Below are 70,755 nucleotides of genomic sequence, written 5' to 3' on the forward strand. Positions count from 1 at the left end.
CTGCAGGTCTGTAACCCCGTGTTTAGAGAGCACTGCCCTGCCCTGAGCCCCCTCCCCTCCCCATGTGGCTCTAAGCCCCCGCTCTCACACACCACGCGGAGCCAGCCACCCTTGCAAGCTCCTCTTCCTACTGACCACACATCTTCTCTAGCTCAGAATGGCCTGCCGAGTTTCTAGTGCTAGGAAAGATTAAATAATCACCCTGATGTAACAGATCACAGCAGGATTCATTAGAAAGTCCACAATTTTTGAGGAGCTTGTGAAAACCTGGCGGGTGTTTGTAAGTGTCCAGTCAATGAAGTGTCCTGTCCTGTTCTGTAGGTTTTGGTCCCCAAACTGAAGGGTTCAGGAGCATCACTTGGCAGGGCAGCACCAGCTGGGAGGGCCCAGAGAAGGCACTTCCCTATATCCCTCCAGAATTCACATATATTTAAGGGATAAAATACCTTTGTTGCACTGTTTGGAAGGTAAGTATGATCAGATGTGGCTTCTCTTTGAATAATTTCACCCCTCCCTCATATTCTTCCTATCTCTTTCCCTCTGAGATTTATTTAATCCTACTTGAGAAAGAATACTGATCAAAATGGGAGTTATTTCAGCATCTGTTGATGCTGAATCATGACTTCATTTCTCCTGTCCTTTTTACTCTCAAGGATTTAGAAATTCCCTCCAAGACTCTTAACTGCTCTTGTCTTCTGTTAATTAAAAGCCAGCTAGGATTACCTGCTAATTGCACACTGGTTTAGCAAAGCCTGGCCTGTTGCTGTGTTTATTTTAAGTGTCACATGAATAGGGAACAGCAGGTTTTACTGGCACTTTTCTTCAAGTGTGTGGTTTTTGCATGTACTGTGCTGAGTTGGAAAAAAGATCTCGCTATAAATTTTTTCTTGAAACATTTAAAAGAATATTCTTGTTTCAAATATTGCATAAAATTGGCAACATTGATAGATTTTAAATACCAACAACAGAGGAAACAAGGAACACAAAGGAAAACCAGCATAACCACTGTGACCACGCTACGACCTTGTTCCAGTATGTCCTGGCAAGGGATGGTGAGTCCCCACGGTTTGGGGGCATCCAGCCGCTTGGGCAGCCCAGGCAAGCTGCACCTTCAAAACCCGTCTGAAGATGTCACTGTCTATTTTTTAGCATCTTAGGACAGCTGTAGGAGTCATATGGCTAATTCCTATTCAGTGCACAACATGCCCCTCACCTATTGTGCATTAAGAAAAAACAAAACAAAACACCAGCTTTCAGTAAATAGTGTTATTTTCCCCGCACGCTCCTTAGCATCTCTCCATGGGAATTCAGTGTCTGCCTCAGTGACCCCTGGCGGGGCGCCACAGCTGCAGAGGTACCCGCCGAGCAGAGCGCTCACAGCACACCGAAAAGCGCTCCGCCGTCCTTTGGGAAGGGCGAGTCCATCTGGCACGTTCGGTTTCAGTCATATAAAGAATTCCTCCTCCTCGTCGGGTGCCGGGTGTGCGGGGCTGGCCCGCGGAGCTCCGAGCTCCGCTTTGTCGCTCCCGGCCCCGGGGCGAGGCTGCTGCCGGGGGCTGCTCCGCAGGGCCCCGGGGAGGCGGCTCAGCGGGCAGCGGCCGGGATGCCCCACGGCCAGCCCGGTGTCCACGTCGGTCTCTGGTGCCCGGGGCCGGCGGCTCTCCGGGAGAGGAGCCCGCGGCCCCCGGGCCCCCTGCCTGCCGAGAGAAGGCGCTTCCCAGCGCGGCCGGGCTGCTGCCGCACCGCGGGCACCGCAGGAGCGCCTCCGCAGGTCACCGCCGGCTCGCTCAGACACAGCGACTTCACCGGGCTCAGGTTTTACTTTACTCTTCAGAGCTCTCACCTCCTGGCTTCTCCGCCCAGGATTACCCTGTTTTCCAGGGAGAGGGGCTGGCATACAGTCCTGCGGGATTTTTCCACTGCCTGTTACATTGCGCTGCTGGGAAAGCCCGATGTTTCTTTCAAGGGTCCTGCAGCTGCTTTGAACCTGTAGAAAATGAGAGAGAAGCCAGTTATCACACAGTTCTGGCTTGACCAAGGATGATGCTCTTGCCCAGGCTCGCTGTGCTGGGGTCACCTGCAGCCCGAGTCGGTACACCTGGGGAAGCCTGGGCCAAAGTAGGTTGTGGATACAAAAAAATCCACATGCATTCCAGAGGAACCTGGATAAACAGCTGGAAAGGAGAGCCACTGCAATTCCCACAAGGGGCTTCAGGGGAAATGACAACTCCATGTGGAGTCCATGGGCAGAGCCTTGGATTTAGTTTGCAATATGGCAGAAGGTCGGTGCAGGGGGGTAAAGTGCAGCTGTTTAGAAGAAAGATGTACAATATGGGCTGGAGAGTTGCAGAATAAAGCACTAGGCTGTCAGCCTGCTGTCTGGAGCTTGGACACAAGACACATCCTCAAGTTCAAGTGGATTACACCTTCCTTTGCGAGGAGCACAGTGCAGCATGGTCACACCCCACAAAAAGATTCCAAATTTCCAGCTGGTGAATTAATGTACATCTGTCAGCTCAAAGACCTTGTATCTACAGCAGGAAGTGCCACAGAGTAACTAGGAAGGGACCTTTGGAGGTCACCTGGCCCAGTCCCTTGCTCCAGGTAGAATCAGCTTCAAAGCTAGGTAAGACACCCAGAGCCTTCACCACTCCAAGAGAGTGCAAGTTTATAAACTGTTTATAAATTGACACTGAATGACCCAGCAAGGGCTACCCTAAGATTAGTGTTCAGAGCAGTATAAAAATAGGCTGAACCAAGTAATTAACTTTACTTGTAACAGAAGACTTCTGGAAGAAAAAAGAAAAAGCCAGGGCAAAAAATTTAAAATCCAAATTACAAGAAAAAATAACCAGAAGTGGGAAGGGTTATTACAACGGAAAGAAAGCACACTGAGCCAAACTGCCATTCACATGTATAAATCTATATTCACTACACATGATCTCAGCACAGACTTTGTCTTCTTTTTTAAATTTGTATTCATATAACCCCTGGAGCACTTCAACAGAAAAGGCAGAGATTTCCTAGGACACATCCACAACTCACCTGTAATCTCACAACCTCAGTTGCAGGTGGTGCTGTATCAACATTACACTTACAAAACTTTTGGTTTTGGATGTCAAAAATCTGCTTTGAGAAACATTTATACAGCAATGACTTATCAGAAAAAGATTAGGTTGCTACAATCATTTTTTTGAGGCAGAGGAGGGAAGATGTTAAGCTAGTGTGTCCTAGATAGCATTAATAATCTGCATTTCAGGCAAGCTGCAATGATGTTAATTTAACTGTATAAAAACATTCCAGGGATCAGTGTTTTTATTTATCAACAGCACCACAGCACTGGCAGATGCCGATTACTGCATTCACAAATTCCAAATAAAACATGAACATGAAACAAAATCATAACTTCCATTTTGAACCAGTTCTGCTGTCCTTGGAAAAGCTAAACCCTCCTCTTGAGAGCACCGCAGACATACCTTGAGCAGAATCGTGTTTCCTTCATAGTCCTGTGTTTGCCACCTGGTGCTGCTGATAGGAACACAGGGGTTGGGAAGGAGGGGCACCAGCTGCCCGATTTCTTGCACCCTGAACTGCAAGGCTGACGAGTCTCTGGGCTCGGCGGCCACCCCGATGGGCAGCTGCTTCAGGCACAGCTGCACGGCCACGTGCGGGGTGCTGTGCAGCACGAAGACACACAAAGTGCTCTTCTGCAGAGTGCCTTCTTTCTGGAGGATCATCTCGTAGAGCCTGACTGCATCCTCGTAGTTGTCAAAGCTGCAGTAGAGGGTGACGCGCAGGATTTCGGGGCCGCGGTGCGCCCGCCTGACGCCCCACACGGGCAGCTGCTCATCCAGGCCGTAGAAGTCCTGGTGGGATGGGGCAAAGGGGGGGCTTTGCCCATCACCAAACTGGGCCCGCTGGTACCGCCAGGGAGGGCGCTGGAACTGCTCGTGGACCTGGAAAATCCGTTCTTCTCCCAAGTCCTCGTGCAGAAAAAGGAGGATGGATATTCCAGGGAAGCTGCAGCTCCTCTTGCGGTACCTCTCGTAGTATTTCAGGGGGGGAATTCTCTCGGACACCAGGAAAAGGCGAACGTCCAGGCACAGCCACTCCAAAAGGCGATCCAGAGTTTGCCGCAGAGGAAATGAGTGTCCCAAATGGGTGAGGAGATGCACGGTCATCAGAGACTCTGCTCCATCATCCATTGCAAAGGCTCCTGGCAAAAAATGAGACAAATCAGTGCTTTTGTTTGCTCTTTGTCTCAGGAACACAGGGGTGTATTCTGAGCCTTGAACACAATGAGCTCAGACTGCCACAGGCTTTGCTGTGACCTGATAAAACACATGGGTGAGCACAGGAAATGTGCAGAGGGGCAGGTGCAGAGTGACAAGGCTTTAAGCGAGCGGTCCCAGGTCACATCCCAGCGGAGCTCGGCTCCAGGCTCATTCCCAGCTCTGGAGCTCTCATCACTGAGGACATGCGACCCAAGTGTCCAGAAACAGCTCTGTGTCCTCCTGCTCCTGTTGTTCACCACACAGGACAGCAGAGATGCACAGCACTGGAACACCAGCAGTGATTTTCCAGGACAAGGCGATGCTCACTTGTCTCTTAGCAGTGGAAGTCGCCCCAGACCCAGCCGAGTCCCTCCAGAGCAATCGCTGCTTTTGCAAAGCCCATGTGGCACTCACAGCTGAAACCCTCAGCAAATTTTCTCTTAGTCTTCAGGCTGGCTTTGGCTCATTGTAAAAAGCCTGTGATCTCTGTGAGTCCCACCCTTCTGGGGCACACAGATAAGCTTCTTTGAAAACAAGGAAGGAAAACAAAATAACAAAAGAAAAAACCCAACCATGTGAACATAACAGATAACAATAAGGGCAGATATAAATCAGGAAAGAGGAGCTTTGGGAAAAAATCTTGACTCATAGTTACACCCCTTACAACAAAGGCAGCTTGCTGCCTAAGTGGAAACCAGGTCCTGGGTTATTGTACATAGCCCATAAAAGCTGGGTACCAGGCTTCCCATTTCCAGTGTCCTCTTTCCTTCTTTTTCATCCTGTTTTTTTTTTTTTTTTTTTCCTGAGGTACCCATGTAATCAGCAGCCTTAATCAAAATACAAAGTTTTTTTTTTCTTGCTTCTTGGGTTTACATATTGGGACCTAACTTTAGCTATAAGCTAAAATAGGAATGCTGAAAATACACTGCTTTCCAGGTCTCTTCCAGTGTCTGGACAATAAATCACACTCTCCCTTCATCTCCCTGTTTGCCAGCCCAGGAGCAACACAATACAGATCAAGCTAAACCCCCTTCCTATACAGAACAGCCTCTACTGTAGCCAGTATTTAAATCAAAAGTGGGGCCTCTGGTGAGCTGTCCAGCTCCATCTAATTAAGAGCAGCACATCTCTCTGCTGACATGCCAGCTTCCCTCTCAAGCAGCCAGGCACACAAAGCAGTGGTTCACTGCTAAGAAATCCCAACAATAATAAGTCTGTTAATCAAAATTCTGAACTATTCTTTTTAGTATGACCCTAACTTTATATTCAATGAAGTAAAATCTCCAAGGTTAAAGGTACAAGCAGCAGCGCCTTGGTTTCCTTTAGGGAAATCCCTCTCACTGATAGAAACACACATTCATGCTTTAAAAGCTACAGTGACACCTATGTACAATAAAAATAAAAAAAGACTGTCTAGAAAATTAGGAAAAAACTTATTTTGCACTCACCTGCAACTCTTCAAGCAAGTAACTGCTGAGGGGAGGGAGACAAAAACAAAATCCAGCCTTCAGACAATTGCAAGAAGAAAGTGAAGAGCGCAAGTGCTCAAAAACATTGACATTCTCTAGATGAGCTCTGAACAACACAATTTCACTAAAATATGAAAAAGGAAATGATTCATCAACTCCTTGCTACAGGGCAGGGGCAGGCAGTCATCTGCCTTCCTGCCTGTGAAGAATAGGGCAATTTGCCTGTACAGGAAAGCACTGAAACGAAGTAAGTTCATCAGGGCTTGGTTTGTAGCTGGAAGCAGCTCCCATGAGCAGGTTCCCCTATTCCCACCCCAGGTGAAGATCCCGTGGGCTCCTATGCCCCCACGGCCCCAGTGCCTGCCCCCACTCCCCTTCTCCCTGGGAGCAGGACCCCCCTGCTGCACCTGCAAACTGCTCCCTCTCAGGGCAGTGAAGAGGAGCAAAGGGGGCCCAGCGCTGCTTTCCTCGTGCAGTGCCATCACTGCTGGCTTGTGCAGCTCTTGGCCCCATCCCTGCTCCAATCTGCTGGACAAAACCCCATGGGCAGCTGCAGCAGTGTGGTGAAGGTGACAGAGGACTGGGGACATGAATTCCTGCACAGCAGTTGTGGTGGAGGGGAAGGGCTGCTTAGGGAATGGTGCCAAAACCTTGGCCCTTTCCAGCTCCTGCTGTGGCCAGGGGGAGCCAAGTTGTTTTCCAGATGGGCAAGTGCCTCCCACAGAGGCTGCTGAAGGTGTGCAGCGTCTCGTTTTTACAACAGCCAAAAACCTGAGCCTTACCCACAAAATGGGTTAAATCCTGAAGCCTCTGCTGTGTGCTTCTTCTGTGCTTGCTGGGGTGAGACAAGGAAACAATCTCAGCTCTGAAACTCTACCTGATGAAGCTGCTTGGGGAACAGTCTTAGGCCTGGTTCTCAGCTCTTCAGCAGCTCTGGGGCAGGAGAACCCACCAATCCTCCTACAAGGGAGAGATGAGCTGAACATCAGCCTGCTCTCAGAGGAGAGCAGCCCCTCCACCAGCCAAACACTTCCACTCCTCTTCCACTTGCTCTGACAGCTAAATATCCTTGGGGGCAGGCTCAATCCAGGCTCCCCAGCCTCGGACAAGGGTATTATCCTCATGCCCTCTCTTTGTCTCATTTATTGCCCCCCCAGACCTTGGCATAAAGCCTGGGTGCAATGGCCCTCAGCCTGCTGAGCTGAGACCCTTCATCCAGCGCTGGTATCAGGGAAAAGGGATGGCTGCCACCAGAACAAAGTGTTGGCTTTTGCTGGATCTTCTGAGAAAAGTAAAGGGCTGATTTCACTCCAGTCCCTGAAGGGAATGAGTACTTGCCTTCCTCTCTGCTTCCCCTTCCCCCAGCTTTGCAGTCTGGCTGCCAAACGGAAAAGCACATTTTTCATAGTGACCTACTGAACACGCCAAGAAAGATTTCTTCAAGAGATTAGAAAAATAGCAGTTCAATCTTACATGGAAAGTCACTTTGCTGAGGGGAGGAGGGGTGAACAGTTCTGATATGGTACTCAAAAGAATTGGGGCCCCATTCCCAGATGGCAGTGACTGGTAACACAGCAGAATGTACAGGAAGCTGCTGGGGCACCCCAGCTGTGTGTAAGAGCAGGACAAATGTGAACATTTGCATTCAGCACTAATGCATACACTGGTAAACCCTCCACAAATTAAAGTCCAAACATAAACAACTAATAAACACTTTATGGTGTGAAGCCTCAGAGAATACTGTCCGCTGTAAGCCTAAAATTTTACAGTGGAAAGCCACAGCACAATTAAAAATTCCTTTTCATAATCAATTCCTGAGTTGTGCCTAGTCCTCTGCACTGGTCAGAGCCCTTTGCTCCAGCTGACACCACCAAAATTGATGATGCATCACAGGATTTAATAAGTCCAGAGCAACATCTGTAAGGAAGGTACTTTACAAGGATTATTAGAATTTAATTAACTTGAGAGAGACTGAGTATGTATTACCTAAGCACCTTGGGAGAAGGCCTCATTAAATACATGACTCAGGCTTCCTAATTTCATTAAAAACATTTTTTTTTGTTTTACACCAATCTCAAGCTCTGCTTATAACAAGGACAAAACTACTAAATTAACCTGCTAGATGACAATTACATACAGCATACACAGTACTGAGATAAAAATCAAGATTAAGGCCTTACTTGAATACAAAAGTCTTTTCAGAGGTTGTCTCAGGCTTCAAACCCTGTGAGTCCAATTCATCACCACTTTGGAGGAAACTAAAGACCCAATGACCAAAAGAGCAAAACCCCATCTAACCTACTGCATTTATTTAAGCAGACTTCTTTCCCAAACGATTCTCCTTTCTTCTTTTTAGCCAGGATCAGGAAGCAGTAATCCAGCAAAGGTCTGTCAGCAGGCAGGACACACAGAGAGCTCCCCACACTGAGGCAGGGTGTGAGCCCATCGAGGAGGGAAGGGGAAGCTGCAGGGAGCAGGGGCAGCAGTCTGGGGCTGCAGCAGCAGTGCAGCCCCAGCACTGGGACACGCCGCTCCTGCAGGAGCTGCTGGCACAAGGGAGAGCTCCAAGGCTCATGGCAGGTAAAATGGAAGGTGAGAGAGGTTCCTCTGAGCCACGGCTCCCAGGCAGCAGGGATCCTCAGCACTCCGGCTGCCAGAGGGACACCCAGGATGAAATCCCATCTTCCCTGTGCGCCTGGTGACTGCAGTAACGAGGGTAAAGCAAAGTTATCCTCAGGTGACAGGTTTTGGGGTGAGGGCAAGGCTGAGAGAGCAGCACTGAGACACAGAGATAAGCTTCCTAGTAGTAACAGATATGTTGTAGAAAGGCACTGCATGGCCTTGGCTGGTTTCTGTACTCATCTCTCACCAAATGTGGGTTATGCGTCCTCAGCCAGGCACTTGCAGAAGTTCCATTTTTCCTCAGTTTTCATTTTGTCTAAAATATTTTAAAAAAAAATCCAAAACACTTCATGCACCCAAACCAAGACCCACTAAAGGTAATGAACCAACTGGAGGTTACAGCAGAAACAAGTGTTTGGTAACAAAGATCACAGAATGGCTCAGGTTGGAAAGGGACCACCATGGGGCATCTGGTCTGACCTCCCTGCTCGGGCAGGACCATCCCAGAGCACATGGCACAGGATTGTGCCCAGACACTTCTGGAATATCTCCAGTGAGGGCAGACTCCACATTCTCTGGGCAACCTGATCCAGTGCTCGATCACTGCACAGGGTTCTTCCTCAGGTACAGGTGGAACTTCCTGGGCATCAGTTTCTGCCATTGCCTCTTGTCCTACTGCTTCACAGCACAGAGCAGAGCCTGCTCCATTCTCTTGGCACTTTCAGTCCCTTATTGACATTGATCAGCTCTCCTCTCAGCCTTCTTGAGATGAACAAGCTCAACTCTCTCCACTTTTCTGTCTTGACTTCAAAGAGCCAACATTTAGCGCTGACCCAAGATGGTATTTTTGGGATCCCTCTGCCCACATACACAGTGTCAATCCATTTCCACAGGTCAGAGTGTGACGAGGGGGAAGTCAGCCTGCTAGATGTGAATTTAAGTGCCCAGCTTCAGGGATTCATTTCTGAAAGATTTAACACAGCAATTTTTATATAAGTTACACTTCAATTAAAAATCTTCCAGGAAAAGAAAACAGGCAGATCTAAACAAACCCAAGATTTGCAGGGTCCAGTGAAGTGTTTGTTTAATCAGCTTACATTTAGCATTGTTGAAGGCAACTCAAAGCAGAATTCTTGGAAGGCCAGCAGCAGTGCTGGGCATGCCTGCACCCTGCTGAGTGCTAATAAGAGCGAGTCCCCAGGAGATGGTGACCTCGCCAGTGAGGCCAAGCTCCAGCTTAAGGAACAACTCAGACCCACACACTGTGAAGGCTTCTAATTACTCCCTTTTCTGAAGACAGCCTTCCTGAGATACAGAATAATACACCCAAACTTCTAATTAAACAAAAGTCTTGGCCTATATCCCACATTATGCTGGAATTGCAGATTTGCATAATTAAGTTGATACCAAATGCTGTGACAGACAAGCTGCAGATTATTACCCGCATCTTTAACAGAATTTCAAAAGAAGCAAGATCCAAGCAGCCAACAAATACTAGCAGTAGTGGCTACAGAGGTCTAGGAAACTCAAGCATTACTGGGATTTGGGGCATGTTCTGCTAATTTTGCAAAGGAAAATCTGCACACAGGCTCAAGAGCCATTGTAAGGCACCACCAGGCTCTAATGTAGCATCACTTGGAGGACTTCAGGAATTCATACTGTCAAGTTTTCCTCCCAAAAACAGGACTGCTAAAATGAATGCTATTCATAAATGGGCTGGAAGTTGCAACTTCTGGTGGATCCCCCTTTTCTCCCTCCTCTCTTTACTCAGGCAAACAGGTATTTTCAGGATCCCTCTGCCCACATGCACTGTGTCAATCCATTTCCACAGGTCAGAGTGGGACGTGGCTTTCCAGAAAACTTCCTTGTGTACAGCTGGTCCAGCTCAGCAGTTCCAGGACTGGGGGACATGAAACAGGCCTTTCCCTCCTGAACAGCAATTTGCTTCTTGCTTTAGGACAAACAGCTGATGAGAGCAGGCAGACTGTCAGGCTGACTGGAGACCCAGGAGACTGCTGCTAGGTATAATCACACCACATTTCCAAGATTTTCTTTGCAGGTAAAACCTGTGAAAAAAAAGGGGAAAAAAGATCAGATTGTGTCTGAGAAGACCAGAGGCACCAGCCTAAACCTCAGTGCCTTAGAGTAGAATGAGGCAGAGATACGACACTTACCAGTCTGTGTGTGTACTTCCCTAAAAACGCTGGGCTGTCCTTGAAAAACTTGGCTTAATTTAAAGGGCTGTAAAAATAGACATTCACATTATCATATTTACATCTAAGTTCCTTAAAGTAAGGACTAGTGCTGTGGCTTTCGACATATTGGATAAATACAGTGTGGTCAAAACTGAGGCTTCAAGTACTAACCTAATGAGAATAAATAAGATTAAAAACAAGAGGATAAAAATACCACCAGACTAAACAATATCCTAACAGCCCACCTGGGCAGAAAGCATGATTGTCCCTGGGCAGTAAGACCACATCCATGGATTTTGGATTTGGTGCACACAGCACACACCTGTTACTGCAGCTGAAGTGCAGAAGATGCCAAAGAAGCTAAAGATGCTAAAAAGTACAGAAGCAGAGAACCTGGAGCCTATCTCCTATCCTTTGGGGTAGTATTTTCACTCTTTTCTATTAATCACCAATTCCTAAAAGCTCTTCCTTTTATGATGCCATTATTACCTGAGCAGATTGAGAATAACTATTATTCCATGTTGATATCATTCTAGATCACAACCATCAGACAAGAGCAGAGTGGTGCAGTTTCAGACATTACTCCCTCACCTGTGTTCCAGTTCAAAAAAGACCAACAACTTCATTTGAATCACAGCTTCCTAGAACCAGAATTTGTACTTGCTTCTTTGTGGAATTGGCATCCCCAGAGGAACACAATTCCTGGCTTCATCCAAGGGTGCAGTAAGTAGCAATTCCTTCAAGGGAACAAGCAGGGAGCACCAGGACTCAGCCATGCAGCCATGCTATGAATTCCTGCAGATGTCACAGGTGAATTTCCCAGCTCAACTTTAATTGAATTTAATGTTTTCCCAGCTCAGGCTGAGTCACCAGTGGAACAGCTCTGGTGCTGGTCAGCTGCTGTCAATAGCACGGCTCAGAGCACGGAGCAGCACAGCAGCAGCAGCTGACAGCACCTCTGGTGAGAACACCAGAGCAGGGCTCTTACAAGAGCTCAAAGAATCCAGCTGGTGCCACTGCTTGGTGCAGCCCCTCTTTCCACACTCCCCCACTGGGATCACCCCTCTGCTCACTGAGCAACCTGGGGAGCAAGCTGTACCATCAGTGTGATTCTGCCCAGGGCAGCACTTCAGAGTAAGAACCTCTATACAACTGAAAAATCAGAGTTCATTACCAAATTTCATCCCTCGAAGAGCATGAAACATGTACAGGAAATATCCTGTTTCCAAGATTTCAGTAATATTCATCTTGGGAGGGCTAAACCTCCCCCTGATTTCCACAATACCTGTTTCCTTCTAAAGGTGACCAGTGAGCCCAAGTCCTGTCATATCATGTAACTGCAGACTGACTGCTGGAGCAGCAGAGCTCAAGGCACCAGGATTTCAGCCTTAGACATGGTTGTTAGTATTTTTCTGTTAATTTATTGAAACCCACTCCAAGTTCAGGATGTGCAAGACTCCCAGTACATGCTAAATCTCGTCACTCCAGCTGTGCCACACTTATCTAAAGAAGTGGTTACAGTAAGGAAGAAATAAATAATCATATTTATCACTGCCAACAAATCTACATTGTTCTGTGGCCTGTGGAAATCTCAAAGGGTTTTTCAGCTTCTAAGAAACATATTCAAGAAATAAAATCTGTCATTTTACCTTAAAAGTTGTCCCATAACTAGATTAAAAAGTCATGATTTTCAGATTCAATTTACAGATCTAAGAGTGTTTTGTTTCATCATCTGATACTGTGTATGTAACATTCACCTCAGACATTTCCTGCACATGGGAAGTTGCTTTTCCTGCCAGCTCATGCTATTCCGAAACACATTCTTATGAATTTTTAGACACCAACTGCAGAAGGAGCTTGTCAAAGACACTACAGGGTGCTTTAACAGAGCTTCAGTGAAGGAAAGGAGAGGGTGAGCAAGGAGAAAGCATACAGGGAAGCCCTGAGAGAGCAGCTCCCACCTTGGGCTGTTCAGAGCAGGTGTGGACTGCAGACTCCACATCCCGTAATGCACATTCCGTGCTGCAAGTCCCCCAGGATGCCCTGAAGTCACCAGCACAGGTTAACATCTTATCCATGGTGAACACAGGTTACCAAACCCCAGCTTTGCACCACTCTGGCCTGTAACATCCAGCACAATCTCGGAACACGCTTTGCTCCAGCCCTAGTCACTGCCCCTGGAGATGTCCCTTCCTCCCTGCACAGCAGCCGGCACGATGACAGCAAACAGCCCTGCAGAGCAAACACTCCTCACTCTGCTGCCAGAACACTTCTGCCCTGAGCATTCACCACCTTTGCTTCAGCTCCTGACAGACCAAACATCACAGCTCTGACAGGATTTGAAGGACACACAAATGAAGTGAACCACAGCAGCACGATGTTCACAGAGGAGGAAGAGAGTAGCTCTAAGATCGAAGGGTTCCTCTGTTGCACCTGGAATAAAAGTTAAGTTTCAAACTGCAGGAGAAAGAACAATTAGCAGAACAGCCCTGCTGTATGTTCAAATGTTACTTCTTTTCCTACCCATAAGCTCTGTGCTCATCTCAAAGCTACTGCATCCATTAGCTCCCATGGACTCACTCCCCGTGAAAGCTCTGGTTTGGGGGAAGGGAAGGGGAGGGGAAGGGAAGGGGAAAGGGAAAGGGATGAAGTTTTTATACAGCTGACACATACTAATGCCAGCACAGCATGCACTGTCCAGGGGCAAGAGGTCCAGCCATGTCCATGACTTAAAGCAAACAAACCACAGCTGAAAGATTCAGAATATTAAATGCAGCTTGGGGGTACAATCTACCAACACTTCCCTGCACAACAAAGGCCAGAAGAGTAGTAGCAGTACTGCTGCCCTGAAAACCTTTATGCAGCTTTCAGTTGGATATGTAAGTTCTGCATCTTACAGTCTTTTCGAATGACACATTCCAGAGGACAGAGGAACCATTAAGCTCACACCTCAGATTGAGCACAATGGTTATTACATTTACTGTCTAAGCTATCAGAATGAGAGTACCAACAGAAATTCAGCTTTGTCCCAGACACACATAAGATGATGCCTGTTGCCAGCTGTGCACATTACTGAGTCCAGATCTAGGCTGTCACACCCTTGCTCTAAAGGGCTCCATGGAAGGGGGAGCTCAGGATCTGAGCCCAGCTCACCTCTAAGCACCATGAGGAACAAAGCAGAGCCAAAGGCTTTGAGCTACAGAGGATCTGGAGGCCACAAGTAATTGCAGTTTTTGGTACTTCTCTGTACAGGCTTATCCCCAAAACTGTGCATTATGACAGGATCTATTCCCATATGTATATATATATATATATATATATGCAAGTGCCACCCACCAGGTACTTCTTAATTTGCAAGGTACAATTTGTTTGCAATACATGTGAATAAAAATACTTCAGTCATCCAGCATATTTAGTGCAAGGCTTCTGTTTCCACAGGGTGAGGGAATGTACATCTGACACCAGTGACCAATTCTCAATGAGCAGTGGCAAGTAAAACGAATTTTGTTGCATTGGAAGTTTAAGGGCCAACAGTTTGTCTTTAGAAAAGGGGTGAGGAAAGACATTGCATTCAGGAGTAGCTTAACATCACAGACTTGATCTTGGCGTTCATTTATTCTGTAGCCAGTGGAGAAATTGCATGGATTAATTCCAGGAGACACAAAGAGTAAATCAAAGCTGTGAAGGTAGTGAACATGGAAAAGAGCAAGAACTGCACCGGGGATCCATAGGATTATCACATTTCATATAATGGTAGATGAAGCACACTTTCAATCCTTTTAAATAAACTTGTGTACAAGGAAAATACATGCCTACACATCTTCAAACAGCTATAAAACTCAAACCCTACTTTTAATTTTAAAAATTCCAGACTTAAACTCCATGTTTATTAGGTCCTGTTACTGTGTATAGCTGCACATTAATGCAAAGAAACCAAATTACTAATAATTGCACTCACACTGGTAATTACAATCCTACTGATGAAATTTAAAAAAAAAAACCCCAAAGCTTTAAGTAGAAATTAAGAAACTAAATTAGATAATGCTTCGCAGAATTCTACTAGATTGTAAATGAAATCCTACTAACATACAAACATGTAAACTTCAAACTCACCTTAAGCACAGTCCTAGTGATGTCTTGTTCTCTCTTACCAGAGCTTTCACATTCTCCATATTTCAATCCTCTACCTCACTATTCAATGGTAAAAGCATATTTTTGGAATCTGACATCAGCAGAAGTCCCTTCCTGAACAGTGTCTTCAAAATTCTATTAAAATGGAAATTATGCTCTTAATATTTGTTACTGAAGATAGTCATCACCACCTGCTGTTCTGGCAAACATTCTTTCCCACACAGCTCTTAAAAACATATTCTTCAACACCTAATTATAAAGTCATTCACACAACATTTAGCCTTAGCGCTTCCAAAAGCCACCAGAAGTAGGAAACTTCAGCTGATGGGTAACAGAAGTATAGAGGCAATGCACAGGACAAACACCTCCTGTCCCAAATCACAACACTCATGTCTCTGTAAACTTCACTGAAGGGAAAAGGACTGGAACCCATTTCTCCCTGCAAAGCACATGGGAAAACATTAACACACAGTATCACAACATTGATGCTAATAGTGAGTCAGGTATGCATAAAAGAAAACCTTCATATTGGTACATGGAAGAGTGATTTATATTTTGAGGAAGACGTTTCTGATGACTTTAAACAAAGTCAAAACCCCAGCTGAGCTCCCTGTCCTGGCTAAACAATGACCACATCTCTACTGCAGATTTGCATACACTGTGCAGACAGAGGTGTTTTAGTAGCAGCCAGCAAATGCCTTTTCAACAGGGCCAATGGCCCAGCTCATTTCTTTTGGGGCTGAATTGGACAAGGGCAAGAAGTTCTTCAGACACCACCATCTCCTCCTGTAGATTTAATGACTACTCTGTGTGTGTGTGGTGTGTTGGGGGCGTGCAGTAAACTTAAAGCTTCATAGAAAAAGCTTCCAAATAGTCAAGCTAAAATTGACCCTAATTCCAGTCCCTCTCTTCAGAAGAAATATTCTACTCCTGAAAAACAGCCAGGACTTGTACCTTAACAGGCTGGAGAGGGGTATAATTGTGGGCACAATGTGAAAAACACTCTCTAGTCACACTGGAACGTTGCAGCAGCACTAAGCACTTGTTTAGCACAGCCCATCAAGAACTGCTCTGGCAGATGCTCTACAACCAAGCTTTTCTTTTTGTTTCATATCCAGCTCTTCACATTGGAAAGCCCATCCCAACTATATTTTAAAAGATCTATGGGTGAAAGTAATGCAAACCAAGATGAAAAAAATACTGTTTTGAATTAAAGCAGAAAAATAGTTATGGCTGGGAAAGCACAGAATATGTGCATTGGAATGTCAGAAATATGGTTTAATAAAAATGGAAGTACAATGCACAAAAAAATTTCTAACTGTGAGAAGAATGATGCCACCAAACTGCTATTTTTAATCTGTTTTTGCAGCATACTGTCAAGAAGAAAAAAAAGTTCCAGGGTAAGAACTAAAAATTTCATTACAGTAACAATTTTTTATTGCATGTTTAAAATGCATTTTTAAAAACAAATAGTGCACGCTGGCTTCACTTTAATCTCCTGAAATATGCATTTATGATGGGAAGCCCTAAGGCTACAGATCCATCTATGATGTTTATTAACAAAATATAATCCCAGTACATTTCCCCAGGGGACAGTATTAATTCCAAAAGATTGTCAACCCTGTACTCTAACACACTTGAATTAGTTGTTTGTGTACACTAAATCCATTTATTTTAAATTTATTTTGTCTACATTTAGTGAAATAAAAACATCGCCCTGTACAATCCACCATCAGCAGTGAGTACAACAGCAAAAATTATTATACAGTTTATACACACTAAAATCTTGTCCTTTTTCCTATAAAGAAACCAGAAAAAAACCTAATCAATATAATTTAGAAGAACTCAAATTACAGAAGGGAAAGCCAAAATTATTACGGTCTTTTTTGAGCCCCCAGAAGTTCCTGATTCATGTTGGAACAGTGAGTGCAGCTGGAAGAGTGAAACATGCTCAAGTTGTCTTCTTGGGTCTTCAAAAAATTAGCAAGTATTTAAATTAAACATGTCTAGTTAAAGAAACATTTGAAGCAGAGCAAGGTAAGTGGGAATTCTGCCTTACCACTTGTGGTTTCTTTTAAACCCAACTTATACAATGCGCGAAGTGCTAAGCAACACTACAGAAACACATTTACATCAACACTGAAGATCTGGGGAAATGAAATTCCAACAAATTTATTTTTTTAAATGAGCTGTATTTTCTAAAGTCATTTTTATTTCTCTGTTTTCATACAGTATTGAAAACAAACGCGGCACATTCACATTTTCCCGAAGAATTGTAAGGATGATCTCTACAGGGATAACGTTGAAAAGCCTGAAGCTCAATTAATTCATGTCAAAAACTCTCAAAAGGAGTAAAAGGCTTGATCTGAATGGTCTAGAACATGTAATTTAATAGAGAAGATGGTCGTCTTAATATTAATGATTTAAAAGAACTTCCCAGTTCATGCGAAGAGTATAGTCCAAGAATAAATCAAATTTTCTGAACGCATTTTATGCTACGTAAGTGTATACTTTGCGATCCTCAGGTGTTCGTGCCAAATATTCTCTCTCAATAAGTCCTTCAATACGTTTTTTAATAACAACTGGACTTGGTAAGAATCGGGCCTTCAGCTGCTGAGTTACCTGAAAGAAAATAAAACCCAACAATGAGATCACAGCCCAAGGAAGATCTTGAAGTACCCTAACAGAACACAACAACCAGAAAAATGTATTAAGACAGAGATGGTGACAACTATGAAGAATAAAAAGAAGCCCACGGACTTCTGCCAGTCCCTCTACTTGCCTTGCTCATGTTGGGGTATGATTCAAAGCTCTACAGAGGCATGGTCACAGCCTGTTAATGCTCCCAATTTCACAGCACTAAGGGAGTTCAGGAGTACAAAGTGTGTGATGTCCTGGAGCTGTGTGAGCTTAGCAGTGAAAAGCAGCAGGGCTGTTTCTCTCTGCTAAGAGCTCAAATCTCTCAAACCTGGACCTAACAGTCAGTAACAAGATCAAAGCCAAAAATAATGTTAAGCACACCGGTTTGCTGGTTTGCTTTTCAAGCAATTTAACATCATAACAGCACTAAAAGTAGGAAGAAAAACTAAATACACCCGTGAGTGTACATCCTAAAGTGAAGGGTAAGGATTCAGGTATGTCTTCAGATAGACACAAAGAAAAGAAAGGATGGGTTAAATATAGCATCTCTCAAAAGCCTTTTAGAATCATTTTAGTAAGAGCTGTGTAACTTTAATGAGCTAATAGCAAAACCAAAACTCTGTACAAGCATACCTCTGCTACTAGCACATTGTGTTGCATCTTCTTTCTAGATTTCATTATCCGAACTATAGCAGCTTCTATCTCATGTTTTCTGTCATCATCTACTTTCTGCCTTGTTTCTTTCCTTTCTGGATCAGATTCTCCTTGTTTGGCAGCAACTTAAAGAAAACAGAGAGCGTAGATTATGTTAGCAAAATGAAAATGTGTTTCATTGTGCGTTAGCTTCACTATTTATTTCAGCTAGACATCAAGTTATATTTTCCTGAGTTTTGACATTCTCACAGTTGATTTTTTTTGCAATGAAAAGCAGCCACAAGAACATATTAACACTTTCTGGCATATTTTGATAGCAACTGACAAGATAACAAACTGTTATTTAATTACTACTATGTTAAAATTTGAACAGTACTCAAATCTGCTTACAAGCAAAAGCACCAGCACTTCTATAAGCTAATGAAGTGGTTATTATACACTCAGCTTCCCTTATTTATTAAACCCAAATCATTGCCCAAAACCATTATAAGCTACCTGGTACTTGAAAATGGCTGTTGTATCATGGGCTAAAAAATCACTCATTTCACTGCAGTACAGCAACTTATGAGGCAATTTTCCTATCTCTGAATCAATGAGAAGCATATTTTTCATTTTATTATTTAATTTGAACTTTATTTTTCTTTCAGTATTTCCTGTAAGGGATAATTACAAACTTTGTAAAGTAAAAGGTTTAATTGACTTCCACATTTTTCCTGGCACTTGAATTTTCATTTTGATGCAACTAATCATCAAGAAAAAAAAAGTCTCTCCTTTCACTTCTACAGACATTAATTCTGCAAAAGATAATTTGAAGTTTTGAGGCAGATTTGTGACTGCAAGAGAGTAGAATATAAAGCTGACTTACCCGTCTGAATCTTGACTCTGTGTAGTTTAGATGTGAACTGATCATTCACTGTAAATATATGACCATTTTCTATTTCTTTTGATTTGGGCTCTTTTGTGAGAACACGTTGTGTTGGTTTGCCACATGCAAGGGACTGTAGGGCTCTAACCAGTTCTCTTTCGGGGATATCAGTTTCTTGTTGAATTTCCTAAAGAAGAATACTTGGTTAGCTTATGGCTGTGGCAAAGTATTGTGTGTTGGAAACAACATCAGGGAGTGCTTAACAAAGTAATACTGTGACAGTTGTGGCACTTGAAAGGTCAGAACTCATTCAGCAGCAAGGTCTCAGTGGGTGCTGTGCAAAATGATCCACCTGGGTCAGCACTCAGTGAATCCTGTCAAATGAACAGTCACCATGAGCTGGAAGGAGAATGAATAACCAGCTGTTCCATTTCCCTGCAATTTCTGAGAGGGATGAAAGGATTTAACTGTTTCCAGGGTTTGTTGAACAGGGTGAAACCAAACATTCTGACTAACTCAGTGATGCAAAACATCCATGATGTTCATGACCATTCCTGACCAAGAGCTGCACAAATGCTTTTGTATTCAGCCACACTGTTAGAAAGATTGTTACAAATGGAGCAAACCCTTCTGGTTTCACTGTAGCATACAAATACTCTAGATTGATCATACCACCCTTTTCAATAACTCAAACTATTTATTTACAGCCCAGATGCCTGTGGCTAGGACTTCCAGGTGAAATACAAAAAGAGCCCATTATAGTGCAGCAAACATATGAACTTTGAAGAACTCAGACTGTTTGTAAAACATGTACATAACCTGGTGTACACCTCTCAGTGCCCTGAAGAGTCAGCAGAGATGGATATTAGGCAAGTTAACAGTAGTCATGAGCTAGTAAAGAAGTTGCACTGGATGCAGAATGATGCCTTAATATGCTCTAGGAGAAGGCCAACTATGCTGAGACCTAATGTGTTTACTGAGCTTCCATTCAGTAAAAGTTCATTTTTCCTCATCTCTTTTCTTCCTATTTCTAGCCTGAGGAAACTGCAGACACTTCTGATTTCACATTCCCATTCAGACTCTTGAGGGACTTGTAGCAGCTAAAGAGAAAAAACAAACCTTGCAGCCATGCAGCTGTCCACAAGAGCTATCCCCTCCTCAGCTTCCCCAACTCTGGTCTCAAGGGCAGTATCAAACCCTTACACTGTCCCCATAAATTCCTGATTCTCATGGCACACAAGTCCATGTGATGACCTTAGGCTAAAAACAGGAGTAACAACTCCAAGTGATCAAAATTATAAGATCTGTAAAGAACTATAAACAACTTGTTAAAAGTTCTTTAAAGAGTGACCAGAAAAATCAAAATTCTATCAAATAATGTCATTTTTTGAGTATATTCAAGTTACTTCTTAAATCAACCCAGAAAAAACAGCCACTTTTCTGTCATCAGGCACCACTGACAACATAAAATAAAAATGACTTGGGTGTACTGGCTTTGTCTCAGACTTTTATCAGGAATTAGACTGCACTTCATACACAGCATCTCACTACCAGCTCTCTGTGATGCCAAGGCTCAGACAAAATAGTCATTATATTTCAACTCTACCCAGCACAGAGTGTTGACTTCATGTGAAATTGTTTTTGACAAATTAACTGGAATAAGGTAAAAAGAATAAAATCACCAAGTCCAAAGTGAAAAAAAAATTCAGGATTTTTGGTACCTCCTGCTTGTAGATGATTTGGAAATACTAAAAGGTTCCTAAGAGTATTCTTAGAATAATGCATTCAGAAATACCATTTGAAATAAGCTATGAATATCCACATATTTTAACTATTTCCTAGTATCAAAATGTTTCTTCCCAAGCTGCTCATAGAAAGTTACTATTTTCTTCCTTTGCTGCTTTATTTAAAACACAGTTGTCATTTTCACACTTTTTTTTTTTTTTTCAGATTCAGCACAAACTGGTATTTAAAAAAAAAAATTTCAAGAAGATATAATCCTTTATATGGTCACACCAACAGATCTTACTGAAATGGATAGATCAGCATAAAATTTAACAAACCAAGGGAAGGTGCCAGATTTAGAGCTTAGATAAATGAAAAGCCTTAATGGCTACAAACTAAATCCAGCTTATTAATGATGTAATGATGGGGACATGCAGAATATATATATATATATTCTGCTCTTACCAAAAGTGAAACAAAGAGCCAAAAGGGAATTTGAGGAGGTTTCATGCTACCCACCCTATATAAAGTACAGTGTATTTGCTATTTTACTTCACTCAGCAGCTGAGCCAGGAACACACTCAAACCATTTCACTTTTAGAATTTTTAAGGCAGCGCTAAAGTAAGGACCACAAAGAATTGCACTGCAATATGCTGCCTCAGAAGGAGCCAAAAATTTTGAGCTGAATAAAAAAAAATGCAGCTATGAATGTAAATGGAGATAACAGATGTTCTTGTGCTCTCTTTCTCTTAGCCTGTAGCATAACATTTTTCTGAACACATTTTTATGTAGATATTTGATGTAGCAATGAGAAATGTATACTTCTTCCCCATCTCCAAAAATGCCTTATTTTAAAGACCACATTAGATTTATGCACAGGAGTAGTTCTGATTACAAAATCTTAGTGCTAAAATTTTACCAAGTGAGAGCTCTGTCTGGGGGCTGCAAAAGAGATCATTCCAGGTATGGAACTCTGTCAGTACTATACAAGAAAACAGATTATTAGAAGGAAAATGTAAAGAAAAATCCAAAGGAAAAGAACTTTGCAATTTTGTTGAAATAATAAAAAGTATTTTTAATTTTATTTACAGACTGCAACTTGTGTACCTTCCAAAGCAGACATCAGAAAAAGAGGGAACAAGTAATCTAGTTTACTGTTCTAATCTCTCATTTTTGTGCAATTATTCCACAACTTAACTTCTGCTACGGTCACATTTATATTTCTTGTTTTTTAAACATAAAGAACCATGCTTATTTCTAATGGCATTGCAAAAAGTGAGCATTTCACCTTTTAAAATACTGAGCTGTAATGTAAATCAACTGAAAAATATGTTGAATTTTATATGACTTGATTAGAAAAAATTGAATTAGTAGGTAAAATTAGCATTCTTTGAAGGCCTGCATGAAGATTCTTCCACTTCAGTAGCATTAACCTAGACCTATATGGCCAATAGCTATTTTGCATATACAAATAAAATGTTGCTGTACAGAAAGGTAATAAATGTATACATTTTCTGTGAAGAAATTTTTCTATGCAACAATTTTTCAAGTTTCCATAGTATTTTATGGATAATTTTTGCATTATCAGTATCCCATTTTTTTCCTCAGTCACATGGCCTATTAGGATTATTATGAGGATCTTACCAAGTCTGCAATTAATAATTACACTGAATGCAAAATAAAACAGCAAAGTCTGTTCAGCTGTGAAGACAACTTCAGATGAATCTGTTGAGCTGTGAATCTGCAGAAACATTTGTGTATCAGACAGCTTTAGGATACACAAGCACACACAAGTCTGCTCACATGCTCTGCTGCACTGAAAGCACTCATCTCACACATCTGACACAACAGAGAAGGAAAGGTTGCCCAGCACTCAGAAGTTATTCAGGGTATCCAGTAATAAATGAACAAAGATGAAATTCATTCTCCTCTGAAGTTTTCATAAGCTTTCCTGGCTGGAGTTAAAGACAACTCCCACACACTTCACCAAAGAAACCAAACAACACAAATATGCCTCCTTAATGCTTTAGTTCAAATGGGACACAAAGTAATAGCTTAAGAACTCCCAAACCAGAAATAAACAAAACATACAATGTAAAAGCAGATGAACATATTTCTCTATCATCTGGTCTTGGTAAAATACAGTGTAATTTAGAGCAGGTATTAAAAACTGTATTTTTCACTGCTCTCCCAAGTGTTATTTATTCATGTATGGGTAAGGCACTTACCTTACCCATACATGAATAACTTGATCACTACTGGTGATCAAGACTGCAATTTGATGGAATAAGGCAGCCACCAGCCCAATTTCAAAATCAGCTCCAAGAAAAAAAATGAGCTGCTAAGTCCCCTTCCTTGTTTTCACTCCCTCAAATATTCTGCAAAGTACTCAAAGCTGTAATGCTCCTGCAATGGATTTCACAACACACAGGACTTTGTGTTCTAAAATAACATTTTAAATTATCAGTAGTTTATTAAGAGTGTCTTATCAAATCGTGCCTGCCTTAATCACTACTGAGATCATTTCAAAGAAATTTTCTTTATTAACAGGCTACAAGTATGCCAAATAAGCTGAAAACAATCCAAACAAAAAAGCAAATGATTACTATGCATAGCACAGTCAAAAACAGATGAGAAAACCTGGAAACTGACTGTTTCAAACTGCACCCATACTGCTTTTCAAGGCTGCCAATGCTCTCTCAAACAAAGATAAGGTCCAAAACAAAACTATCAATTTCTCTTTACCATATAGTGCTCACATAACAAAGCACATGATCCTCCTCCTCTCCTAAAGCCTTCATCATCATCTCTTAAGTGACATTTCAACCTTTCCCAGCAACACCCCTCTAGTCTCCTTGTTAAGAATCTATCCAGACCTTTCTTCACTGTCCTTTCTGGCTGATCAGCTCAGAGAGGGGCTGAAAGTTCTTTGATTCATCCCCCAGCTTGGTCCAGGCTGCAAATTTTACTTAGGTATTCAAGAAGCCAGGATACAAACCCTTCTCCACCCTTTGGCCTCTAAATCCAGTTTCTCAAAGACAAAATGAGGAAATGGAGCCACCTGCTGCATTTCAACTTCAGCTTTTCTACAGCTCAATGGCCTAGAACAAAACCACACTCACCACTCTCTAACATATCTGAAACCTGTTCCCAAATAATATCCTCCCCTAGAACTGCTTCCCAGGTGCACTGCTAATGACCTGTTTCCCGTGTTAATTGGTCTGATCCATATTCAAATAGAATGAAAGGCACCTGATCTTCAAATGCCTAACTCAAGAGGACAACAAAGTGCCCAAACCAGTTATTTAGAATCAGGTAAGAGACCCACAGCACTTACCTCAAACGTGTATTTTTCTCTGTTGTTAAATAGCATTAATATTGTCATCTGGAAAGTGGAGACTTGCAATATGTGCTTCCGTGTATTTGAGCCAGTTACTTGGGCACCTCCTACACCAACTTCTGAGCCATCTTCCTGTTTTAAAATTCCAGAACTACTGTTAGATTGTTCGGCACTGAAAAATGTTTTATCCTGACAAGAAGAACGATTCATGGTGAAAAATTTCTCTAGATCAGCCTAGAGAGGAAAGCAAACAGCTGGGGGAATGACCAGGATGTTCCTCCAGCAGCTGCTGTACAATGCCAGGGAGACTGAGCTTGGAGGCCCATACAGAGGTCCTGTGGTCCAGCCACCAGCCCAGCCCAGGCCATGTACAGCCACCAATCAAACACTGACCACTGCTAAGGATGGAGACTTCACCACCCCTGAAGCCCCTGTTCCTTCACTTCTCCATACTCCAAGTTTTTCTTAAGCTTATACAGTTGTCAACCTATTTACCCTACATTAATTTCAACATTCTCACAAGTGCATGTTATTGTTGTAATACTTTGTTGTAAGATTTCTGCCTCCTACATTCCCAAGCATCATGCCAATACTAGTTCTAGCTTAGCACTTTAGTACTGGTCTAATCACTACAAAATTCCTTCCCTGTACACATACAAATTAAGCATTATACTTCTATAAACTCTAGTAGAGTCTTGTGTGTGGAAAAAATGTTGTCTACATTGCACTCTGCATATGAAAAGCAGGATAAACTTGGCTTAGCAAAAATAACTAACAAGTTTCTGTTCATCTTTCGCTGACAGCCAAAAAGAATCCAAACCACTCAAATGACTGCGGTCCCTTCAAGTTCACATTTACTATTTTTCTACAAGTAAAAGATGATGCTGAGTGATGCACTCAGATTCAGAGGAAAAAAAAATCATCAAAGCAAAACTGCTGCAAAAAAAGAATCAGACTGTAAGGCTGATGGAAGGAATCACTTGCTTATTCTTACATTCTCGATGGGGTTGATTTTATTTTACAAAATTTTGAAGTTACAAAAAATATGAATTTGTTTACTTTTAAAAAAAGATACAATATTTATATAATCTTGATTCTCTACCTTTTTAACAGGCCCATAGAAAGTGGCATTGAGATCTGCAGAACCCATGTGATGCTGGAGTGTCAGCTGTCGCCCACTGTGTTTGGCTAAATAAAATCTGTAATAGAATTGAAATGAAAACAATATATAGCTCACATTTTGTATTAAAGAGGAAATATATTTAAAACTTACACAGCTTTTTAGAGCTATTGAGGACATTCTTAAAACATTTATAACTTTCTGGTTTTTCAAAACATTAACTTTTGTCAGAATTCTATTTAAAATCTCAGTCATCATAACACAACTATTGCATTCTCCAATTTTCACATGAGCTGAAGAAGAGCAGTTTGCCAGCACATCTTTAACAGTAAAGCTGGTAAAAAAAAATGTACAGGTGAAAAAAAATGTGTGCAGGTGAGTTTAGAAAGTTTCTTCTTAAAACCTCTACCTAAAAATCTGTAGTAATACATACCTTCTAAATATTTCAAAAGCATGTCTGGGAGCTGGAGGGATGTTGCACTTTGGTGTGGCTGACTGGGTAGGCCAGTAACCTGTTGTGAGGACACGCACTGTGAGATCAACACCTCCTAGTGACACCTAAGGGTAATTGGAAGAAAACATACTCTATTTTAAAACAAGAACATGTTTCACCGCTTTATCTGTATCAGTGTAAAATACTTAGAATTTTGTCTAACTACAAAAGTTATAGACGTATCTGTAAACATTCTTTTTTGCAAAACAAAAAAATACATTGATTCATCACTGTCAGAGTAGATGGTACAGCAAAAATCCTCTACATTATTCCCCTCTGGCATTTAAGAGCATACAGAGTTGAACAAAAGGAATTCTTAACCAAGAACTAAATGTCTGTGATCATAAACAGAGCTTATGATATGTGCAACAAATCTTTGTAAATAGGTTTTTTGAAGACTTGCAATAAAGCTGGGTTGCATGAAATGAGTCAGTTTCAAAACAACTCTTTCTAAATGTACTCACTGGAAGCAGAGGAAATGCTGACTATCTGATGTTGACCCATAAGGAGCTTATCTGTGGACTGCAATGTTAACAGTTACTCTTAGCCCACCTATCGTCCTTCCCTAAGGAACTGGGACTATTCCGTGACTGAAGATTCAAGCACTGGTGAAGAAACATTCCTCAGCTCAAGTGCTCATCTATAAAGATGTGTTGGCAGGTGATAACGGTCTGGCTACCAGTGATGCCAGTTGGGATACCTCACTAGGTATTCCTAAAATCCGCTATACAGAACTAGAGCACATTATTAGGTCAAAAAGTGCTACCTGAACTCAGAAATTTCACTATTCAGTATCAGAGTAGCATTGCCATGAGCTAGAGAAGATTCTTTGTATTGTGTGTACTGAATGCCTGTGTGCAGCAACCAGCTTGTGCCCAGGAAACTTCTGAAAAACCTAAACAAGCTTCAACAGTTTTTTTCCTCCAGCTTAAGTGTGGGAAAAGGCCATCAATGCAGACAGAAGACACAGAAAATATTTTTATCTGGAACTGAAGCATATGAGCTGAGATGGCAACAATTTCCCAAAATGTTTTGGTCTTACCAGACCAGAACACAGCACTAGTTTAGAATGCCTCCCATCATACATTCTAAAGAGCACTAAGCAGTTGGTAGCACAAAAAAGTTTTGGAAGCACTTTATTTTACAAGATGTCTTTTCAGCATAAAAATGGTATGAACTAGTGGAAAGTGCCTTGAAGTGATCCAATCTTTACAGAACTCCAAGAAAGGTTCCAGGATCACAGTTACAGAAATTTGTCAATCTATTAGCCTGGACTTTCCCTGGTGCTGAGCTTTCAACTTTCTGAGAGCAAGCCAATCATCTACACAGACCTTGGCACTGCCTGGATCTCAGGATAGAGCATCCAGAAGGAAACTTTGCAGGTTTAGAGAAAAGCAGATGCCTGACTCCTCTAGGAGGCACTGTACACATTCAAGGTACCCAAATTGTTTAAAAAGGAGCAGAACAAACTATTTAATATAAAACACAGTATCATCAGCAATTTAACAATAACAAAATCCCCCAAATCTTCCTGTATTTCCTAAATAGTATTTCTGGAAATTTCATAAAAGGCCATGATTAGGCTGATCAAAAGAAAACCATCACATGAACTGCTGGTGTCTTGCCAAGAGAAAAATGAAGTGTCAAGTAAAACCTAACAGAACATCTGTTAACATTTTAAATTCATCTTCTTAGCTGTACATAGCTAAAAAGAAGATAGAGATACCATTTATTAACTCACTTATTTTAAGACTGTCACGTAAAGTACATGAGCCTTTTAAGCACAACCCCCTCTTCCCCTACATATCCAAGCCCACCATGCTACCAAAAAAACGGGAATGCTCCAACAAATTTTTATTGAAATTTATATTTCAAGCACTCCAGAAGCAAAACAAGACTAGCCTCTAAAACAGAGAAACCAAATGAACCAGTCATAAAACTGCCTGTCCACAAACACCTTTATCCCCTTCCTCTCCATCCTTTTTTGAATCCACTTAGAGAACATGCTGTTCTCCTACTCATGATGAGTCACAGAATGCTGATGAGGAGGATTTCAGCCAACTGCTTCAAGACAACAAAGATTTCATATCACCTTGCACAACCAGGGACACTGGACAGAGTATATCCATGAAAATATTCCTGGCATTCAGAGTTCTGGAACTGATTCAAACAGTTTTGATGTACTGACCCTATTACCTGCACACAGGGAACTACTTGGCCGTTTATTATCACTATTAAGTGCTACTGAGTTATCAGTACAGAAAACTAGTGTTTTAGAGCAAATAAACATTTCAAAAAGAATTATGCCCCCCTAAAATATTCCAGGGGTCTACTTTTACAAGAAGGTGTAATTTTTCTAATTAAACAACTAAATCCATATTTGACAATTTGTAAGAAAACTTGAAAAACTAAATTTTGAAATTTGCAATAAAATGGCAGTTTTGCTTTTAGCAAAGGCATTAATTGTGTCAGGACAGCTCAACATGAGATGGTGTGCTTTGCAAATACCTGCAGCACACAGTGTTTTTCTTGCTCTTAGCAAAATATACACATCACAGCTGGTGATTTAACTTTGAAAAATGTGAATGGGACGGCTTTGCTGGGCAATACACATGGGAGCTGGCGACTGGCCCCTGGAGTGCAGCACAGCTGGCCGGGGGGGCGGGCACAGCCGGGCAGGGGGGCGGGCACAGCCGGGCAGGGGGGCGGGCACAGCCGGGCAGGGGGGCGGGCACAGCCGGGCAGGGGGGCGGGCACAGCCGGGCAGGGGGGCGGGCACAGCCGGGCAGGGGGGCGGGCACAGCCGGGCAGGGGGGCGGGCACAGCCGGGCAGGGGGGCGGGCACAGCGCACCCCCTGGCGGTGCCATCTGGCAGAGTCACGCACACACGGCCCAGCCCTTTGGACACACGATTTGATTTGATGGAATGAAACTGGCAGTACTCGAGTCTCTACACAGATCCCAGCACTTACCCCTGTCGCCTGAAGATGTTGCCTGAACTCATCCATCGTTGTGTTTGAGATGCTCATGTCCCTGAACATTCCTTCCAGTTTCGATGTGAACTGACATCCACATTCAGTCTAAAAACACACAAAATAATTTGTTGTACCAACACTATTAAAATAAAGCTTCTGATAAGAAAACGGCAGGACTAAAATAAGTTCATATATTCCCAAAATTACATTTCTGAATTTGATTACTGGAATTTCCATTTGCATTACATTCAGGTCTCAGAGAAGTTTCCTATCTATATAAAGATCCAACTCTACACAGATCTTAACTTGTTTTTCTTCTACTTACTCCATTATTGTATTTTTGTCTTATATTTCTATATAATACTAAAAAAACTGTGAAAGCTTATCAAATCAAGACATACACTTCCACCTGCTTTTAGCACAATTTCATTTCCCTGTAAAGGGAAATGAGCGCTATTTATATCACAAGGAAACTCCTCTTGTCCTAGGAATATTTCATTTTGAAGGCTGACTGCAGATTACCCAGCAAGATTCCTAGGCCTTGTGAGAATCAGGAACATCTGCACACAGATGTGCACAGACAGATGTGCACATGCAGGAAGGTGTGCCAGACTCTAACCCACAATGTGAATACATGGGACAGGAAATGTGTTAGCTTCAGCATCCTGACCACTCTGCAGTTCTGCAAGAAAAAAGGGCACTTCATGTGCACTGATTCATTTTGCAAATGTGTGTGTGCCCTGTGCCTTCTGAATCAGCAGGCTAAAAGTGGTGGAGAGGTAATTGAGCAGGAATTAATACTGAGAAATTTGGAGAAATCTGATACAAACAGGCTTCGCTCACTGATAGAATATGAAGGTCAAAAATAAGGATTAGTGCAGTTAGATTTTAGGATCCCTCTGCTTCAGAAGTGCTCTAATAATTTCTCATGCCACTTGAGAAGAACCTGCAATAGAATTTCATTTAAGGTCTGTTCAACTTCAGCCTTCTCCATCTCTTGGTCTATTTAATTAGTATTCAACCAAATAAGGAAAACGTATTTCTAGAGACTGATACCAAGATTTTTTTTTTTAAAGCACTCATCAAAAAGGAATTGAATATTATCACCAGTCTGCTGATGGAGGCAAATAAAAACAAGACAAGCAATAACAAAATTGTACCATGAATAACAGAAAATCTAGGAAAAAACAGTCTTCAAATTCAGTCACTGCAGTTGTCCTGTTATTTAAAAAGTTAGAAAAAAAATTGTTTTCTAGATTGCATTCTCATCACAGGGGCTTGTCAGTAGTTCCTTTTATTTCCATGAAAATATCTGAAAAGCCTTTTGTATTTTCTGTTGGGGCTTTCAGAATAAACTCTGTATTTACCAGCCATCAAGATTAACATTACCTATACATCTCCTGTAAAAACAGAAGAAATCGTATTTATGAAAGAACAAAAAAGAAAGAAAGAAAAATCCTTAAAAAGTAGGATTGTTAAAAAGTACTGTCTTACCTTTAATTTGGAGATCATATTTTTCTCAGAGTCATCTGAAACACTCTTATTTGTGAGAAGTCTTCTTGCCAAGTGCTGCTTGTAATAGCGTTCAAAAACATCTTTCTCTTGCATAAACCTGAATAAAACCATTGCCTTATCCAATATAGTTTCTACTTCTTGCTCTGTTAGCTGTAAAAGAAATAATTTGTTGGTTTTAATCTTCCAGCAAAAGTGTCTTACACAATCTGAGTACTTAAAGTAATTCACAGCAGCAGATGGTCTAACAGTAGCCAACAAAACTGGCCCAACATATGATTGACAGCTATAAGAACAGTGCACTAATTCAATAAAGTGGAGTAAGAAATAGATCTAAAATGAAGGGAAAGGCAAGAGCAAGGGAGAAGGCAAACAGTGAATGGGTATAATGCCTTGATAAATACAGTAAAAATTCCTGGGTAAGTTTATAAAAAACATGAGGGAAATCAGTATTAGGAGTAGAAAAGCTAGTTTGGAATGAAAGCATTTAACTGTTCAGACATGTTTTGCAAAGCCTGACTAGTGCCATACAAATAAATGATTATTTGTTTTATAAAAATCCAGAATTTACTATTTAATTCCCAAAGCATAAGCTGTATGCTCTAATACTAAGTTTTATTTAAAGTAACTGAAGCCTCAGCTGAACCATCATCCTGTCCAGTTCTGGGTTCTGTATGTCAGAAAATTTCATGAAAGAAGCAAAGACTGAAGGCAACAGATGTACTTAGAACTAGAAGACAGATATGCTAATAGTTCTTTGGTATGTAAAAACAGTAAAAAGCAGCAAAGACAAACCCTTTTTTCTAACTTTCCAAACAAATTATTAGATAATGGTAAGAGCTGCCAAACTATAAATATACATAAGGAAATTATATGTAAGGTTTCAAAAGAACTGAGCTACAGAATCTACCACAACCGAATTGTTCTTTGAGGCAGTATCTGACGTAAGTAGTTCCAGTATGTTGCTCCAGAGGTAGGTGACAAGCCACCTGATTTTTCTGTAAGTTGAGATCTCAAGTGTTACAAGCCCAGACATGCTACGTATACTTTTTTGAAGGTAAAATTGTCATTTATCTTAATATAAAAATAATTCTTAGAGAAGTAGCATAATTTAATTCCATCCATGTTTACAGAGCAAAAAGCATGATATTTTGAGTTGATTTATACTTACTCCCTTGACTCCCTTTTTCAGCTTATCGTCAATAAATAATGAGAGGTACTCTGGAGACCTGGAGTTGAGGTTGAGGAAGTACTCAAAGTCACCCGCAATCGTCTGCTTGAAGAGCCGATCGTTATTGAAAGATTCTTGAAGGAAGCGATCAAACCTACTCTTCAAGTCCAGTAAACCCTTTCAGAAATGAAAAGAAAGCAAAACCATTTTCACTGATATGAAGTTGTAAGCTGGGAAACAATAATAACAGATGGGGCCATAGAGAAGACCAGATCTAGTCACAGGTTCTGCATTCTGAGTTGTTAGAAAGTATCTGAAATTTCATTTCCATTTTTAAATCTCTATTGCTGCCATGAATCTCTTATAGAAGCAATTTTTACATAAACTGGCTAAAATATCGGTGTCAAACACTGGTACGGTTTGTTATAAAATACTTCTCAGTTAAGAAAGCTTTTAAAACACCCTTGCTAAACAGGTTGATTTCCTGCATTTTTGAATCAGCAACTTAAAGGAGGTATTCGTTGCACTCATTAAGCCTTTTCTATTTCAAACAACATGGACAAAGTCAGTATCATAAACAGCATATGGGAAAGTGGAGGCTAAGCACCCATTAAGTGCATCCCATGAGCTACTGAACAAGTCTGAGGAGAAAACACACTGCAACAACAGGCCTAAACTTGTCAGTGTTAGTGTTTCCCTCTAATTTAATCCAGGGACGTGTTCTGCTTTATTCGGCCGCGTATTTCTTGCTGATCGTTAGGAGTCACTGGGAGCATGTGAAAGTTAAATACAAGCATCAGGGACCTGAACTGAATCACTTCCTCTGAAATAAATCACTGGATTCTCAGCATCATTTTTAGATTTCACACCATCTTCACCCAAGATTAAAGCATCTGAAGGGGAAAGCATCTTAAAATGACCTGAACACCTTGCTAAGTATATATAATAATACACACGTTTTAACTGACACAGCATTTGGCAAGCAGGGAGAGAAAATTTCACTTGAGACTTAGATTTGTCACAGACAACCACTGCCTACAAAAACACATCAAGTTAAATGATATTTACTTCATTCATATCTTCAGGCTCTTAAGAAATTATTCATGTGTGGTTACTTAAAGAAGCCATTCAAGAATTACTCAAAGAAGTAGTAATGTTTCTTAGGAACTCACCATCTCACTTAAAGGATTGATCTTTAGACAGGCTAATTAATGCGTATTAGAAATTTTAAATTCAAAGTAAATCCCACTATCTCTCTGTTTACCAAGGTTAGCTCATGTCTCCTCTCCAGGAGTACACCATCTGAACAACCTGGTGTTAAACAGGAGAAACTGTTAGTACCTTGAATTACAAAAGCATTTCAACATCCCTTCAAACTATTACACAAAGTTTTAAATCTAATCCCCTGGCAATGCTTTTGCAATCATCTCACCAATTATGCTCAGGGTGATGTCATGTTGTGGAAGCAGTGCTGAGCTATGATGGAGTTTTTTCCTGATGCTTCAATGCAGCTTCCATGTCTGTCTCCTCAGTGCTATTTTCCTTGACAGATTCACATGAGCATGGCTGAGATGAAAAGAGCAAGGTGGTTTCTCAATGCATAGATACACCTCTCTGCTTCCATCCCCTCAGTGGAAGTGGTGGATAAACCTTTCTGGGGGGTCTTCAGTAACTGAGGGTCAATCCCTGCCCTAGGACATGTTCATGAGATGCTACGGTCCATACTGAGGGGCTGAGCTCTGCCAAAGCACATACACAAGTCTTCCTCAGCCTCATTTTGATTTTCACCTTTGTGACAGGAAACCTTGATACTATCTTTATAATTAAGCTTTTAGATCTATCTTTCTCAGTTAAATTTTTTATGATATCTCTTTAGGCCCATCAGGAGTGAAAATTACTTCAAAGTAATCCAGACACTTATTTTTCACATCATTTGCACCCCCCCACTCTGTTTTTTTTTTTTCCTAAATCACACCACCACAAATGTAAGAGTCCTTAATCTTTAGTAGTTTTTCAAGGGCATTCTCTCTTTGTTTTAGCAGGCCTTGAAGAGGTGATTCTTGTTCAAGCATGGTAAGAAGTTTGCTTCAGCATTGCCAGAAAATTAATAATCCAATCAAAAATGCTTTCATACTCAAATGGCTTCTTCAAATAGTAACCAGTTCTAGCAGTTATTGTTTTCATAACAGCAGAGATTGACAGACGTACATTAAATGTTTCTCACAAAGAACAGACACAAGGACTTGAACCACACATTTTAAAAACCTCAAACAATGTTTAATGAATATACACTTTCACTTTAAATATAAAACATCTTCCAGCTATAGTAACACAGCTTTAAGGTTCAATGAACAATAAAGGTTTTATATGCAAATTTTAAACCATCTTCTCACAGACAATGGAAAAGAAAAAATGACAAATAGTACTGAAGCATATTTTGTGATCTTGATAAATTAATGGTACACATCACTTAGTGAGAGAGAGAACAAGAAAGAACACTCACATCTTTTAACATGCAGAACTGTTCTGTTTCTTAGGGAGACAGAGAATGGAATGAGTAATTTGTTTTGACTGATAAACACATTCACCTCTCAGTCACAGCTAAGCTTGCCATGAAATATTGCCATGTGATTTTTGCCTCAATAAACACTGATAGCTAATGTTACATAAAATTAAACAAAGTGGACGCTATAAAGCTATTTGTCAGCAGACATACAATCACTCTGGAGACACAGCATTTAGGGAAATCCAAGAAGTTCCCAGCAGTTAGGTAATCAGGCTGAATAGGTTGTTTATTAAAAACAACTACTAAAAGCACAAAAACTTAGTATGTACTTTCCAACCAACTTAAGAGTTCTAAACATGTCTGAAGATTAAGAGAACATACATTAAAAATATTTATAAATTTAGCTTATTAATAACAACCCCTTTTGAATCAATACTAAAGTATACCTTATAGATTGTGTATGTGGTGAACTGCTAATGTAGGAAATGTGGGAAAGAAAAGGAAGTATTTAACTACCTGAATGTAGTCAACTGGATTCTTTCCTTCTCCCTCTTCAGAAACCAGTGCTTTGCCTTGCTCTCTCAAGTATGAGCTCATGCACTCACACATCGTCTTCAGACCATTTGGCACACGGCTGAACAACTTGTACATGCAAGCAAGGTCTGCAAGCAAGAATAAGAGATTATGCAGGACATCTCTGGCTGTTACACTTCTGTAACTCATTCATCTCAGAGCTAAAGCTGACAGCTGAAGTTCAGCCACTTAAGCCACAGAAAGCATCCTGTAATAGCTCAGGCACCAAATTCTTCTGATCCCCTCTTTCCTTTAGCCCTGACAAGATTCTGACTGCAGCAGCATCAAAATGAGAAGCAAAGACTCTATTCAATTATTCTAGGTTGTCCTTAGCAAGGAACCTGTCATTGCTGACCTCCAGGCCAGCAAAATATTATGTTAATGCTAAAGGATAGTGAACCTATTAGACCTTCAGCAAGATTATGCTTTCCAGGGGTATTTTGGAAGGTAGCTTCCAAGATTATCATTCCCAGTCAAGCACAGTATCAAACGTTTTTGTGGGCTTGGGGCTTTTTTTTTTTGAAAGTAAGGTAAACCAACAGCACTAATGAGATGCTTGTTTCTGTATGAAAAGCAAAAACTGGCAAAAATTTAGAGTTTAGTTTATATCTGTCTTAAAGCCAGTCATTCACTTTGACACTACTACATTTCATCGACCTAATATAATGAGAAGTGGCTTAGGCTAAACATTGCTTTCCAAAAGAACAACCCATTCTTGTACCTTTATGAAAAAATCTCACCTTCACAAAGCAGAATTTCCACTCTACTAGTTAATTTAATCAAAGCAACGCCTATAAAAGTTAAAGAAATTCCTGTATTTTATGAATACCCTTCAATATCCCTGCACCCTCAGCCTGCAGGTTATCTAAACTGGATATTAAAGAAGAAAGCGTTAAGTATAGTATCATCACTTTCTTTTTCAACACAGTAATTTTTTTTTACAGCTAGGAAATGTACTCACTTTGTGCTCTATCACCTAGTAATTGTGAAGTTGCTTTAATGAACAAAGGCCATTAATCTAAGCAGCAAGGCTGTTCCCCATTCTCATGGCTTTAGAGTGAGCACTGATTTCTAAATATAGCTACTACAATCCCTCTCTTCATTATGCTGCTTTAGAAACTTAGGTTCTATTTCCATAACTTTCATTCAGTCACTCTGTCCCACATTAACCTCTATTAGGGAAAAGCAAATCAAGCCAAGCCCTTCTGTTTCAACCACTTCAATAAGCTGCTTCTTATCCTTTACAAATGGCCAACTCCGTTCTTCAACAATGCTGCCTCCCCAAGAATCGGTCCTGCAATGCTTCTGTTTAAATCTTTTACACATGCACTTTTTAAACAACTGCCTGTGGGCCAAAAACATGTGATGCATTTTCACAAATACACGTTAGAGGAATGGAAGTAATAAAATGGCTCATGGTCAACTGGTGACAAAAAGCACTGCAATGGATTTGTACTCTTCTTATGAGATACTTGGTTTACTAAAAAACTACCTGTATCTGATAAGAAACAGAAACAAGTGTATGGGCTCTATTTTAAGAGCCATCTAATAGTCATTGAATAGTCTCAGATGTTTGTGAAACAGTCACTAAATGTTTCCACAGTTACACAGGAAAACAAATGTTAAGCTTGACTTATTCCACGTTTAAAAACAATAAGCACTATCAGAAGCATTTGTGTCTCACAAATGATGCAGTCTTACCTTCTGTCTTCCCATTTTTCAGCATATGAACTAACCCAGAGTTCTCCATTTCCACTATAGTTTTCATATGCTTGGAAATAAGCTCCCTCTCAACAACTTTCACAATGGGTTCTTCTGTTGATTTATCCAGACAATGCATCACCCGCTCTATTTCTTCATTAATTCTAGCTTCTACTTTCTTTATATACACAGAAGCACTGTTTTCAGCTAAAAATTTCTGACTTTCCATCTGTGATTAACACAAATTAATACTTTAGACGTTTTTGTAAAGGGTAAAAAGAGAACATGTCAGATTAGCATTTATAAGCAAGTTCAAATCAAACACAGCAAGTCCAACACACCCAAAATTCACATACACAACACAAAATAAAGGTTCTACTATATTAAATGTGTTACATAAGGGGGTACATGCAATATAAACAAGGTATTTCTCATACTAAAACAACCCATGCCAACTTAGTTTCCAGCTACCAACTAGAGTTTTAGCCACAGGTTCAAAGAAAACAAAGATGGGGAAGAGAAGGATCAAAAATTCCTTCCAAATAAAACTTTATGGTAATTCTCCTTATTCTCATTAGTGACAATGCTGAGCACATTATTTCATGTCAAACTGTTTTTATTCATACTGATCAGCAGAGTCTTTGGAGAAATGATGTCCTATTTTTCAGGTGGAGCTAAATAATAGAACTTAAATGGAAGTAATTCTTTTTCTTAATTTTATATAAGCACCAATGAGAAACAGAAGAGTGACATTTAAATGGCTGTGCAACATATGCTCCTGCTTTTCAAGGAAGTTTAGAGATCAGAGCATATGACAGTTGATCCTGCATAAGAAATGGGAGACTCACAAATTACCTTATTCAGGTATTTTTTCACAGGATTTTAAAATTTCTATCAATTTCCAGCAATAGATGATCACGAATACACTCAACAAGCATTTAACTGGCTCTCCTCCTCCAACTATCTCACAAAAAAAAACCACTCAGAAAATATTTAGATCACATTATTTGGTGGCTGATCAACAACTGGAGTGCCACTTGGATATGTTTAGTTCCTTGACTTGGTTTATTTTATTACAAAAAATAACTCACAAATGTGGAAACTATGAAGGAAACAGAGTTTCCTCAAAGGCAGTCTGAGAGGTTTCCAAGCCTGAAACAGTTTGAACCTTTCATGCTACTGGCATTTCAAAAAGACTGTGGGAGCAAAGCAGATGTAGACTAAGTTACATGAAATAAACTAAAGCAGGCATGAGATTAGCATGATGATTACTGTACATGTCATTGGCACCCATAGCTCAAAACTACATTCAAATTATACTAATTCTCTGAAATCTATGTTACTTTTTCTTGCAAAGTTAGTATTTTTCTTATTTCATTTAATGGAGATGGATATACTCATCAAAAAAGCACCAAGTATGTAAAGCACCACCAAATCTGACAGTTCCAGAGAGTTATAACAACATTCCAAATATGGTATTAGAATACTGCTGTACCTGAAAAAATTCTGCAGACATTTCCAAAAATGGAGCCTCGAAGTCTTCTTCATAGACTGACCTTCCTTCAAGACCTAGAATCATTAACATCTGGCAAGCATTTCTTATTGCGCCTCTGCCAAAAAGTAAGTTGTGAACAACTTGAGAAATCTATGTGCTTGTAAGACAGATTACACAGCAGAATACCAACTCATAAGACAATATTAACTTTAATGAAAGGTAGTAATACGAAGTCCATTCCAATCTGCTCAGTATGTATTTTCAAGACCACTACATGAGCAAGGTTGTTTGGTTTTGTTCAAACTAAAGAGCTGACAATGTTTATTAAGCATTTTAAATGCTGTGACAGAGACACATGCTTCAAGTTCTACTAAGTCATAAAATGATGAAGAATAAATATTGATCTATAAGAAATTAACCCAAAATACTACTTCAAAGAAAACTGCACACATAGGTCAGAACTGAGCAACTGCAACTTCAAAACTGCACATGTGGAAGTTGCTACACAAAGTTTGAGGTTTCTGGATGGCTGGCTGTTTAAAAAAAAACCCACAAAAAATCTAAACAAATGAAAAAAAACCCTAAATGAACACAAAATAAACACCTCCAAAATTCAAATATACCAGCAAGTATATTAAAACTAAAGAACTGCATCTAGGAAAAGATTCCACTTTCTGGCAGTAGGGGACAATACACAGCTGTAGCTGGGGAGTCTTTTTCTTTTCCTGAATTGCATGTTGGGCAATATTATCCACAGAAATGCAGTCAGAATAGCAAGGAGTTTACATATTCCTACATACAACAGCTGTTCTGAAACTGGAGAAGCACAAGAAAACTTGAAAATCTGCAGTTCCTTCAGCTGCAGTATCTGCAGTGGGTGGTACAAAACTACTTCTATTAAACTGACCAAAGAAGCTGAGAAACAGATTTAAAACTCAGAGATGTAACTGAACTGCTCAGACACGAATTGATCAGAACATGAGGAAAAGGAACTGGAATTAAAAGAGGAAGCATCATAAATTAAACCATGAAAAAGTACAAGAAAATTAAATAACCTCTGAGTACAGAGGAAATACAAGTTAGGAAGACACAGAAAATTGCCAACATTCTGCTCTGTAATCAAATGTTCTGGCACAGTGTGATAACTGAGACATTTGTTAAATTTTTAATAAAAAAACCACAAGATAAATGTTAACAAATATATTAACAAGCTTCCCTGTTCATCATTATGCTAAAATATAATACACAAAAAAAAACATTACTCAAGAATATGAAGAAATTTTAGTTGTGATCACAAATGTGGTCATAAATAACATTATTTGTGTATGTTCTGGAGCTGAGAGCTATTATTTACAACAAAAGACTTCACTTACAAACATCTTACCTGTCTACAACTTCTCCTTTCCTCTCTCTTGCAATCATATCCAGCAGGGTTTGCCTCAGGTGATCCCTGATGCATCCGTAACGTACAACTTGATCTCGAAAAATTATCAGGCCCAAGTTGTAGACATTCTCCACATTGTTTTGTTGCACATACACTCGGTCCTACAACAAGGGCATAAACAGCAATAAAATTGTGAATTCACTGCATTGATGCTATTCAAAAATACAAGAGATTACTTCTCTACAGTGGAAATAAGACCAAATGTATCTTTTCTCTTAATTGAAAGAGATTATGTATACCCTTCAAAATTCAGAATCAGTCCCATTTTCCACAACTTCATTTACACTGGAAGTTCTGTTTGGCCTAGGAGCACAACCACAGCATTTATGACTAAAACATGCCAGAACAGATCTTCAGACTTCCCACTTTTTAGTCTTGGTGCAGAGGAGTCTCCAACTACTGACTAAATCCACAGCATTACTTGCAAGAGGTTTTACTTACCTATTCAAACCCTTCCATCTCCTTCTGATCTTTAAGAAAAGTGTTTTAACTTCCCCCTCCCCTCCATGCATCTTCCTACCACTCCTTTTAGGCAAAAAATAGTCAATATTCAGTGAAATTTCCTGAAACAGTATCACTGGATAAAGAGCAGCAAATATAGAGCCAAAACATGAAGAGTTACAATCAAAATCCTTATGGATGAATACTGCAAAATTGTACGTAAGACTTCGTATAGACTCAGACATCCCTCCCTCCCTCCACTCCCCAAATTCACTTGAACTCAACTTGAGCAGTATTTCAAAACCTTGTTGTATTTCATTATAATGTCACCCATACATCACCTCCCCCCAAAAAACAAAGAGGGAGAGAAGAAAATATTTTTTACATTTCTATGTATGTTTAAATTCTATCTCCCTATATAATCTCTGTGGGAAGGATCAAACTCCTCAGCTACTCATTTCTTATCCACCTACCTTTAAAAACCAATGATAATCCTCAGATCAGCATTTAAAGGCTGCATATCCCAAAATCCATCATACAGAATTGACTGAGTGCTAAGCAGACCCTGAGTCTCTCACCACTACCCAAAGAAATGCTCGAAAAATTTGTAACTCCTTTCCTATTCCTCTCTCCCAAACTAACTCTGAAAAAAAGGAAGATTGTTGATAAAGTCACTAGCAGACAGAAAAGGCATCTATTTGATTAATAGCCACTATTGGGTAAAACTATTTAAAAACTCAGTTTTTCTATACTTAATATTGTTTTACAACCCCTTTCTGAGATGAGCAATCATTATTTTTGTTCATTTCTGTCAGGGCATAATCCATTCCTCTAATATAGTTTGAGCAATTACTAAAAATACTGCTTTGCTGCCATTTAACAATCAAGACAATGGCATTAGAAAAAGGTATGAGTGTTTTACCTACTCACAAATCTGGCTGGGATGAGGTTTTCTAAGAATGTATATAGCTATAACAATACAATAATACTAAAAAATAATCAAATTCTATGAAAGATGATGGTCAATTTAGGGAACTGAGCATAAAGATTAGCTCTTCCACTGGTTCCATCACCATCTTAAGTGCATTATCACACACAGAATTAAAGAATAAATCTACTCAAACACCAGGAAAATGGAACCACTAAAAGAACAAAGGTTATGTATGCTTCAGACTATGGAAAAAATACTCCAAAATTACAAGTTCACATAAATTCTCCAATTTCAAAAAACACTAAGGAACAGACAGCCCGCCACTGAGCACCTGTATTCACATGGAAAAATTATTCCTATACTAATTATTTGCCAGATTGCCACTTGGTCATCAGAGGAAAGCAAAACACTGGGTTCTGCAATTAATGTGTGATTTCCCACTCTCTGCCTTCAGACAGGCAGCCCTTAATTTAAATGAAAAAGCAAGATGGGAACACGTCACATATGCCTACTCTGTGGCTCCTGAAGCAAGCTCAGCCATCTCAAAGCACAACATTTACTAATTGCTCCCATGAAGTCAGCTCAGTGATGTGTGGTGGGCTAGGTCTTTGGAATAGGTTACTTTTGTTTTTCTGGTTTTTTAGAAACAGGGTTGTTTATTTCACTTCCTTATTTACACACTTGCATCAAGAACAGAAGTAAATATGATTCTCATATATGACAAGCTTAAAATACATTTTTAAAGAGATGAAAAAACAAATTAAAATATAGCGTCTAATACTATACAACTTGAAGAGAAAATAATAAAATTATTATTTAAAAAAATATTCAGGCCTCTGAAGCACAGGCAGCAGGGTATCTAAAAGGATTAAAGCCATGGCCATGACTCATCTGCATAGCTTCTGTTGTGGCAGTGCTGAACACTGCCATTGTGAAAGAGTAACTCCTCTCAGTTTATCAGCAGCCTCTATAGTAAGCCAGACCTCCCTACAATACCCAAACCAGAGTGGCAACATTAACATTTTTGATCCTGCTGATTTGCTCACCCTTGGTAACAGATCACATTTGCTGGAAGCTCTCCCACTCTAAAAGAGAAAATCACAGAAAGCCCCACTTGGGAACAGGTTTGACTGACAAGGCTACACACTACTGAACAGAAACCACTTCCCACAGGGTGAAGCAGTGGGGGCTTGAAGGTAAGAGCAACTTTCAGGAGACAAGGATGGAGTTTCAGACAGCAATTACTCATGAATTACAACCCTGCTTACACTGCAGAAGAATTCTGTACTGAAGTCACCTACTGTAAGGTACCAGTAGCCACATTTTACCCATCTCTGCATGGAGGCACTACCTGGATGATGCAGCAGCCTTCAGACACTCTTGTGTATACTGTAAGTGTCTTTGATTGTAGTTCTGGAAATAACAACACTTCTCCCTACTATCTTGTGTGTAAGCCATGGACAATGAGAGTCACTTGTCAAAACTCACATACCCAACCTGTCAGTGCTGGCCTAAAAAACAACAACAGCTCTGTGCACAGCAGAGATGAGAAGGGAATGCTCTGCCCTCGAAAAATCCATAGTTGTATTTGCAGGAGCAATTGTTCACTTCTGACACTGTAACTGGCACTACCCATAGGCCCATAATGCTGCCAGGGGTGTGACTGCTGCACTCACATACCTGAAATTGCTTTGAATTTAGCAAGCAACAAGTAGTAAAGAAGAGACATCACAGAATCCAGTTTGACTCAGTTTCCATTTGACATTCTAAGAATACACACACTCACATTGCTTGGAGAAAAGCCCAAACAACTCCACCTTCATTTCTCCCATTCCATACAGCAGCTAAACAAAGCCCACTGTAGGTATGTCTACCTGCACTGCCACTGTGAGGCTGAATTTAGATATCCCCAAATGTACTTCACTACTTCAACCTTAGTACCTGACTTGACTCAGCAAAGATGCTGCTTAGCACATGACTTTACTGCCTCACTGCTTGTCACAGACAGTGCCAGAATTTACAGTGTATTACATCTACTCTGGCACCAATTACTGCAGCCTAAACATATAAAAAGGAAGAGAGTTCATGTTATAACCTATAAAATCCAGTGGAACTATGTAAACTTGATATTCAGTCAGGGAACCTGGAATGTCTCAAAATAATCAAGACAAATCTTACACAGCAAGTACAAAAAGTTGCAAAAACCTCATACTACACATGCAAAAGAAATGAAAGCAACAGACTGTTACCAGAGAGCAATCACAAGAGACAAGGTAATACACATTTTTAAAACATAACTCTAAGGGAAATTTGAGAGTGTCATGTGGAGGATGTTCTGCATGAACAATGAAATCCTGCCATAATCTCAAATAGCAAGTGTTCTAGTCATTAAGCAACATAAAGCACAAACCCCACTGTACAAAACACATGCCTTTCTAAAAGAGATTTATTTGTATTGAATTTTATTATAAAAATAGCAAAATTAAACAGGGGAAAGAAATCAAGGTGGTTTGAAAAAGTGTTTGTTTTGACTTAAAGCAGTGGGTAAAATGAAGCTGGAAAACAAATGTAGCATTAAAACAGATAAAATTTATTTTAAGATGTTTAAGATGTAAAATCACTAGGCTGAAGCAGAAATTCAAGGGACTAAGACCAGAATTCAAGAGAGTATTAAATGTTTTACTTTCACTGATGTCACAGTGTGGCCTGTTGGGCAATAGGTACATTTCCTGAAACTGATGTGTAATTGAGATGGCCTACAAAACAAGAGGATTGGGTCATGCTTCACTTACAAACATATGATAATTGCAGATACTTCTTCTGGTAGAACACAAGCATATTAATTTACAATGCCTGGTGACTCAGCTCATAGTGTTTGGTGCTTTCCTTAGATAAAATATTTTTAATGTCAGTTATATTAGATTTGCTTTATATAGTTATATTTACAAATAAAAATGTATAAATTATTTCTGACATAGCATATCATTATAAACCTACATGTCATTCAAACTCAACATCAGAAAGTAAGGACAAATAATTCCTTATTTTATAAAATTCATGAAAATTGTTTCTTTGAAGAGCAGTCAGGCCTGATCTTTCACAGGTGCTTTACAATTCTGTGGTACTGGCAGCTTTTCTGAACATTTTGAATGAACACATATTCAAGACTGGAAGTTTTCTACTCTTAGTCTTTTGTGAATGAAGAAAATTATGTCTGACTCAAGAGGACATCCCAAGTGACAAAGGTGAAACTGCAAATCTTTCAAAGTAGTCCTGTTTTAAATCATTGCTTATTCTTTAATTTGTAATCAAAACATGTATTAGTGACAATTTATCTTATGTCCCTTCAAGTCAAGGGAGGGAGTCTCCCTATTGTATTAGATCTTCACACTAGATAGTTCCACTTAATAAAAACTATAAGCCACATATTACATTGCAGAGGTTTAACAAACAAACATCAGTGCCCGTAAGTTTATATAAGAATTTTGAAAGAAAATTTGCTTCTGTTTTTACTGTTATACTATAAATATATTTTATTGTGGATTTTTTTTTCTGTTTCTGCGATACAAGGGGGAAAAAAAATCTATGGGATTCAAATAATTAGTCAAGCAGAGGGCACAAATGAACACCCACTTGAAATAATTAGGAACTGTCAAATAGCACACAGAAGGCCACCTAGTCCAGAGGTATTCAAGCTTATTTATTATTCTATTCTGAATGCAAAAGACAGCCAACGAAGTTCAATTTACCCTTGAAGGAATGCTGCAGATTTCCTTCTCCTGGAATCTTGGAAAAGAGAAAACTGGCTGGATGTTTGAACAGCACTCTCAAACTATCAACAAAGTCACAACACTGCTTTTCTGAGTGCAAAAAATACTCAGGCAACAGCTCTCTTGTTCCCCCAGGAGTGATAAGTGGAGCAGGCAACCCTTCCTCAAAGAAAAAAGTTTTTGCCCTTTAAAATACTGGTCAAGCCACTAAAACAAGGACTGCTTATAAGCCAGTTTTCTCTGCTACTGTTTGAAAGATCAGAAACTTATTTATTTTAAGAGCAGCAGATTGCATTATCCATTACTTTGGACCATCCAGCACCTCCTGTGCTGAAATAATGTAAAATATTTGGCTAAAACACAACAGCTGCTCCCCTAGAAAGCTCTGGATTCCATCTTCTAACCCCTCTGAAAATTCATCACTATCTTTGGTCAATTATTCTAATCATTAACATAATCATCATGCCTAGATGCAGTGGCAGCAATTGATTTGTATTTGTCCTTCACAAACAGATTAGGGAGTTCAGGATGTCTCACAGCAAAGACAGTACATCTTCAAAACAATCTGTCCATCTTCCTTTTGGCACAATAAGATACACAAATTATTCAGTGGCACTGACAGCATTTTATCCAGCATTCTATTTTTTGATATGTGGTCTTTTCTGTACTGAAATAAACCAACTCCTCCAACATGAAGGCCAGTAAATCCATTAAAAAGAATTGTTTGTGATTCCGTAATTACTCCAAATTCTTTAACTTGTAGTAGCTTATTGACCAAAGAAGAATTCACTGCTAATAAAAACGCAGTCCATGTCACAGCATGAGATCTTTAACAACTACAATACAAGATCTTAACTCCTGTTGTTTAGCAAATAGAGTACAATTCCAGTTAATCTGCTTTTTGGACCAAAAAAGTCAAACATTGTCTGTCCTTCACTTACTGCATCAATAATTATATTTAGGATGCTCTTGAGAGGAAAGAAATTTACACAAAAACCACAGCATCTCAACACTTCCTTTTGAAGTCAAAACCTTTGTCCGAAAGTTATGCAAAAATAGTCTCCTGCACCCTAGAACATCCCCAATATTATGGGAATTTTAATACTTACCAACTACCTAAAGCATAACACAATCCAGACACAAAAATATCAGACCTACTCTCAAAAAAAAAAAAAAAAAAAAAGTATTTTCTGTTGGCTATTGGTAAGAAATGGCAAGAATAAATCAAATATCACATTCTATGTACAGTGCTTAACCTTCTACACAAGTTCTTCATGAACAGCAAAGGATCCAACTAGAATTTAACACTGAAGGACACACACTGTACCTAAGCAAAGTTATCCTCTTTAAATCCTAAAGCTTAAAGGATGACTACACTGGAAGTTTCATAGTGCTTTCCACAGTAAGAAAACACCACTAGCTGAACTAACATCTGAAATCTGCAAGAATGGGTCTGGCTAGCTTATTTTTTAAGAACTGCAAAGTTCAATTTTTTAGATCGATTTTTCAGGGGATAATGAGATAACCTAAAACATGAATCCAATTACAATTTGTCAAACAGCTGTAGCAGTCTTGCATGCACACAGAAAATTCAAAACAAGGGACAGAGTGGAGTCTTTGGAAAAAGACTGGCAAGCATGGTAAGAGGACCATTTACTACACTGTTAAATGTGTGAAATAGCAGAATACCCACCATATACATCAGAATGTCTCTAATCATCACCATTGCTGTTTGATGGTCATTCCACGCTTGGTTTAGTGTTTGTAGAAAGTTGTTATTCAAGGAATTTAACACGTCTTCTCGCACCTGAAGTGAAAAAAAATGATATATTGACAAACTCAAGTCAATTTCTCCTACAGCATTTAAAACTTAGCTTCAGCACAAGAATTCTTGCTTTTCTATGGACCTGACTTTTGCAAACAGGTTCTTGCTTTTCCTGGGCGCTGACTATCCCTACCTTGTATTTTCCTTCTGTGGAAATGTAAGTAAAAAAAAATTATGCTAGAAACAAGAGAAGCAAAATAAACATGGGGTTTAAATTTCAAAGGAATTCCTGAAATCTCAAGTGTTAAAAATAGACTTGACATCTCCTCAAAGCTTTCATTTCCTGTGTTATAGTGTTTCACTTGCTGGTAATTTTACTATCAGAAGTAATTTCAGAACATTGGGTAGCAGTGGTAAGTGCTATGAACAGGAACAAGTACAGGTGGAAAATTGGCCATGATGACATTTAGAGAGACAAGCAGAGATAGCACAAAGATACAGCAAACAACAGTTCTGAAAGGAACCAACTGCTTGGTAAAGATCACACATTAATACCAACAACAAGACTTCATAGGAAAAAGAAAGTCATCTTTGTCTTTTATGAAGGTATTTGCAATTTGCAAGTTAAATCATGTCAACTTCAGATTTTATGCCTCTTTGCCACTACTCTCCCTACAAATGAAAAACCCATCCAGTTTCATATTTTGATTTTTTTCCAGTAGGCATATACTGCAGTGCTCAAACTTGAAACTAATGTTAAAGAGAAACCTGTGGGAATGTAAAAACATTGTTCCAGAGTTAATAAAATTTGAGAACTGACTTTTGACATTACATGCAAAATATATTCTGCCTTCTATTGTAACTAAAGAGAATGTTCACATCTATTGATCTGCACTGATACCTGGCTGACAATGTAAATTTCAGTACAGAGATTCAAACAGGGAAACAAAACACACTTGCCAGGCAGCCACAAGCTGTACCAATGTCTCATGCAACCACCTGACAGGCTTCATTCTGTCATTCCAGTTTTATGAAGTTATTAGGCCAAACCAGGGTAACAGAATTCTGTCTGCCACACTACTACACAAACTCAGATGAGCAAACCAGAGACACAGCATGGCACATCAACCAATACACTGGTCTCAAGGAGGAGAGGGATGAAGGAAAATAAAGAAGCAGGAGGAAGAAGATGAAGGAGGGGAAACTTATCCCAATAATATTCACCTTGCTACTGCATCTAGGTAATATAGATATGCATAGGTTGTTCAAAGCTTTCCTACATCTTCAAACACCTACTCTGCACACCTGAGCAAGGCCTCTCCTCCTTGCTTCTGGAAAACATAATATGCAGTTATAAGCACTGCTTAGCTGTACCATTCTTTCTGATCATGATCATCATTTATCCTTTGTTCTCCCAAATGTGTGCTCTGTTGTCACCCAGTCCAGGTAGTTTTTAGCCAAAACATAAATATGCATTAAAAACTTTGGCAGACATACTTCTGAAGAATATGCAGAATCTTTCAGAACAAGAGAAACAAACATGACATGACTGCTTTCACATCTTTTGTCAGTATGGAGAAACGTTATAAACATTATTTGGTTGCTCATCCACACTGATAAAATTCACCAAAGCATGATTAGATTATAAGCACAAATAACCAAGCGTAGTTATTGATCAATTGTATGATACCCTTTACTTTAATAACACAGAGGCAGTGTGCCCTTATAATTGCACACATCCCACATCCATCGCATTAACCGTGCTGGGCCAGCCAGCACCAAGTCACACAAAAGGAGGTGGATACTTGCCACCAGGTAGCAGTGACAACTTGCTTCCAAGCAGACACTGGCATGCTCTGCAATAGTGGCACCTCTGCTCCATATGGTGTGCCACGTGGATTTCTGGAAATGGGCTTGAAATTCAGGAATGGGTGCTTGTACAACAGAGCTACCTTCAAAGTTTCCCTGTGAAGCTTCTCAATGACATTCTTCTAGGTTTATTTGAAACTGCAGAGAGGTTTGGAAAGACATTCTTTCAGCTGCTACAAAAGCCAGCCAAACTACTACCAAGCAAATTATCACTTACAGCAACTTCATAGTTAACAAGTGTCCAACACATTCCTTGTATGGGCCATTAATTCAGCAATACTACAGGGAAACCGCTATAATGCAAAAAACAGCCATGCAAAGGTGCAGAGTCACACCACTTTGGTAGAATAAATGATCTGAAGTAAATGAATGTGCACACTCACACTCTTCAAAGAACAGACACAGCTGCTACTCTGACAAAGCCTTAGAAAATTTCAAATCTGAAGACGTTTATCAGCAGAATGTTATTTTAAATTAGCTGAGCTTGCAGTGATTTCTGTGACAATATTTGCAGTTATGAAATAAATTGCATGGAAAGCTAGCTTAAATAGGACTGTCCATATACAGAAGTGCTTGAAAATAAATTAGCAATTTTGTAATATATGTACGGTCGTCTTATAGTTACAAGGATGACATTTTGTCTTCAGGCCCAACTGTATTTTCTACTGTATACAGGTCTTCAGGAAATACAGAACTGTCCCCCTAATAAGAGTAGTTTGCTGGCATAAGCTTTCAATACCTTTAAATAACTCTTGATTAAGTGTACACAAAGAAGACTTATGGCCTACTATTTCTATCTTACAGTGCCTGGCCTGATGCAGCAGCACAAATAGTTCAATTACGTAATTTCCACTACTGTAAGGACAGACAGAACCTCCTGAAGGGAGCAGCAGTACAAAACAGCACTTTCTGAATCAGGGCCTCAAGCTCTTAGAACTTTTATTATAGAGTTTATTTTAGAAAAATCCAGATAGTCTAAAAGATAGTATTCTAAAATCTTAGGAGTCCCAAGTAGGTTAATGGATTGACTACTGTTCATCCCTACAGCTGCTATCCCACTGCTAAAAGGAAAAACAAACACTCGAGAATACTGGGGATTCTGAACTGTTATGTACTTTCAAGCAATTCCCTCACATCCTTTTGCCCTCCATATAATAGCAGACTTGCTCAAGATCATCTGAAAACATCATTAAGAAAATATAAAGGCAGATAACACTTCATACATTGTCAGTCAGGCTTACAGTACACTCTAATGCTCAGTAGGTAATTTGCCTCCTACACAACTTCTCATGTCATTCCTCCTATTTCATTTATGTTATGGAAATAATTTCAAACTCCCTGATGGAGATGACTCATCTCTCCCTTTTCTCTGCAACACTAAGAGCAAATTTTAAAGCTTGCAAACGATCCCAGACATAACTTTTTAAGTCCCAGAGCAAACACGCTTCTTTCAGCCTATACCTGCACCAGCATCCCACAGCATTCCTTCTGCACTGAACACTGCCACCATGTGCCCTCCTGACCAAAGGTGTTCTCACATGCCAGTACTGTTATTCTGAAATAGCAGGCACTGCACAGACCCCTGAGGGACACCACTTGTCACTGATGGCCATTGGGACTCTCAGCCATTGACCATAAGCAACACGTGTTACTACACAACCAATTTCTTATCCATTTAACTCCACTCATTGAATTCATCTCTTTCCAATTTAGACAGAAGAAGGTTATGGGGGGCCACATTGGAACCTTTAGAGATGTCCAGAGAAATTCTATCTGTAGCTCTTCCCTTGTTCACTGATGTGCTCACTCCTTCACAGAAAGCCACTGGGTTGGCAGGCAAGGCTTGCCCCTGGTGGAAGTGTGCTGGCTGTCCCAAGTCACCTCCCTGTCATCCATGGACCTTAGCATAGCTCCTAGGAGGATCTGCTCCATGATCCTCCCAGACACAGAGATGAGGCTGACAGTTTGTACTGCCCAGGGTCCTCCTTTCTACAATTCTGAAAGATGGGTACAATGTTTCCCCTTTCCCAGTCAACCTGGAACCACGATTGCCAGGACTTCTCAAATACCATGGAGAGTGATGTAGTGGCAACTACATCAGCCAATTCCCCTCAGGATTCTGGGATGCACCTCATTGGACCCAACTGACTTATACATAAAAAAAAACCATTGAAAATATTATCCTGTGAACTTTTTAACTTCAATTTTTTTTTTTTTACTGTAACACAAATGTTATTGCATATCATAAAATGGTTTAGAGAGCTGTAAACTAAGCTCTCTGTGTTTTAAAAACACTTAACAACATTTGTGTGAAGTAACAACAGACTATGCTTGAGAAGTGTGAAGGAAGACCATCCACATCAAGCTACAAGATTGTCAATGGCCAAGAAAAGGAGAAATTAGTGAAATACCAGATGCACAGAATTAAACACTTGAATTAAGATGAAAGGTTTCAGTACTTTCAAAATTCAACACTATTTTCAAATAGCTCTGTATGTACCACACTTAAATAATGATGTCAATACACAGATAAAGACAAGTTTTAGCATGTTCTTACCCTGTAGTAAAAACAAAGTAGTTCAAGAGAGCTGACTCCTCTCAGTGATGCAGAGTACCTGGCTTACTACAGCCTTTATCCCACAGCCAGAACAGGGTGATTTAGAGCTGCAAGCCATTGGGGTCTGCAAGTCTAAAACCAAGCATTCTTGATAATAACTCACTTGAATGTACCTTGTATTGATCATATTTGCACCTATTATTTATATATAATAGCTAAGAACTAAGGTAAGTGGCAGAATACCTAGGAACAAAGATAAAAAACACCCATCAAATTAAACCAGGATAAACTAAAGCCTAGGAATAATAAAAGTTTAGTGTCAAGAATATTAAGTACACAGGCATATAGAAGAACAAGGCAAAAAAGCCCCAGCTGTTTGCCACATTTTATATGAATAGTACAGATTATGAATGCACAGATAATGAAACCAGAAGTTTCTGAGAGTCACAGATGTGCTACAATTATAGAAAAGAACTGCAAATTATTTAGTCACTTCACAGAGGATGTCTCCTCTGGTGCAAACAGTAAAAAAGCCCCACATTCAAAGCAGTTTTAGACTATACTTATCTGGACCACACCTTTGAAAACTAGGATTTTAGAAAAGAAAGAACACTTTTCTCTGCCACAGTAGTAACTCCAGGTGGAAAGCACAAAACAAGTCCCCAAGCATCCTGCATGATTTAGCCATAAATCTCACATACATTCTCTGTAATTCAGCCAGAAGTCATCATCCAAGACACATGATGGTCTCTGACTTTGCTTTTCATATCTTGTAAAAAAAGGACAAAGATCTGATACTCACTCTGAACCTACAGCCAGAATATGGGATCAAATATGGGATGAAAGTGGACACAAACCTCTCTGGCATGGATATCACCAGGAGGAGTAAGGCAGGCATCTCCCATGGGCTTAGAATCCTATTGCCAAGAAATATTATCTGGAGTCCTAGAAAGTGAATTTTAACTTTTTCCACTTACATATTTGTTAATCAATTCTAAACTTATCTCAAAGACTAAAGAAGTGGTTCCATGGTTTAACACAAGACCTGAAGATTCCTCTTCTCAGATGATACATCTTCAGAAAGTTTCTGCATGTCATTTTAGTTTTGCAAATGCTGACATAGCAGAGGGTGAGTTACTCAGGACTTTTGCTATTGCTGAGCTATCCTTTCTGAACAGTGACTACCACCTCTTTAAAGAGCATAATCCCAGCACAACTGTCTCATTAACCTGTGAATTAGTTCATTAGCCTATAGAAAACAAGTTCTTACATTGGTATTTATTTGTTCCACAGATGAAAAAAACTGACTGGCAGACAACACAAAATTTGGCCTAAGAAAGTCACAAAACATCACCAAAAAATGACACAAACCTTTAAAAAAAAATTATCAGCTCTTAACAGTTATTCTTCAAAAAAAAGTTGTTTCCTGTTAAACACTTTCAAGTGCTTCCTATGGTCTGCCTTCCATCAGTAACTTACAACAAACAGTACCTGGAACATGAAATCATTTGAGCTTGATTTCAACTCTACGCTACCATTTTTGAGAGAAGCTACACAACTGCAACACAAGATAACATAACAAAGTTAGACTTTCTATCATTTAAATAACTGTTCAGAATTCTTTCATACAAGACACTTCTATTTTAACTCACAAATGGACAAACCTTGTTTATTAGATGCTCAGTGACCACTTCTCTTAGTCCAGTGTAGAGTTTTTCACCATGTTTATGCAACACCATTGTATAAGCATTTCTATACAGCTCCTCAAAACTGAGACCACTATTGTTCTTACGCTGAATCTCTTGGATTGCGTTTTTCAGAAGATCCCAGATGCTGTTCACATATTTCTCATCCATAGTCATCTGTAAAAATAAAACATTACATTATCGTTTTGAATAAAAATATAGACAATAGGAGGTAATTGCTCTGCCCCATCTTGTGGATTCCATCATCATAAGATTTCTCAAACTTTATTAAAAGAAAACCTGTATTTATGAGACTAGTATAGATTTCAATAAATATTTATGAAAATTGTAATTTGGGAAAGTTTAATGCTTCTTTGTTTCAGAACTGCAAAATGCTAGAATCCAACTCCAGAGCCTTTGGAGGTGGAAAGGCAGGTAACTGCGGACAAAAGTCTCTTCCCTGCTCTTCCTCCATAAGTTAACAGTGACAGATGAACTCTCATTCCATATTAACACATTCTTTGGCACCTCATAAATTGTACTGCAATACTGATCTGCTTCACCAGACTCTAAATCAACCTGTACAACAAAAGATAATAGTGTCTGACACAGATTATGCAAACTTAGTCATCTGCTTGAGCTAACTAGAGACTAGCTGAGGTACTAACTGCAGCACTGTACCTACAATTTAAATAATTACAGGTACCACTGAAAACCCCCACAAATGCCCAACATTAGGACCTGCATTGAATATATTCTCTTCACAGAAATACGATTAAATACCTTTCTAAAGGACATGTACCAAGCACTAAGCATCTGCTTGATCTGTTATTCAGATGCTGTAAACTTCAGTAAATACACAGAAAGAAAAAAGAAAGATTCCGACGAGACAAACTCTTATAAGAAAGTCTCAATACAACAGCAAACTTCTATCTAGTACTTAGTGTGAATCATTTCACACTTCTACTTTACCAATGCAAAGGTGCTTCAATATATGATGTTTTAAAGATAAAGCGATATCTGGGATTGCAAGTAAATATGTAAAAAAAAAATAAAAATAAATCACCTGCCAGGCTTAAAGTCTGATTCAGTTAAGTTTCATGACCAAAATGATAAAAAACCAACCCAAACACTTTTAAACTGAATCAATTTAAAAAGCAATGTTTAAAGTTAAGTTTGGTTTAGTTTATACAAAATCAGGAACAGATTTAGCATTTCATAGCTCAAGAAAAGGGCTGAAGAGAGAAGGGAAAAAAGCGGCTATATGGGAAGTGAAATATCCCAGTCTGTCAATACTGTCAAAGTAGCCTTGAAAATAGGAACTGAAAGTATTAAAAGAGTAAAGAATAATGATATGACAATTATAGAGAAAAATCATGACCAGTCCTAATCTACCTCTCCTTCTCCTTCCAACAAAACCTACTAAGTGAACAGAGGAAAGATATGAAGATTAGATTTGACTTGTAATCAAATGCAACTATTTAGCAGGATTATTTTATTCCAAGTATATTTTTACCTGTATTTTCAAAATATATCAATTTTTCTAGGCATGATAAATAACAACACAGCTCACAATAAAGATAAGTCATTCACTACCTTGGAAGGGAATGGTTTGCTGAATAAAAAGAGAACAAGTCAGGCAATCTTCTATCCTGCTCATCTTCTGGAGTTTTGGTTAAATACAAAGATTTTTATTATAAAAATAATCCTACTGCTACTTTTTCCACTCCTCTGATACCAGATCCACTTGACTACTAAGCTCTATGTACTCCAAACTTAAAATGTGCCATTATATATCTAAAAGCAAAACTAAAATAAAATCACAAACATGTTGAAAAATGTTTAGTTCCTTATCTCCTAAATGCAAAGCCTCAAAGCAACAGAGAAATGGTAGATGGAATGTCACAGGTCCCTCCACACTTCTTCCTCATTCTGCTACGCACAGCATTGATTTTGTTTTTAATTTGCATTTGCTACACTGGTGCCCCTTCAGGGGAGTTATTTTCTACAGCCTTCCTGAACCAGCAATTTTACAAGCACTGATAATGAAGGCAACAATTTAGATTTGCAGACAGCAATCCGAGTAAAAGCTTTTCAGCTTTCCTTTCAACAACCCAAAGTTTTGTTTTCAAACAAAGCTCCCCTCGCTAATTAAAAAAAATCTCAGCCAACACAACCTTTTTATCTCAACTGCAACTTAATTGCACACTGTATTCTAAGCAAAGGTATGATCTGTATAAACCAGGCAAATCACTGGGCACCAGTCTACAGAGGTATTACAGTGCTGCTGTTTCTGTGCTGGTCACAGGGAACATCTCTACATTACCTACAGAGATAAAGCAGCACATCCGGTAATTCAGATATGTTCAGCAAAAAGCTGAAAGCAAACTGGTTAATTCCTGTACTTTTAATCCAAATGCTATAAAAGAAGGAATGATTACAGCATTATTTGCTCCAAAGTCCCTGAATACAAACAAGAACACAGAGCTTTTTACTACATTGACACACCATGAGCTACTCTGAAAGCACAAGAAAGGTCTATAGAAGGCAATTTTAAGGAGCACACATCTTCATGAGACAAATATACAGAAATATTTGAAAAAGTACTACAAAATTATCTTATTACCTTTTAGGAAAAAGCATTAAAAACTCTGCTTTTCAATGCAGCTTCTTATTCTGTTTCTGACTCAGATTAACATCTGTGAGATTTTATGGGAACAGGTTTGCTCAAGTTCTAGAATATCACATTAGAAGAACACTGTCTTCCAAGAAGATCTAGCATAGCTAACTTGTTTGCAGCAGTGTTTTCTAACAAAGCAAAGACTCCTTATACTTTAAATAATTCCTTTCTATTTGGCAGTAAGACACTGCAATAAAGTTTGAGCAAAAATGTATTATTTCCTCCCTGCTGCTGAAAAGTTGTTTAGCATTTGAGCAGAAAAGGTCTTCCTCTATTCTCAAGGGTATGTAAGAATTGCAATGACTAAATCTGTTCTTGGGTTATTTAACTCATAGGTTCATCACTTTTCATCCCATTCCTTAAGTCAAGCTTGTGGGCAGATTTAAAATCCAAACAAATAACCAGTAAGTTAAGTTGCTAATGCTAGAACTAGAACACTGTCATTTTTCAGAATTCTCTACAAAAGCATCTCTGACAACAGAACTGCAATCCTAATCCCCCAGTCTGACCCAACAGTGAAGATTTATGCAACTCTCTAGATCCCTAGCAACAAAGTCTGTAAGTGATCCACTTCCACAAATACAGGATCAGAGCCCAGATGTTTTGCTGTGTTCATTCCCAGATTTCTTCTAATGGTTATATTTTAGAACTGGAATGCACAGTTAAAGCACAGTTGCCCTGCTTGTGTCTTGTATTCTTGCAGATTTCAGCAGAACCAAGACTGCTGCTTCTGCTGGTCTTTTAAGAAAAAAAACCCACACAGGTTTGGAAAGGCTTTCAGAAGTGAAATCCTAATACTAATTTCAGTAGTGTCTACACCCAGATTCACCAAGATAGTAATAAGCCAGTGTCCAAGCAGAGGAAACGTGTTAATGTACTCGTGCTTATCTGAACATTACCTTTCTTGGGGAATGGGAAAGCAACCAAGTCTGTTATTGGCAGGAGAGAGAGCTGTTTATAAGAAGCCGCTGGTTGGAAAACTTCCACACACTGCTGCCCAAATGCTAACGATTCAAAGATGCAACTCAAGCACAAACATCTGAACTCAGAGTGTAGCGCAAGAGCACCTTGAGGAAATTAAACAAAAATGACAGCGTACATAGAAGTACAATTATTTCACAAAAAAGAGACTGCAAAGAACTCAAAAGGTCCTTTATTCCACAGTGCAGGATCAGATACACTCAAGGCCCTTCCTTTAACAATGTTTGTCTGCCCTATTAAAATCATCAAGTCAAACAATCACTGTGAGCATTCTATTGCCATTATCACCTGTAAAGTAGGTAAAGCTGGCAACAGTCCTGAAGAGACTTCTCAGTCTCTCCCTCCTAGAAGTTTACAGGCACCACCTCTTCCAAGTAACCTACAGCATTCAATTAGGACAAACACTCACCTCAAGTCTCATTAATTTCTGATCAACATGTAACTTCATACAAAATGTTACCGGCCCCCTTCTAGTCATGTAGTTCAAAGGTAAGCACAATATCCCATCCCTAGGGGGAGGAACAACCCCATGCATTAATGCCTGCTAGGGCAAATGTCTGGAAAGCACATTTAGCAGAAAAGAACCCAAGCTCTTCATGGACACCAAGCTGATGAAAAACCAATGGGCCTCTGAGCCAAGGAAGATTAATGGTATCCTAGGCTGCATATGGAAGAACTGCCAGCAGGCCAAGGGCTCTACTCAGCACTGGAAAGCCACATGCAGAGCAACATGCCCTGTTCTGAGTTCCCCAGTGTAAGAGAGACACAAACACACTCGAGACTTTAGTGAAGGGCCACTAACAATCCTCCAGAGCATTTCTCATTGGATGGCCAGTCAGCCTCTAGAGCCAGCCTAGAGAAACCCTGCGGGGATCAAATAAGTATATGTAAAATCCAAAGGGAGGGTGTAACTGAAGAGGGAACCTGTCTCTGCAGTGGCGCCCAGCGACAGGAGCAGATACAGCGGACACAAACACAAGAGATTCCTTGTGATCATCATAAAAACTTTTTTGTTGTGCAGGTGACCAAGTACTGGCACAGGTTGCCCAGAGAGGCTGTGGAGTTTCCATCCTTAGAGACATTCAGAAGCCATTTACATACAGTCATGAGCAAGCAGCTCTAGGTGACCCTGCTTGAGCAGTGGGGCAAGAGAACTTCTCGAAGTGCCTTCCAACATTAACCACTGGGTGATCTGGCAATACAGCTGACAGCTGTAGGCTCAGGAAGCCAGAAAATCAGGGCTCCCTGTGCAAATGTGACCTTTTCAAACTGCCTGTACCAGTCTTCCAATGGAAATATGTTGTACGATAACAAAGATGAGCAACAAAATGCTTGTGGTCACCAGTGGAACCTGGAGTTTGCTCCCTAGCTTCTACCAACTACAGTCAAAAAATAACATTAAAACTCCCAGATTCATATCTGTTGCTGGAAATCCATATTACTTTGCAGAGAAATAACTGTTTTGGGGTACAATTTCCATTCTATTTACCTTAACTTTTACAACAGTTTCCTCTGAACAGTACTTCATTCCGTATTTGTCATTATTTTTCCTTGTCATGATTTTGCCCTTAACACCACAGAGCTCGCTCCTCTTATATAACCATGCTTGAAATGCTGTGACTTGCAAGGAAAAATTGCAGAAGTAAATTGCTAAGAGCCTGATGAAACCTTGAAAATTTATGCCAGCTTTAAGTAGCTATTTAGTGTTCTTAACAAGAGGTGGTTAAAAAAAGTGAGGAAAAGGTAAACAGACATCCTACAGAGCATCATCAGGAGTATCCACGGAAGTCCACCAGCAGCAACAGGTGACACACGAACCAGTACTCTCAAGATTAGTGATCAGACACAGCTTCTTATCCTTCCTGCCGAAGAAATTTCTAGACTAGTTCTAGAAAGTTCACACAAAGATCTCAGACCAAACTCGTTAAATCTCTGAAGTTTTAATAGACTACCAACACATTTGCAGGACATTTTTACTCTCAAAAATGTTACAAACACTACTACTCAGTTTTTCTACAGCATAGCTGGAGAGTGTTTACCACAATTCTACACAATAGCAGGTGAAATGCGTCAGTCTGGAAATGATTACTGCAAAACAAGGCTTTGCAAAGTTCACAAAAAAAGCTGCCATCTGCCTCACTCCTTTCCATGACATCCTTCAAAGATCTAATACCACAGAGCACTGGGGCAAGAACCAACTGAAATTGCAGAGTAAGGTATTTATGATCTCTACCTTGAAGGAAGTGAGTAGATGCCAACAATTAAAGTTAGTTAGCAGTTCTGGGAGTAACATTTGCACCTAATAATTACCACCTATTCTCACTCCCCCATTTCCTATCCCTGAGAAGGGTCCAACTGCTGTTGCCTAAAACTTCCACCACAGGGGCACAGTCCTTAAGGCAAAGGAGACTGTCACCAACAGTGTTCTCTTCCACTGCAAGCCTGCATTCATCAGGATGGTATTAAACAGTCTGTTACATAATAACTCAGTGTCCCGAGCCTGTATTCTTCATTCATGATGAAGTTTGGCTGAGGTTATCCAGAGAAGGGCAAGAGCAGGACATTTCCTGCCTCAGAACCTAATCACTATTTGAATTTTTATAAACCCTTTGAATACTCTTAATTTAAAAGACAAGAATTTACAATGACAGAGATATATCGTCTAGCATTTGCTCCAAGAATATCTCTGAAAAATGGCACATTAAGACATGGAACAGAGCAGATAAAATGTACTCCTATTAATGTCAAATGGAGAGCTCAATATCCACACATTTCTGAGTTCTTAAGTTTTCTTCACTATGTAACAATGAGTTAAATATCTGAAGAGGATGCATGGGTGACACACACTCTCCCACAAATAAAAATAACTCATCTCTGAACAACCAAAACCGCCACACACGAAGTTACACAAAGTTCCTCAACTGTGTTATCTGAACAGGTTTTGGTGTCACACACCAAAAACACGACTGGAGGCTAAGAGAAGGAGCATGAAGAAAGTAAGGGGCACCCTGTCTCCCTGTTCTTCTTCTGAATCTGGGCTATTAATCTTAGAACGTATGTCAAGAGTCACAGGGAAGTCATAGAAATGTTCTACCAAAGCTGTCCTAATAAGTAGGACACCTTTTGCTCCTAGATGACCTTTAGCAACAATCAAAGATGACAATACAGTATTATCCACGTCTCCTGAGGAATGTCAGGAAATGCCTATTACGCTATTGTACTCCCTCAGAGGGTGTGTGTGGTAGGGGGGAATCAACGCCTACAACTTGCTTATGACATTTACCAGTTGTCATTTACAAGATAAAATACTGACACAATTTTTAATACCTGTACTTTGTTCTTCACTCTTCCCTTGATATTCAAGCATTGCCCTTGTTTGGGTGGGCAAACCCTACACTGAACTTCTCCAGATTCCTCCTGCAAGGAATATTTACAGCCTGCACCATATTCCATTCCAGGCTCAGCATATGAGCAGCCAATGCTGAGAGAAATCCTCCAGAGAACAAGTGCAGAATCAGTTCTAGAAATCCTCCCGAGAACAAGTGCAGAATCAGCTCTAGAAATCCTCCCGAGAACAAGTGCAGAATCAGCTCTAGTCTCACCCACAGGAAGGCTTGAGCCTCTGCAGGCAGGGCTCCACAACAGTACTCAATCAGTATCAGAAATGCAGGAATTACAATATCCACCTCTCCTTTCCAGGCTTTACTCATCAGAAGCAAGCAGAACATTCAATTAAATCAAAGAGGAGCCGTCCTTCTCAACTGAAACATACAAGATCTGTAGTATTTTAGGTGAAACCCTCTCCCTCTCCACTTCGCTTGAATGGGTTCTGCAGCACTGAAAAGCTGTTCCACCAGTATGGAGCAGATGGGTTAAGTAGTCTAAAAAGTGATTGCTCCTTAACAGAAAGCACCATGACTGACAGATTTGGTTCAAAACCCAAGGTCAAAACCCTCAGAGGGTTCTACCTCCAAAGCATTGTTTCAGAGCATGCTGGTCTCCTCAAAAAACAAGTGCTGCTTTGGAGTAGGAGCTTGAAGAGGAAGGGAGGTTGGCTGGTTGATTTTGAGCTTTACAGCAAAATGCAATATGATCCAAGAATTTCCTTTTCTAGTAAATCCCAGGAAAAAGGATTTGTTTCTTCTCTCAAAATGTAACACTTGCCTGCATTATAGCTAGGCCTGACAGGAGTTTCACTATGCAACAGCAAAATTTAGCACTCTATATGAAAAGTTTAAAACAAGTCTTTATTAGAACATGTAATACTGCAGTAACAGTTTTGACATGTTTAAGCAACTGAACAAAATTAAGCATCACATACTCATTTATCTGTCATATTTTAGGAACAAATTCAGAAGAATGAGGCTTGAGAATCTTGAATTACCAATATACCTCTTACTCTAGATTTCAACTTCCATTTAATACAGTTTCTTTGTTTTTCCCAAATGCCCTTCCTCATCTTTAGTCTTGCAAATCTATGGAACATAAAATGCTGAAGGGGAGAAAATTGAGAAAAACAACTCCTCCCAAACACCTGCTTCATCTGAACTAAGACTATGAACTATGTAATTTTGAACACCCATCACTTAGATAAATACAAGGAAAAAGATAAACATCACCAAGGAAAAAGATAATCACAAAGATTTTGTTTAATTTCTTTAAAAAGAAAAGCAAAACACAGAGACACTCTGAAGAGGCAAACAGATAAACTGAAACACAAAGTTACACAGTGGTGATTCTGTGAACATAAACAACTTTCTTTTTACAGACCTTCGCACACTTTACCAACACTATTCCATACTAATGAGCAACTACAAACTGTTATACTCCCCAAAAATCAGCTTGAGGGTTCACTTTGTAATTTATGATGTTCAATATATAAAATACACCTTCAGTCACTCTATTAATACAGAAAAAAAGAAAGCTTTTATTAATACAGACAAAAGCAGAATATTGCTTGTCTGACTGAGACCATGAGAAATGAATGCTGGCTCACCTGTCTCATTTTTCATCCACTTATTGGTGTATATATATGGATTCACACAGATCAGTCTTCAAGGCTCTCTCTAAAAACTCTATCAGTTGGTTAAGCAGTAACAGGGGATTATCAAAGTTGGTATTGCCTACATCTGTGATCACTTATACAAAGCTTAACTCTGTCTCTTCGTCACTCATCTGCCTTGCTACTTATTTCCCACAAGACCCAAATTGCTTGAAATAAGTATATGCTTTATTCAGTAAAGATCAATGGATGTTGTCCTCCAATGGGGCTAGATACTGAGGAAAAACAAAGAAAACACACCAAAATTAATTTCTTTTCAACATGAACTGTCTAAGGTGCTACTATTTACACTAAAGACTTACATGCAACTATAGTTCCATGCTTTGCCCAAAGAAGACACCAGAATAATATTTAATTAAAATACAGAAATAGAAGCTTTTAAATAACATCTTTTCTCCCCAACATGTGCAGACAAATCTAAATGCCTTTCAAATATCAAAAGGCATTAGCTGTGAATGAGTAAATCTCCCCTGACATGATGCAAGCTTCTGCCCACCTGACATTACATTATGAAACTTGTTTTTCAAAAAGTTGTATTTAAAAGAAAACAAATAATTAGTTTTGATTAATCTTCTAGAAGAACTGAACTGCTAAGAGGCTAAATCTAGGAAGTTCTAGCTCAAAACACAGTTGTCACTAATACAGAATGGAAGTGCTTAAACAGCCAAAAGAGTGACATTGTCTGTATTATTAACCAAGGCTCTTTCAAAAACATTCGGTGACACCTCTACAGAGCTCATTACTACAGCACCTGAAAACGGAGGAGGACTATAAAACACCTACAATCAAACTACTGATTTCCCAAGAGCACTTCAAACTAACACAGGTAAAGAGGAGCTGTTTATACTGCTGTATATATACTCTCCATATATACTATATACTACTGTATATATACTCTCCATATATACTATATACTGCTGTATACTGCCTATACTCTTACTTCTCTCAGTAACTCAGAAACTTCTCTTCAAAAACTCAGAGCTGAAGTCACAGTTCAGAAAGTCTGATCTTTCACTTCTAGCTTTGCAAATTAACAGAAGCATTTTCAGACCTGAAGTAAGTTTTTTACTTATTTTAGTAGATGTACTGTCACTTATAGTGCAAATAACATGAGGGGGGAAAAAAATAGTGTATTGTGTCAGGATTGCTTAACTCAAGAAAAATCCATTCTGAATGAAACAGAGGACGGAATATAAGGATTTGACACCAATGATCCATCTACTTCCTCTGTCCTACCCAAAAAATAAAAGATTATCAACATTTTGAAGATTGAGAAGTTTAGAGTCCTCCTGACTCACTTCAAAAGTAGTAATCCTAAAACAATTTTCCTCAAACTAAAGCTATGGAAAAAAAATATTAAAAAGGCTTGTGTAACAGGAGGAAATATATTCCTGAAAGAAATACAACAGCATTACTTCTATGCTAAATAAAGTTGGTGTTAAGAAAATATTTGAACCTAATTAGAACAGCAGAATATGGAACAAAGAAAAGCTGGATTTCTGGGAGTGAATCATTCCTCACATGTCAGTAGGATTCTGGAGGTCTCTTAAGGTGTGGGGAGGGACAGGTACAGCTCAGCTGTGTGGCTGTGGCTGTCAAACAGGCTCTTGGCAAAGGTGAAATGACAAGACAGTGCAAACAGTGGCACAAAATTCTATAAATTACTGGGCATGCCTTTCCCCATTTACAAACATGGCGAAATCTTAAAAATTTCACTCAAGTTATTTAGCGTTCCACTGCAATAAAAGCTTGTAGGAGCCAAGACCAAGCTTTTCAAAACCTGACAACTATGTGACTGTGAGCAAACTACACAAATTGCACTCGCCTGCAAATTTCCTCAAAGCTGCTTACTTGGGATAAGGGGCCATGTGCAGGCTCTTACACTGTAGAAGGAAGGTGGCTCATTCCTCTTCTGCTGGAGTTACTTCCAGTTTACTAAAGACTTGAAAGCAGAAAGAGAAATTGTTTGCTTATGTATAACCTAACAAGATTTACTAGCAAGGACTGAAACAGCTGGAAATCTCAAATTTCAATGGGATTTAGTGACTCTATTTCCTTTACAACAGTAGGAGCTCAGCATTGCAGGTGACAAGCAGCAGGTTGTCCTGAGAGTGCCGTACCTGACAACAGGTGACAACAGGTCACTGTCAGCAGAAGCAGCACCACTACACCCCAGACTACTCAGATCATTCCTAATTATAAACTAATAGAAATACTGTTTTTAACCTAGGCAGAATAGACTAAAACTTTGATTCAGTATGGGATAATGTGTCGATTCATTTTTAAGACCATCAGTCAACAAACACTACAATTCAGAAATAAAAAATCTTAATTTAATAAGGGATTAAATTAATCAGGTTTTTTTTGCAAATATTTTGTATTGGTGACTTCTATAACATCAACATTATAATAACCTTAAAAAAAAACAGATGCAGCATGCCTCAATCCCAGTTAGGAAGAGTCAAAGGAAAGAGCAATGCTGTTCTGCACATCCATACCTTCTGTGGTAGGCACTGAGTCTCCTCAGGGAGACTGATCATCATCTCTCCAAGTGAAAAAATCTATTATTTCATTAACTTTCCAGCTTTGATGACCTGAATTCAGATACCTTCCCTAAACTTCAAATAGCCCATTCCTCAGCTACCCAACATTGAAGTCAAATCCCACAGGAATTGTTTCTGGCTTTTTTTCAACTAACCTACAAGTAGCTCAGTATTTTACAATTGTCCAAAAATCAACACTATGTAAAGAGGAAATCTGTGAAATACACACCAGCTTATACACACATTTCCTGTAGTCATTTCAAAACAAGGAACACAATGAATGACGGGGGGATTAAGGAAGAAAGGGTGATGATGGGGCTGAAGGGACTTGAGAGGTTTTGGGGGCTTGATGACAACTCCTCCTCCTTAATAACAACTCCTCCTCCTTAACAACAGCAGCAGAACAATTTGAGAATTTGCAGAGGAATAGAAAGATACAATTTTATGGTAAACAGAGGCAAACACAGTATGATTATTTCTCCCCTCCTCAGCTTACTTCAGGTAGGAGAAGGAAGATACAATTAATAAACCTCTTACAAATTTACAAATAATCAATACCCTTGTGTCCTGACAATAACCTCTCTCTGGGGACTTTTTGTACCGCATGGTACAAACAAATGTTCAGGTGCACAGATCAGCTGCACCTGGAAGACTTAAAACTAACACTGAAATGACTGCAATAGAAAAAAATTCACAGCTACAATTAAATCCATGTATGTAACATAAAAAAACAGATCCACTTAGATGCTATCAACACTTTAAAAACAAAACTAGTATGGACGTAAAATGTTTATTTCAACAAAGATTCTTCACATACAGAATGTATGAAAAAGACATGCATGGCCTATGCTCAGACCACATGCAGTCTAGGAATTAATGTTATGAATTTATTATATAAGCTTGTTCAATTTTGTATCATTCACATGTATAATTTAAGTTATTGCCTTATGTTTATTCTCATTAGCATTAAACAAAAATTGGCTTTTCCACAAATGGTCCTCATTCATAATCATAAACCAATAAAGCAAGTTATCTGCTCACATTTTGCATAGTATTACACCTTATTTGAACTACAAGCAAGTCTGTTTCAGCCCTCAAACACTGATTTTATACACAGCTAATTAAAGAATTGAGGGCACTCCACTGCAAACACCATCCACACATAAACGTTTATTAGTTTTGTCCTCCTTGCAGTACTCAGGTATTAAGTGCACTTTTTGCCTTCCTTAAACCGTTAAAAGTCAATATGGAAGTTTTTTTTATTATGCCATCTAACAGTATTTACTTATGCTGAAATACCAGTACTTGCACCTTCAGAAAAGAAACATCAGTCATTTAAAAATTCTACTGGCTTTAACTGACCTTCACAAAAATAAAATAATCATGTGATTAAAAGTATGCTTGGTTTTGCTGAGTTTTCTACAATGCTACTTTCCTGCTGTTTCCACAAAACCTGACTCAGAATGAAAAGCATGACCTTACTTCTCAAGAGCTACTTTTCCACTTGTACTGCTACTAGAAATCAAAGATAAGATCCAGTGAGCATATGTACAAGGTCAAGAACCTATTTTAGACTGTAACACAATCACTCTGTTTTATGAATGGACTCAACCAAACTATCTTAAGAAAAATCTGTCCCAGTCTATCACAAAATGTTTTCACCACATACAGAGACACTGCGCATCAGTCGTGGTGATGAAAATTTAAAAGCACCTGCACGGGGACTACCTACCATACAGATCAAAGCCTAAGACTTCAGAATACCTGCTTGAAATTCTGAAAAATGGGGTCACTTATGCTGTGTGTACCTGTCCAGAACAGATTAAAAGGAAAATTTTGAGAAAATTTACTATCTTTTACAGAAAAAAACCCTAATTTTTTGTTAGATACTACTATTACAATTATTCATGTAGAATATCAAGAATTCTTCATCACTTTTATAGGTACTCTTATAAAGTTCTTTACATACCACTACTAGGGAAATATAGTAATTCCTGTTTAATAATGCATTAATAATGCATTACTATACAACTCAAGTGAAGGGATGGAGAAACTTAAGGAAACTTGAAAAAACTCAGATTGAATTAGCCACTATAAAAACCCTAACAGATCACTTTAGCTTTAGCCTTCTAGTTCTGTGCAAAAGTAAGGAAATTTCAAATTCAGTGAGATTCATAACAGGCACTGTCCCTTCCTGAGCCAAGCAGAGGCACTGGCTCAAAACTTAATACCAATGCAAATGATGATAGCTCAGAACTTAAGACCCAGTTAACAAGGAAAACCAAAATAATTTGTAACTGAAACCTGAACATCTACATAACTGAGGAATGCTAACGAGATCAGGTGAGGCAAAAACTAAAAGATAATATACACAGTGTGTTACAAAAAAAACCAACCAAATAAAAACCCACCTATTCCAGAGTGCCCTGGAATTAGTGCTCTCATCTCTTAAAAATTCTAAATGTATTATTAGGACATTCAGTTTGCTCACAGCATTTCATTAGAGAAAAAACAAATTGTGAAAACTGGAAGGACTTCATAAGATTAACCATCCAGTAAATAGCAAGTATTTCCATGTTTTTCTTAATTTGCACAAAAACTCTTTCCTATGAATAAGAAAAAGTGTTTTGGTCTGTTTTACTCCTAGTTTTTAAGCCTACCAAAATTTCAGTTGGGAATGTGAACTTATGACCGTGAACACTACATGAGTTTAGCTAAGATGCTTCCATAAATATGTTTGAGAATATAAAGTAATCAAGATTCACAAGCTAAGCACGTAAAACATGGTGTTAACCAGGTGATCTTGCAGCACTTGGTATGTTCACATTATTTTATTCAGAGCTGAAAAAGCCTGCAGTAAACCACCCCCCAATTCCACTCTTTTCCCACCTTCCATGCCTCTCCATGCTCTCCCCAACACCTCACACAGGCTCTTTGGGTTATAAGCCAAAGCAGATCCTCACGTACCACTTACATAACCTGAATGCTTCAAAATTCAACCACACTTCAATGTTTTTTCTAGGGGCTATCTGCTCAAGATAGAGGCTCAAGATTGACCAAATTTACACCAACTTCTGGAATTGAGATATCTACACATTGTAGGTTGAAGCATAAATTTAACAAACCTCGTCTCAACTTGCATCATCCATTCCCCAAGACTCAAAACAAACCACAGAAGCAGTTGGTGCTCCCTGAAAAAAAAAAAAGCCTTCTGCCTACACAAAGCCTAGAACAAGTGGCTGTTAGATCGAGGAGAAAGGAGAGCTGGCAATGAAAATATGACTCTTAATACTTTCTCATGGAAGAGCTGGAGTTATCTACTTCTAAGTTTATGTTACTTTCTTTGACAAAGAAGTAACATCAATTGCTAAACAGCTGAAGGACACAAAAGGCTGTCTGTCATTCTGCACAAGACTGAACAAAATGAGAATTTTCTTGGGCACAAGTACTTAAAATAAAAAACTAGTCAGTGAAGCTTACAGATATTTTTTTAAAGTCTTGTTCTATTGCAAGTGCAGGTGTAGAATCTCTCTAAATGCTGTGCAGAATTCATAACATAACTATGTGTCACTGATCCACCAAAATAGTTCTGAGAACCAGCAAAACACTGTTTTGTAGTGCTGCTCTAGAGAAGAAAGACATCTCTGCAGGAACATTATTGAAAGCATTCAAAAAAGCCCCCTCCAACTGCCATGTTCGAACCCAGTAATCTACAGGGTCATACTGGCTTTCCGAAAGATCTGTCCAACCAATTTTATGGTGATACCTGCATTGAGAGAAGAATGAGCTCTTGCAAGAAAATTCATTCAACACAGCTTAATGTTGCTTGTTTAAATTTTGAAAATTAATTCCCCAAATGCTTTCTGAATTTCCACATTTGGATTACTTCTGTAAGGACTGTGCAATTTTTTTACTACGTACTACTTTTCCATCAAAACACACTTAAGGCTACAGTTTTCCACTAGCTAACCAGTCACAGCAAAACAGCTCAAATACACTTGCAAGAAACATAATTTATACATTCTAGAGCTCCCTTACAGAAACCACATCTCTCCAAAAGTTTTAGTGCAAATGTACCATTTTTGGCAGCATTTTTCACAGATCAACTAAATCATCTTAAAATCAGATTTGCTGCAAATTTGTTTGAGAGCTTTGAAAGTATTCATGTAGCCAGCAGTAAGGGGCTCACTGAGAGTTAAGGAGTGAGAGCCAATTTGAGACCCTGAGAGCACCTTTAAACCTGGAAGAAAACAACCCCCAACACTTCTTCAAACAGGTGCAAGAAATTAATGTTCTGTAGTTGTATCAAACCTGCACTTTCATATATTGCACATGTATTCAGTAAACCACTGCACTCTCCCAAATAATTAAAAAAACCCAACTTACTAACTGCAATGTACATCATGGACAATTATATGACACCTCTGAAATTTTGTTATTTTTAGCATCCATATTCATATCTGTCACAGTGTGTATGAATTTGAAACAACAAAGTTGTGACTGCTTAAGAAAAAGGAATCTTCTGTCTCTCAAAAGCCCTCTTTCCCCTGCTCCATCTCTGGCTTCAACTTCACCCTGAATGCTCTCTGAATAGACCTTATATAAATATGGAACAGCTACATTTTATGGAGGTGTTAAAAGTACCAGAAGTGGATACTGAAAGTAGCACATTGGAAGTATTCTGTAGTGGTACATAAGGATAACTGCACAAGCTTAACCTCATGAGTTTGCTTTCCTGAATATCCAACAAACTCTCTTAGCAATTTATTTCTCCTCTTCTTCCCAGGTTTGAAATATGCTCAAGTCTGAAGTCTCAGAGAATGCATCCTCATCTGGACTAGTTCTAATGCAAAGATTATCATCGTCTTTAAGTAATGATGAACAAGAGAACGCAAAGTTATTTTTAGTAAGGTAGTTTATAAATTAGGAAAAGAAAAATTGGTTGAACATACAGAAAACTGTTTTTCTCAGCTACTCTTGATTACTGTAAAACCCACTTCAGCAAAACAGTGTACCCCATGCCATTGCCCTTGAGGTAAGAAAAAGCACATCACAGCATGCACCAGGAGCTAACAAATCTTAATGGATACTTGGGATGATAGATAATCTGCCACAAATTATAAGAATAATAAGAATAAAAAATCTAGAATATAACTAATTCCCAAGTAGTAAGATCTCCAGGTAGAAGACTGGTGCTTTTCCAATGTTTTGGCCGACTTCTACAAAATTTTGCATAAGGTAGAAAAGGCAAACTTAGGTAATGTTTGGCAAATTACTATTTCTCCTTTCCTTTAGCTATTATAATAACAGAAGTATGAAATATGTTATAAAAATGTAAAATACTAAAAACCAGAACCTACAGGGAGGAAGTTATGCTAACACTGCTATGCTCCAGAACACCACAGTTCCAATGTGGCTATTTCTAGCCTAATGTAATAGTAAATAGCTACCTCCATGCAAGAAGCAAGCTAATCTAAAACAGGAAGACCTCCTGAGGAAAGATGATCAATAAGAAGACAAATTGAAGCAGCCTACAAAACCACCTCTGGAAGCGCTCTTGATTGAGAGCCAAAGAGCAGAAGCACCACATTTGGGACAAAAGAGCGAGGATCCATAGCTGCTGCATGAGTACTACATTTTCTAAACACAGACTCTACCCCCCACAAAAATTCACCTCATTGACACAAATAATCCTGCTGCAGTCACCAGCACTAAGTCATTTCCTGGACCAAGCTTTACAACCACTTATGCCTACACAAAATGTGTTTCAAGATTTTTCAACTACAGATGCTGACTTCTGCGTTTGAGAAAGGGAAACCCCTCCAGGATCTCTTGACAAAGTACATGCTTCTCTTCTATAAACACTTTATCAACAGGATTATCTTAGGTAAAAAAAAACCCAAAACATCCAAGGGGACACTTGGAAAGTTGCTATCAAGAGATATCCCCGAACAGTTGTAGGCCTTGATGCCTTGTGACTTACTGAGTTATTTTAGGGAAAAGACATTTTTCCCTAAAATTGTTTTTCACATTTTAACCTAGATATTCTTTAAGCAACTAAAAAGAAAGACAATGCTAGTAAAAACAGTTTTAAAAAGCTTGTCAATGTTTAACTTTATGTAAAAATGGGGCTCCATTAGAGCATTTCTCACCCCTGCAAAACAAATTTCACATACAGAACAGGTGAAAACGTAAGTTTATCCCATTGTTAAGCCTGCCTTTGTTGTCCAACCATAGCTACGTATTCACAGTTGGAATACATGAATCTGTTTATCAAATTAAAAGACTGCTATCTTTGGTGCAGTTTGTTACAAAACATACGTATTGCTTTTGTCATGGTTTATTTTTGTACACGTTTTCCTACTACTTGTTAGTAAAACCGTGGTCTCATGGCAGCAAGTCTTCCCCTTTATTTCTATAATCCAAAACTAACATTCTTGGAAAAGGCTTTTTAAAGAAATAAATTAAATATGGAGATGAAAAACCTATCATCAGCTAAAAATTCTAATCTCATTGTCCACTTTTTTTCTTTGACCACTAAATGCAACTATCAATGATTAAAAGTAGAGGAAAGAGTAAAACAGTATAACTCAGATTGCTGTAAAGTTGGATGCTGAGACTATAAACAATCTTCTAATTTCATCAGCAAGAGTCTGGATGAAGCAAATATATTGATATATGCCTTGCCAGTGAAATGAGATAAACAGGTATGTCCAGTTTCTCTATAAAGGCACAGCACATTAGTTCTACATCACTGCCTACTGGGATCAGACATAGCATTGAAAAGTTCAGGCTAAACCTTAAAAGCCAACGCTAAGCCTTAAAAGCCAGAGACTCAACTAAGTATCTTCTTTTTAACGTACAGCCCGCTGAACACACACACGCTTCCTGGGCATCCTCCGGCAGACTGAACCTTTCCTATTCCTCTCGTTCCCCAACGCCATTACTCGTGCTGTAGTTGTTATTCTGTTGTAAGCTTTAATTGAACCGACTGTCAAAACACAGCAGCGTTATGGCAATTCAAATTAATAATCTGGCTCCTTCCCCTCTGTAACTCAAAGCGAAGGCACGCTCACGACTCTGCCGAACCTGCAGCAAGTTACCTATGCCTACATGTTTATAGTAGCACCTTCTGAACAGCTGGCATTGTGCCATCTAAGTATTATAATCGTACGACTTAGAGCCTCTTCTACGGAGCGGAGAGAGAAATTCAGCAAGAGGAAACTCTGCAGAAGACATAAATAAATATTCCCCCCCACATCTTCCGGGGCTAACTAAATTTGTTGATGAAGGCGCATAACCTTCGGCTCTCTCTTTGAGGCCTTTTCCTTGAAAACAAAGAAATCAGCCCCCACTGCCCACCTCCCCACTGCCGTACGCGGATTTTCATAATTGATTTGTTTGATGAGGGAGGCGATAATCGCAGGGACCAGTTCCTCCGCCTCCCACTCGCCGTACGGCACCGCTTCCCTGAGGAGCAGCTTCCGCACGCTCCCCCCGCCCCGCACGGCCCTCGGGGGTGCCCGAGGCCGGCTGACAGCTCCCCCGCCCCGCTCGCACCCGCG

General features: G+C 39.5%; 2 protein-coding genes across 5 annotated transcripts; both read right to left on the reverse strand.

Annotated features, from left to right (window-relative positions):
* Positions 1–1,251: 1,251 nt before the first annotated feature.
* Positions 1,252–6,045, reverse strand: FAM124B (family with sequence similarity 124 member B). Of its 4 annotated transcripts, XM_015637021.3 has the most exons (4): positions 5,723–6,045; positions 4,602–4,798; positions 3,477–4,216; positions 1,252–1,987 (listed from the first exon to the last, which is right to left on the reverse strand). In XM_015637021.3, the coding sequence occupies exons 3-4, from the start codon at positions 4,203–4,205 to the stop codon at positions 1,445–1,447; spliced, it is 1,272 nt and encodes a 423-aa protein (XP_015492507.1). In that variant the 5' UTR covers positions 4,206–4,216; positions 4,602–4,798; positions 5,723–6,045; the 3' UTR covers positions 1,252–1,444. The 4 variants fall into 4 exon arrangements, with proteins under 4 accessions (XP_015492507.1, XP_015492509.1, XP_015492506.1 ...); XM_015637023.3 differs by lacking the exon at positions 4,602–4,798 and having other exon boundaries at positions 3,477–4,213; XM_015637020.3 differs by lacking the exon at positions 4,602–4,798 and having other exon boundaries at positions 5,723–6,044.
* Positions 6,046–16,358: 10,313 nt separating this feature from the next.
* On the reverse strand, positions 16,359–52,115 carry CUL3 (cullin 3). Its single transcript, XM_015637797.3, has 15 exons — positions 51,904–52,115; positions 45,742–45,855; positions 38,847–39,007; positions 37,463–37,577; positions 35,968–36,196; positions 34,210–34,355; positions 31,188–31,364; positions 29,999–30,169; positions 28,502–28,609; positions 25,470–25,594; positions 25,019–25,115; positions 23,914–24,048; positions 18,851–19,037; positions 17,965–18,110; positions 16,359–17,313 (listed from the first exon to the last, which is right to left on the reverse strand). The coding sequence occupies exons 1-15, from the start codon at positions 52,099–52,101 to the stop codon at positions 17,182–17,184; spliced, it is 2,241 nt and encodes a 746-aa protein (XP_015493283.1). The 5' UTR covers positions 52,102–52,115; the 3' UTR covers positions 16,359–17,181.
* Between the last annotated feature and the right edge of the window lie 18,640 nt (positions 52,116–70,755).

This window comes from Parus major, chromosome 9 (assembly GCF_001522545.3).
Source record: "Parus major isolate Abel chromosome 9, Parus_major1.1, whole genome shotgun sequence".
Taxonomy (NCBI): Eukaryota; Metazoa; Chordata; class Aves; order Passeriformes; family Paridae; genus Parus; species Parus major.

Bases quoted from the DNA above. Each gene is read 5' to 3' on its own strand.
- CUL3 (XM_015637797.3), bottom strand. From the start codon at position 52,101: ATGACTATGGATGAGAAATATGTGAACAGCATCTGGGATCTTCTGAAA. The intron at 34,356-35,967 runs GTAAGACTGCAT...TCTTGCTTGCAG, and splicing joins GAAAAATGGGAAGACAGAAG to ACCTTGCTTGCATGTACAAG. The intron at 31,365-34,209 runs GTAGTTAAATAC...CATTTCTGAAAG, and splicing joins ATCCAGTTGACTACATTCAG to GGTTTACTGGACTTGAAGAG.
- FAM124B (XM_015637023.3), bottom strand. From the start codon at position 4,205: ATGGATGATGGAGCAGAGTCTCTGATGACCGTGCATCTCCTCACCCAT. The intron at 1,988-3,476 runs GTATGTCTGCGG...CATTTTCTACAG, and splicing joins GAAACACGATTCTGCTCAAG to GTTCAAAGCAGCTGCAGGAC.